The following is a 68741-nucleotide window of genomic DNA, read 5'->3' as shown; positions in this document are numbered from 1 at the left end:
ACTGGGCAAACAACTGAATAAGTTGGGCAAAATTATAAGTAAAATATAAAAAAAATCATATACAAGGAGAAAAGGGGCACATAGTGTTTTGCAATGGAGTGTTGTGGAGGAAGACAAGAAGTTCCTATCGCAGACAAATATAGTTTGAAAGTAATAAATAAATAAGAGAAGCATTGGTCAATTTTTGCATACAATTCATGAGTAATTGAGAACACTTCATTTAACCAATACAAGAGGCGATTCCTTACGATAGCGGAGACAATTATATTATCAGTGCCGTGCCATGAAAAATCAGCGCCCGAGGCGAGAGTATACGACAGCGTCCCCGTACGTATGAGTGAGCTCGCCGACAGAGCACCCACGAAGGGTCACCATGGTTAGCGCGAATCGTACGTAAGAAAATTTTCAAAAATAAACTGCTTTTTCTTGATTTTGAGCACTTTTTATTACATTTTCCCTTCCATATTATATATGTGCACATGCATTTTCCTAACATGAGTAACATTTTTCCTCTCTCTTTTTTCTTTCCTTCTTTTCTCTTTTCCTCCCGAATTTTACGCCCCTTTACTTCGTCGCCCTCCCCCCACGGCACGTCATTGTATGTTATAATTCAGCGAAGATAGCAAAATAATGTGAAGAGCGCTGAAACTCTTTCTGGGATCGTCATTGTAGCCTGGTTATAATTTGTTGCTGGCGAAAGTGCATATCCAACTGAAAAGTGTAAGAAAAAAAATAATAATAGGGTCTAATAATAGAGAACAAGAAGTTGAATTTGTTGAAAAATTGAGAAATAAAGAGGTAAGGACCCACCCAGATGAATATTTCGTAGAAAAGTATTCAAATGTGAAAATATGATAGTTAAGGTACTATTGGACAGTAGATGTATATTAACCTTTGTATATATTAGGCTGAAAGAGTAGCAGGATACCGTAAACAGGCAAGGGCTAAATGACGGAAAACAAAGGGAAAAAAAGGTCTGGAAACAAATAAAATAGAGTCTTGAACGTCCCACTATTATCCTCTTTAGACTGAAAGAGAGGGATGATTAATGAGAGAGGTTCATTATCAAAGAATTAGTGGAGTGGGAATGTGGATGACAACAGAACTTCAAGAAACTCCACGAACACGAACCCGAGAACAGGATAATATCATGAATGGCAAATAAGGTATACCGAAATTTAAATAACATATTACGAAAGGAAATAAAATACAGTAAGAGGAAATTTTTACTAAAGAAAGTAGAGAACATGAATTACAATGGATAGGAAATTATGGGGAAATGATCAAGGAATCAAAATTTGTGAAAATTCGGAGGAAACATAGGGATGACACAATTATAATAAAAAATAAGAATGGGAATACGGAGCAGAACGAAATTGAAGGAAACCGCATGGAATACATTCAAAATATATATGGAGAGGATCCAGAGCGCGGAATAGATTATAGTTGTTCTTCTTTTCCTGTCAATCGTTCAACATTCTAGGTTCCATCCCTTATCCTCGCCTTATTATCAGATCATTCAAACTGTTTTCCTTTTCTCTCGATGGTTTATAAGTTCAGACATACAGTCAGCTTGTAGTGTCGTTCGTAAAGTGCTCACGCTCACCTTTATTTGGTTGTTGTTAAATAGACTGATTACTTACTGGGAATTAAAGCCTAACCCTCTTCCTTTCACATCCGGTCTTGGACCAACAATAATGGAGTTACTAATTTGTATTAATATTTTAAATTGATTTTTAAAATTAAATCCACATAAAACACTTCTTTCCATTACTTCATTATTATTTTCTTCCATTATGGTCTCAAACCATTAAATTGATTGTGATTCTAATCATTCTTTTGCTCATTATGTTTCAAAACTTGAATTTTATATAAAACTATATTACTTGAGAATTGCGTTGAAGTACTTTTACTTCAAAGGAAACGATAATGCCTTTAGACTTAGATGCAGTTCAGTTCCACTTGAAATATAGTTGGGTTGGAGTAGTGTGTCACAAAACAAAAATGACAAAATTACGTCCCAATCAATTCACCTTTGTGACTTATGAAACTCGTGTGCCAAAAAAAAAAAAAAAAAAAAAAAAAAAAAAAAAAAAGAAAGAAAAAGAAAAGAAAAGAAAAAATAATTCTCGATGTCTTTTGTTTCGAAGTAACTGGTAGTGGGTGCACTTTAAGTTTTTTTTGGAAGGTGAGTGATTATTTGATTACTTGCAAGCTATTTTGATTATATACTTAATTACAACATGGTATTTTTGACATTACGGGTTATGTAGCATAATATTTAACAAGGAAGGTATTCCAAGCACTGAATTTACATACAGGGGTATACTCATATATGCTACTTCCCTGAAACAATGATAAATTCTTTATATATATAAATATAAAATGAAACCAGTTCGGAACCAATATATCCACTATCAGTAGATTTATTGTTATAAAGATGATTGTATTATGGTATTTGCAGTTCAGAAGAAGTCCCCGTAGGCATTCATTCTTGCCTTGCTGTACCAATAGCAGATGAATTTCTTATAAATCATTCGGTTATTGGACGAACCACAGATGACTACATCCTCAACCGCAGCATCACTGTGGAACCGACGATCCTTTAGTGACTTCTTCAATGGATCGAACACGCCTATTCTTGCGAACACATTCACCAATCGTTGCACTGTTGAGATCTGCGACAAAACATGCGTCCGGACGGGAATAGGGAAGATTGGTTATTGTTTGATTTGTGCGAAATATTCGTGCCCAATCCACGACTGTCGTGTTCGATACACATGCATCTCCATAGGTGTTTTTCATCCGACGGAACACCTCAGCCGGTTGACATCCCTCTGTACTTGACCCAGAAAAGTAAATGTTACCCTACTTCGAAAGTAACGCAAGTAACGCGTTACTTTTAGGTCCGAAACTTTGAATGTGTAAAAAAAAAATCAATTTTCCCTATTACTACTACTATTAGTAGTACCATTATTATTATTATTATTATTATTATTATTATTATTATTATTATTATTATTATTATTATTATTATTATTATTATTATATTGCATATTCTGATTTTCCCTAATCATCGTAAATGTTTAGAACTGTAGGTTGGTAATAGTAGCGCTGCCATATCCTTTCATGCTGACAGTTACTTTCTAGTAATAAAGTAGACCTGCTCATCAGTCACGGTTTATTCATATTGACTCCTTACTGTATATCGTTAATTATGGCACCCATCAAACATATCCACAGTAATACCAGTATATATATTACAAGGGTGTACAGAAACTTACAAGGGGGAAAGTCGTGCACATTTCTCACACATTTTGTACACAATTTGCATCCTGTTGCACACATATATAAATAAAAAAGAAGTGATCAAAAGTCCTTTCAGTTTACACGTAGAAAAAGTGAACAACTTTTACAGTGTGTGTGTTGTGCACTTTATAGTTACTGTAGCATAATGTAAACATGTTTGTTGATAAATAAAATATACTCTGAAAATTAATATTATATATATATATATATATAACCATGATTCTTAATTATTGATTTATAAGGAGATAATCCTATCCTGTAAAACAGTTTACAATATTTTTGGATCAAAAGATCCAATATATTTCAGGCAGAAATTTTCTTTATTTTCTTTTAGGCCTTATATCTGGAGAACTACATATAGTGTAAACCTAAACTACCACTTAACTCAGTATAATGTCCTTATTCCGCAAAAAATACGAAATTTCGAGTAAGGGTCCATTTAAAATTTTTGTGGTCCCTGATCCAAAAAATCCAATATATTTCATTCAACCAAACGTTTTCTTGTACGTCTTATATCTGGAGAACTACATATAATGTTGCCAAACCAAAACTACCACTTAACTCAGTATGATGTCCTTATTCCGTTAAAAGTACGAAATTTCGAGTTAGGGTCCATTCAAAATTTTTGTGGTCCCTGATCCAAAAAATCCAATATATTTCATTCAACCAAACCTTTTCTTGTACGTCTTATATCTGGAGAACTACACATAGTGTAGCCAAACCAAAACTACCACTTAACTCAGTATGATGTCCTTATTCCGTAAAAAATACGAAATTTCCAGTTATGGTCCATTCAAAATTTTTGTGGTCCCTGATCCAAAAAATCCAGTATATTTCATTCAATTATAAATTTTCTTGTAGGCCTTATATCTGGAGAACTGCATATACTGTAGCCAAACCAAAACTACAACTTAACTCCGTATGATGTCCTTATTCCGTTAAAAGTACGAAATTTCGAGTTAGGGTCCATTCAAAATTTTTGTGGTCTCTCATCCAAAAAATCAAATATATTTCATTCAACCAAACGTTTTCTTGTACGTCTTATATCTGGAGAACTACACATAATGTTGCCAAACCGAAACTACCACTTAACTCAGTATGATGTCCTTATTCCGTTAAAAGTACGAAATTTCGAGTTAGGGTCCATTCAAAATTTTTGTGGTCTCTCATCCAAAAAATCCAATATATTTCATTCAACCAAACGTTTTCTTGTACGTCTTATATCTGGAGAACTACACATAGTGTAGCCAAACCGAAACTACCACTTAACTCAGTATGATGTACTTATTCCGTAAAAAATACGAAATTTCGAGTTAGGGTCCATTCAAAATTTTTGTGGTCCCTCATCCAAAAAATCCAATATATGTCATTCAATTAAAAAAAATTTCTTGTACGCCATATATCTCGAAAACTACATATACTGTAGCCAAAGCAAAACTACTACTTAACTCAGTCTGGTGTGCTTATTCCGTAAAAAAAATATGAAATCTCAATTTAGGGTCCATTAAAAATTTTGTGGTCCCCGATCCAAAAAATCCAATATACTTCATTCAATCAAATATTTTCTTGTACGCCTTATATCTGGAGAACTACATATAGTGCAGCCAAATCAAAACTACCACTTAAACTGAGTATGATGTCCTTATTCCGTAAAAAGTACGAAATCTTGATTTAGAAGCCATTCAAAATTTTTGTGGTCCTTGATCCAAAAAAATCCAATATATTTCATTCAATCAAAATTTTTTTTGTACGCCTTAAATCTTTAGAACTGCATATAGTGCAGCTAAATCGAAACTACCACTTAACTCAGTATGATGTGCTTATTCTGTAAAAAAATAAGAAATCTCGATTAAGGGACCGCTCAAAAGTTTTGTGGGCCATGAACCAAAAAATCCAATGTTTTTCATTCAATTATACATTTTCTTGTACGTCTTATATCTGGAGAACTACATATACTGTATCCAAACCAAAACTACCACTTAACTCAGTATGATGAGCTCATTCCGTAAAAAATATGAAATCTCGATTTAGGATCCATTCAAAACTTTTGTGGCCCTTAATCCAAAAAGTCCAATATATTTCATTCAATCAAAGATTTTCTAGTACACTTCATATCTCGAGAACTACATAAAGTGTAGCCAAACACAAACTATTGTAACGCCCCTACATAATCTGACTAGAATTGTAATACTAGTGTATCTCACAAGACACTTCTTGTAACAAAATTGTAGTTTGCAACCCTGTAGAAACATCATGCTCGCGTTCGCGCGCAGGGAATTCTGGGTACCCTGCAAGAAGATGGAAGAATAGTAGTATGTGGTGATACTTACTCATCAACCCATTTTCAGTATATCTTTGTTCATGGTGCTCATCTGCATTTCAGAAGTTGGTTTAACTCCCGTTGTGTTACATAGAACATTTTACGGATATAGTATACGTAAGACCGTCTGAGTTCCAGAAGAAGCTGGACGCTCATACTTTTAGGGATTATTCATTGAGTATCTACGAACTTAGAAAGGGGGTAACAAACCCACTTTCATTTACTTATCCACTGATACGAAAATAAACAAGAACGTACCTATTTGCCCTTGTACTTTATATGCTATAGCGCATTACATTATATGCAACAAGGATTTTGGTCTGCATCATGATATAAATTTAAAAATATTTAACATTTTTCGAATCGAAATCAACAAAATTTATTCTAGAAAGTAGAAATAGAATGTTAAGCACATATAATGAAGACAACGCAGTGATTTAATTTGGTAACGTATAAATATATAATATGAAGTATCCTCGCGCACGGAAGACAGGGGGTTCTCATGTATACTATTACCCATTTTACGATAGTTAGTCTTTGTGATTAACATAAATTGAAGCAGTATTTGAATGGTGTTGGGACGTGGGCCTTCTCTTTATTCCACCACGTGAGTCGGCATTGTGTGGAAATTTGTCCTGTTTTGTACAGTGGCTTCATAGAAGCATATTCTCGCATCTGGTGTGCTATTTGTGGAGTGAATTTGTCATTATGTCAGTAGTGGCATATAAACTTAGTTTGCAGCATAATTTAGGTCTAGTCATGCATAGTTAAGCTTCTGTCAGCGGCCCCCAACCCATCCACGTCGTCAACTAAGTAACACGATGGCTAAGTTATTCTATCTGCCTTCACCATTAGCCTACATCAATTTTATTCTCAGCGATGAAAGTCCACGGATCGTTTTGCCAATACAACAGGGACAAGCTATTCCTTGTGAGTGTGTCTTTAGGAAGCAGCCAATGCAGCATATCTAGTAACCAGTCAGTCTGTATATACTCTCTTCATACAGTTATCTAAATATGAACTTATTTCTCAGCAGCTTGGGCTTATGCAGCCGCATAAGCAATCTGAACATTCCAACCCATTTACGTGGAGTGAAGACGAAGATGAAGCAGAATGTCATAATGTGACAAGCTGCCGTGCGCCCTGAATGTATATAGTTCCATGCTATTGAACTTATTTGGTGTATACGTGTATTCTCAGTCGCTTCTTCAATGTGTTTGTTAAAGTAGCCAGGATTGATTTTCGTATTGATGACCCAAGGTTTGGACTTTCTGTATATGTTAAGAGTGGATATCACATCGTGGAAACCCAGTATGCCGCTACCCTCTCATCTGAATTGCTTAATACTGTCCAGGACGTGGATGTGACACCGGCTTCTTCCTGCCCGGAGAAGATTCTTTACAATGAGGACATTTTCCTACGAGCATATTCCGGCTATGTATAGACAAAAGGGACCAACGTCGTAATAGTGATTCGTTAAGTTGTTCAAGTTTATTATAGCAGATTACGTGAGTGATGCATCAGTGTGTATGTCTTTTGCAATGGTTCTTCTCTCCTAGAAGTTTCACTCTTTTGTGTTGTAAGTGCTTCTGAAAAATAATGGTGAAGCCTTGTCATTTAATGTTTGCAAGTAAGGGTAAGTACCCCAAACGTTATTAAGCCTGCCCTCGCAGCTGGCCAGTTTCTCTGCTTTGTACAGAGTTCATAGTCGAATCATCGATGTTCCTAGTAATTTATTTTCATATTGAGTACGAGTTGCACCCGTTGGTGGATATGCACGTACGTTATTTAAATAGTGTCATTTCAGATAATCGTACTTACCTAACATGCATCTTCATCATGTTTTAAGTGTCTTATGAGTGAAACAATGTACAAGGTTATTAATTGTCTTGTGGAATTCTCACTGCCGAGCCACGAGCGTATCTCAGCCATTTAAAGTTTGCTTGTCCACCTAGCATAGGTTGGTTCATCCTGTTGTCCTTTTGTATCATGTTAGCTATTTTACAGCTAACTCAATTCTATACGGAAGTCATAGTGTTCTCTCTCAAGCTCTTTCTTCTTAATCTGTGTCCAAGGTATCCCAGCCGCGTTCTTGGTCTAGTAGAATTCAAGGATCAGAAGATTGATTACATGGGTCTATTATATTATAGTATGTCACAATGTTAATTATAGCCATATTTGGCATTTGCCCACCTACTGTCTACATTATTATGCCCTATATTCACTACGAGTAACTTTAATATAGCCTGATGTTTCTTTCTACAAGGTTGATTTGTCTTTTGTACTAAGTCAGTCATGTATAATGTCTAATGATAATAATGTCCTATCTAATCATATGTCTACCCGACTAGTCGTGGTTTTGCAAAGTCAGAGTACTCAAGCTAGTTTTTTTTTAAGTGTTTGCTAAAGCCATGGTAAACTAATCAGTATAATTGAGTGTTTTTGTTATTTTATGTGTGTGTTATTGTTACGTTTGTTTATCCGCTCTGTATGTTTATTCTCTCACTGTACCGTACAAGCATGTTTTGGGTGCATAGATGCACAAGACTGAGAGCTATGTGAATTTTATTTTATTCTACTTTATTTTGAGTACGGAAACATAACATTATTTTATTCCTACGCACGTAGTAGTTATCAAACACTTCATATGTGGAAACTTATAGGTAAATAAATGTTACAACCCATATAATCCCACTCTTTATATTTAGAGAAACCAAACCTCACGAGTGTATCTTTGGTAATTAAGTTTTTGATTTACTATCAGGTAAGGAAATCATGACACAAGAAACGGGCTGTTCTCTGCACACTCGTAGAGTGTACAGGCGGCAGTCTCGCTTAGGTTGGATTCGTTTACCGTTGTATTTTCGTTTTTCTTTTTAATTTTTGCATTCTCAGACTTTCTTGATGCAGGTTTATCCTGTATTTGCTGTTGTGTGTTATGTTTTACTTTATTCCTGTGTTCCCAGCAGTTCACAGGTGGCGACCCCTTTCGTATAACTATTAACTCGGTGCTCCGGCACTGAGCGTTAAACTTAGCTGTTGCTTTCCAGGGATTAGGGCCCTATGGGGCGCTACACTATCACTTAACTCAGTATGATGTGCTTATTCCATAAAATGTACGGAAACTCGATTTAGAGGCTGTTTAAAAATTTTGTTTCCTGACCCAACATCTAATTATTGGCCAAGATCGCAATCTTTTGATCCAATTTTTGGATCATTCCTAAAATTCTTGTTTTACATCGAAGTTTTGACATTTCGCTGACTAATTTAAAACTTATTTATTCTAGTTGGAAGACTATATCATAGGAAATCACTATATCATTGTCAGAATAACCAATCAACATACTACAACTCCTACTTCATCTACACTCAATATACATTTCTTTATTTAATCTCTTGAGAAAATGAAATCTTATCTTTTATTTTACTTTATTGCAATTGAAATTTTTCCCCGAAGAAATTGCTACTTCTCAAGTCTCCATAAGTAGCTATAAACAGAATAGCACTATACAAGAATAAACTATTGAAGAAAGCATTAATATAATATTAGTAAGAGCACACGTAAATAAGTTATTAACATTCCAATAGCTTGATCCCAAATGTTTGTGTGTGTATGCTTTTTCGATCTACTCTAGAAATTTTACTTTAAAAAAAAACTGTGGTACATACTTCCTCAAATTTGTGGACGAACTCCTAACTGTTGATTAACATTTCCCGCCTGGACACTTCAGACATTTTACTTTTAAATTCTATCCATCATCATCCTCAGCTTTTAAGAAAAAGTATGTTTTCAATGTTCGAATGGTAAGATATTTTCGTTCTTAATCTTTATAAAAACAACACCAATCAAAGTAAAATAGACTACCGGTACCATTGTACTCGTAATTCACTCACTGAATGTATTGATTTGGGGCTGTCAAACTCTATAACTAAATCTGATGAGTACACGTGATTTTCCTGACGTTATACTCATCTTCCAAAAACAGCAAATTGCACTAAGATCTTATCTGTTTCTCTGTGTGTCGGTCACTGACATAGTTCATGCTCGATTGCTTCATTCTTAGAAATTTACTTACAGGAAAGAAACATTTGTTTCCGAAAAAAAATATGCATATACAGTATGTCTTATTGTAGTTACTCATCCGAAATGAAATGAAATGAAATTTTTGAGTTTTACGTCCCACGGTTATGCCGGTTAGGCTAAAGGAGATGGTGATGATAAGAGATGAATGAAATGGTGGAATGAAGAAAGTGGGAGGAAACGGGAGAACCCCAAGAAAACCCACGCACACGGTGTTTCTCATCCAAAATGTAACGCGAGAAAAGTAACGCAAACTAGATACGTTACTTAAAAATTTGTAACGCGTTACCGTTACAGTTATTTTGGAAAAAATGTAACGCGTTACTGTGAATCGTTACTTAGAAAGTAACGCGTTACTTCCGTTACGTTACTTTCCAGCACTGCTCTGTAGAGGAGCACCCATTCCTCCCAGACCTTGGGCACAATCACTCCAATCCAAGTATGGGTAGACACATTTTATTCCGATAGACCCTAGTCACTTTTCCCTTCTTTCCCTCATACGTTTCTGAACTTTTCGTCTGTAAGAGGGGCAGGAGTAATTTTTTTATATTAATAAACATTTGTATTTAATGTATTGAAGTGTATGAATAATTATGACTAACATTATTATAATCAGGATTTTTAAAAATATTCTTTTCCAAGTTAGTTCCAGAAAATTGAAATTTTCAGTGAAATTTTTCGCTTTTACCACAATACGGGACCTGATACGGAGAAACGAATATCATTTTCGAATTCAGCTAGGGAAAAAAACACTTTTAAAATCAACTATTACTTTCCAAGTAAGAAATTCAGTGTTGGACAGTAAATCACCCTATATCTCTTTCACAGAAGGGAATTTTCTCATCGTAGAAAACTGCTAATCCAAATCTATTATATTGTTCATTAATTTTGCTCTTACTCGACAGTGCAATTAAGATAATAGGATGCACACATTCTCGTCAATATACTGGGTGACCCATTTTAATCTTTGTACGGAAATATCTCGAAAACGAACCGAACAAAAACTCAAATAGGAAATGCCATGGGACACACCAAATGGTGTTGTCGTGGTGCCCCCAGGGCCGCTCTTCATGGGGGTCCGGGGCTCAACTATAAAATTTCAAATGGAAAGATAGCGCGATTGATACCTCATTTGATAGATCTTTAAAAACTAAAAAGCGTTGTGGCAAAATATTTTTCATATCGGTCACCGTCTTCAAGATGGCCACCAAGACACGGTTCCTGTATCAGATAAAACGTCCCGTACTATTAATATGTAAAAGGTTGGAGATCAATGAACAGTCAAAAAGTGAAGCAGTTAAATGGCATGGGGCACGTCGAATAATGTTGTCCCGGCGTCCCCAGGGCCGCCTTTGATGGGAGCCCAGAGCCCAACTAAGAAATTTTAAACGGATATATGAGTGAAATGATACTTGGTTTGATAGATCTTCAAACACTGAACAGCGTTGTGGTGAAATATTTTTCATATCGATCGCCGTTTTCAAAATGGCCGCCAAGACATAGTGTCTGTATCAGATAAAACGTCCTGTACCACTAGTATGAAGACTGTTGGAGATAAATGAACAAATAAAACTCGTATATGAAATCACAGAGAGTATTTAACATCCCACGGCTCGAGAATAATGCAACGGAGAAAATGATGGTTAAAGTATAAGTGACATAATGCAAAAGAGAAAATCTAATGCTTAGAAAATTATCTTTCCGATCTTAGAGTATAAGTGGGGAAGCGGAAATGAACGGTAAAATCTGAGATGAGAACCCCACTTTTACTTTCAATAGGTATAGTTTGTCTGAAACATTTGTGTGTACAAGGTGTGTATATATATAGGTGAGATTCGCTTTCAAAGGTAACGCCCATTTGTATTGCAAAGTGTGATTGGATGGGAAGAAAGAAGCAACTGGAATGCGATGTAAAGCATAATTCATTTTTTGGAACTTGCAAACATTTTGGCCGCGCCTTTCGCTCCTGATAATTTAACGCAATGCGTTAAGATGTTTGGGAGGCATCTGCATCAGTACTCGTTACTAAGAATCACAATTATTAAATTATCGCTGACAGTTATTCGGCATGTAAATATGGTCAACATCTCAGTAAACCTCATATTCTGTCACGTGCAAGAAGACATAGAAGGAAAAGAATCGAATCAATATCATGTAGACGAGTGTTGAACACAACTAACGTTTGTACACATTGTTCTAAAATTGCATCGTTCGACAATTTTGTTTCGCATTTCAGTTGATTCATTTTTGTATCAAATCATTGCCTGCGATCAAAATGGAAAGTACCATTTAACACGAATTGTACCGACTTTTTCCCATTACAGAGACATCTATCTCTTATAAAAACACATTTCAGATAATTTTGTTGCGTAGATTTAATTGGCAAAAAGTAAGGTTCTCATTTGAAATTTCACCGTTCCATCCGCTTTACCCACTTACGGAGGAAGGTTGGGCAATAATTTTCTAGGAATTAGATTTCCTCTCTTGCATTATGTCACTTATACTTTAACCATCATTTTCTCCGTTGCATTATTCTCGAGCCGTGGAATGATAAATACTCTCTGTGATTTCCTATACGAGTTTTATTCTGTTCATTTATCTCCAACCGTCTCCATATTAGTGGTACAGGACGTTTTATCTGATACAGGCACCATGCCTTGGCGTCATTTTTAAAACAGTGACCCATATGAACAATCTTTTGCTACAGCGCTCTTTAGTTTTTAAAGATCTATCAAATGAAGTATCGCTCGCCCCGTGTTTGCATTTAAAATTTCTAAGTTGCGCCCTGGGCTTACATGAGGTGCGGCCCTCGGAGGCACAGCGATAATACCATTCGATGTGCCTCATGCATTTTCTGTTTGAGTTTTTGGTAAATTCATTTATGTTCAACCGTTTTCATATTAGTGGTACTAGATGTTTTATCTGATACGGACCATATCTTGGCGGCCATTTTGAATACGGTGGCCGATATGAAAAATCTTTTGCCACAACGCGTTTTAGTTTTTAAAGATCTATTGAATGAGGTATCACTCGCCCCATCCTTCCATTTAAAATTTTAAAGTTGGGGCCTGGGCAGCCCTGGGGGCACCAGGAAAACATCATTTGGAGTGCCCCATGGCGTTTCCTATTTTTTTTCGGTCCATTTATGTTCAGCCGTTTTCCAGATATTTTCGTGGAAAGATTAAAATGGGCCACCCTGTATACATTTTGATCCCCGTACTTCCATTGGTTTCGAGACTGTTCCGATTTCACCATTCTTAGTTAAGTTCTACACTACAGATCTCATACTTTGAGGAAGTTGCTTTTACTTTTATATATATACTAGCCTTTGGCTAGGTGGAGGCTCCGCCCTCAGAACCCCCAGTCTACTCGGCCAACGGCCTCGCATTTCTTATCTATCGGCCTTTACATCAACAGTGAATTTAGTGAACTTGCTCTTCATATTTCCTGAATCTGCTTCTCCGGGGGCTTCGCCTCCACTCACTGTCTTTGCTCGGCCTACGGCCTCGCACCTCTTGAACCCACAATTCTATCGTTTCTTTTCCTATTTCAACTATTTAAAAGATAAGATTTTGTATCCCAAGAAAACACCCATTTAATAGCATGGGAATTTCTTCATCCCCCTCTAGACCCCTATAAAATTAAAAATATTCACTTTTAGCAATTTTCCTGACGCTTAGCCCTAGAAGGCTACAATCATGCCTAATTTCATCATTCTAATCCTGTCGGAAGTGTCTAAACATTTTGGGGTCTGGACGATGTTCCATATAAATAACATGGTAAAAAGTTTTCAGTTCCCCATAAAATCACTCTACGGTTGGAAATTTTTATTTCTGATGATTGAGTTAGGGAACGCTAACAAAAACGTACAAGCAAGAGACCCCCTAAAGAGACTCTCTTTAGACCCCCTAATAATTTTAAAAAAAAAATCACTTTTGGCAACTTTCCTGTGCGTTTGTCCCGAAAAGCTACAATTATGCCAAATTTAATCATTGTAACCCTACAGGAAGTGCTCAATAATTTGGGGGTCTAAAAGGTGTTCCATATAAATAACACGGGAAAGATTTTTCGGTTCCCTATAAGACCATCCTAACGTTGAATTTTTTTTATATATTTTTACTGATTTACTTTTGTAGTGCTAACGAAAACGTATGAACATACCGAATTTCAAGTTTTTATTCCAATTTTAAGTACCTAAAACATGAGATTACAGGTCCAAAAAACGTCCCATTTAAATAACATAGGGAAATTCTTCATCCCGTCTTTAGACTCCCTAAAAATTAAAAATATTCACGTTTGGCAATTTTCGTGTGGGTTAGTTCACTTCGTGTAGGAAAGCTACAATTATGCCAAATTTAATCATTCTAGCCCTACAGGAAGTGCTCAGTAATTTATGTCAGCTCATGTAGTTTTGTAGAGAATATATATATACAGTGGCGGATCCAGGATATAATTAAGGGAGGGGCTAAACCATATTTTGCCGTTTTACCCAGTGTAAAGCAGGATTTAAGCCCATTTTATCCAGTGATACCTGAGCGTCAAGGGGAGGCTATAACCCCCTAGCCCCTCTTGGATCCGCCACTGTATATATATATATATATATATATATATATATATATATATATATATATATATATATATATATATATATATATAAATCACTCAACATATAATTCAAACAACACAAAAACAGAAAGTGTCCATAATCGTCCTCCCGTCATAAATCCCAAACGTGGAGATCGAACGTTTCTCAAAATGCTTCATAGTTCGCGAAGACAAATTGATTTTGAACAAGGTCGTCAAACATTTCGTGTTCTATTTTACCTAAATAAATTTTCCCGTGAGACAAAAAAAATTTACAATGGTTAATATTTCTTTAAGGTAGAGCAAAACATCAGATATTTACATACAGAGCGTAGAAGAAAATACGAATGTATAACATAACATATCTAGAGCAGCCAGTGGAGAAATACCATGTCAGTAAAGAAATATCAGATGTAAACATAACCTAATTAAAGTGCAATTATACAAGCTGTAAAAAGTTTATTTTAGGTTAAAACGAGTGGTTGCATATAAAGAAGAATTATAAACTATTAATTTCTACCTGCGCCGTATTTCTACACAATGTGGAGAAGCTGTACCTTATGAAGGTTGCACTTATGAAACTACTACTAATACTGCATGAATTCGTATTGCTTTCACATTTATAAGTACTCACATTAATTTTTCCGCAATAGTGGCGAAATTAGCGGGAGTCGCCGTATATGTTTTACGCACATTCAAAGAAATAAAGAAAAATTATTAAATACGGAACACATCCCGAAAAACTATGAAAGTGCTTCACTCTTAGTGCCAACTTTGCTGTAGTGAAATCTATCCTTAAATATTTCCCAATCTTCGAAGGCATTGCCCAGGAAGGGTGCATCGTCCTAAAACTATTCGATATGTTCGAAGAAATGAGTGGTCCAAGGTAAGCAGCTACAATTCTTGCTTGTAGTGACCACCTGGTACCAAATTTCACAAAATTAAATCCCCACGTTAAGCGGGTTTGCATATCCAGGCTCCTAACTATGAAAACATTTACGGTCAGTCCAACCTCAATCATTTCACGAATTCAACCTGTTTTACGTATGTTATTCAGACATAATATCGATTGTTATTTATTCTAAAAACGCTTTTATACATTGCAAGAGCTGTAACGTCCAAATATTTACTGAGAACTCATAGTCGTATCGGAATAAACAAAAGCGAGTATGGAACAGTAAACTGCTATAACAAAAGGCAAAAAAAGATGTGTAAAGACATACAAAACGGTCGAGTGGTTTGGGTCGATACACTATCAAGCACATATTTGTGTGTTCAAACCCGGTAGCAAGTTGTTTCTTTTTTAAGTGTCTTCCTATTTTCATCCGGAGGCTGAAAATATTTCTTTGAGTAACTCATTGAAAACTTCTTTTGTTTCAAATTCGATTAGAACGGAACATTATATGAATTGCGAATCTTAAATCCATAGCTAAAAAAATGAAGTATACTCACTACTCTATTATCTTCTGATTTGTAACGAAAAACTATTTATAAACAGTGGTGACTTCAGAAAATTATCCTCGGGGGGAATTTCAATATGCGGGTGGAGGGCAAACATTGGTAGTCCACATTGAGCACGATCGAATATATGGTCCTGAAGGCGGAAATTTCTTAGCTCGAGAGGGGTCTCAAATTCTCCCTCAGATCACGTCCTGAAAGCATCATTGCTTAAAAGCTTTTCGTAACAAATATAATATTACACTTGTTTCTCGTTCTACATTTAGAATTGGTAAAATCATAACTTACAGATGATTATAATAAAAGCATAAAAATTACAATACCAATCATGTATAAATTATCCTGTAAGTTACCAACTTTGGGTCAGATTAAAACTCAAATATTTGTTTTCGGATTGCACTTAGAAGTAAGTCCTCTCTATATAATCCTGATTGGAAAGCCATGTTTAACACTAACTAATTAATCAATATTTATACGATTTTTTTTATTTTACTATTTTTACTATTCAATAGTATATATACTTCATTTCCAAAATCAATATCTCGAAAATGTATATTGCACGAGTGCAGACTAGCAAATAAATGATTATTTATCATCAATATTGGTCTCTATTCGAAATTCTATTTAATCGAATCCGACAGGAACACAGACAGAAATATCGAGAACAGGTGAAAAAAAAAAGAGAGAAAAGCGTTGTACCCGGCGGGGACTCGAAGTAAGTTCGAATGGTGCTTTACAAGCCGAACGCCTTAGACCACTCGGCTATGGTAACAACTAGTGGTTGTAGCAAAGGCTTCGAGTAGTAGTTCTTATTACAGAATAACATTTTCTATTGCCTAAAATTTAAACCTAATTTACTTTAATATAATATATGTATTAATTTGTTTCATGAACGTTTTCGTTACTTTGATGAATGATGTATGTTGTTGATACTGATTCTATTACACGTTCCTTCGTAAATATTATAGAAAGTATCAGGGTTATTTATGATCTTTTATGGAAATTGACTGGCGCATGCGCAGTACACAGACAGTTCAATTGGAAGGCGAGGAAGGAAACGCTAACAGACTGTTAGAATGTTTTCCTCGCAAACAGTAGCTCCCAACCGAGGGACGGCGGGACGCACTTCGTCCTCCTGGGGTGGCGTGAAGGGTTTACGAAGTCCCTTCATTGTCTTATATTTCTTGAATGATTATACACAATATCCAGTCACATCTTCAACACATTTGGAAGTGATAAATCGTAGTATAAATAAACCGTCCTCCACACACAGTGATTGTTGCTTTTCCAAGATTATAAACTGAAACACTTTTTTATTTCAATAGAATGTAAAAGTTTCAATGGGAGGGGTTACAACCCCCTCAACCCCCTGGGTCTTCGATATGTCACCGCCTAAACTGTAACTTTCAAGTTAGAATCGAAAAATGGAGACATGTGACCTACTAAATATATTTTTAGTTCATTATACGTTTTCATAAATAAAATATCCACAATTACAATGACAGTAAATGCTAAGTAATTATTGTAAATCTTTGTACTTTCATTTTCCCTCTTTCTTCTCAATTGAGCTTGAAAAATGTAAAAACGGGAGTTTAAGAACTTCAAATATTACGTATATTTTAGCATATTACGGAATTATATTTAATAGAATCCGACAGGATCACAAACAGAAAAGTCTAGAAGAGGTAAAACCAAATTGTTCTGTGGTGGGATTCGCACTACTCTTGAATGGTGCCTCAGAATCTCTAGCCGAATGCCTTAGTCCACTCGGCTAATGTGACAAGTTGAAAATATAGTAAGCGTGTTTCATGTTCAATCTTTTATTACAGTATGAAATTTATTTTGTATTCTCTGAAGTTTTAGCCTATTTTGGCCTGATGTAATAGTCTGTTGAAATTTTTTTATGTTTACGGTATTCTTTACTTTGACGAATGATGTTGTTAATATAGGTTCTATTGCGTATTCGTTCATAAATATTACAGCAATTGTCAGGATTATTTATGATCTTTCATGAAAATTGACTGGTGCCTGCGCAGTAGAAACAGAAAGATGCACTTTACCGACATTTGTCATACACGCCAGAACGCAAATTTCTAACAGGTTCTGAAAATGCCTCGTTCTAAAGGTTGTGGAGAACTGTCTGTTTCTCTGAGTGGAGAAATCATAGGCCGAGCAAAAATGGGACAAACTGTGCCTCAGATTGCTAGAGATCTGGGATGTGACAAGAAAACGGTCAAGAAATGGGTTCAGCGACATGAAGAAGGTGGTGAATGGTTCAGGTCTCGGTCAAGAAGTGGAAGGCCAAAAGTGACAACTGCAGCTCAAGATCAAGCTTTAGTTACAGAAGTAATCAACAGACCTCTACGCCACACGTCAATCATCTTGGACAAAGCCAGAGAATATAATTGTTCTCACGAAACAATAAGAAGATTATTGGGGGCTGGTCTACACTGTTCAAGATCCGCTAGGAAGACTGTCCTGACTGAAACTCACAAGGCCAGACGAATGGAATGGGCACAGAATAACATAACCCAACCTCAGTCATATTGGGACTTAGTCATCTGGACCGACGAGAAGATTTTCAAGTCTAACCAACAAGGTAGAGTTATATTGTATAGACCGCGTGGAACCAGGTATGCTGAACAAAATATTATCAGAACTTCTTGTTCAGGACGAATATCAGCACACTTTTGGGGATACATGACGGCTGCTGGTCCTGGAGATTTAGTTGCGGTGCCTGAGAGAATGAACAGCAGTGTTTACATTAATATCCTCGAAAATACGTTGTTACCGTCCTTAGAAAGAAACTTCCCCGAACAGGAAGAATATATATTTCTGCATGACAACAGTGCTGTTCACACTTCCCGGCAAACACAAGAGTGGCTAAATGAACATCCAGAGTTAATTTGTATTGAGTGGCCCCCTCTATCCCCAGATTTGTACCCAAATGAACATCTGTGGGCCTACATGGTGCTAGAATGGAAAGAGAGACGTGAAGACAGAGACCAAACGTTTCTTCAAAATCATGTTATGGAACTGTGGCAACATTTTCGTGACACACCGTCGTATTGCTCGAGACTTGTATCTAGTATCCCCTCCAGACTTCAAGAAGTTACTGACTCTGGAGGTGACTACACGAAGTTACTGACTCTGGAGGTGACTACACGAAGTACTAGTATGTTATTTTTTGTGTAAACATTTATTTAAGTTTCATTTATTTATTATATTTTTTTCAAGAGCAATACTTTCGTTCTTCATTCTTTTCCTTTGCTTGTTTACTTATTAGTTCGTTAAAACGTAAAGGAAGAGTAGTATATCTTCAAAAAGTATTTGTGAATTTACTTTGAACGTTTCTAAGAATACATTTACTTTTTTCCTTACTCTATATCATGCCCAATATTACTTTCATTTCAGTTAATTAATAACTTTATTTCACATCTCGGATAAAAGTATTATTGTCTTTTTAACGATATTTTCCCTTTTGATTGTGTAATTTCTAGTTTCATTGAATTATCTCAATTCTAATGAATAAATCACATTTTGTTTATTGTCCCTTCCTTAGCTAAGTTCGAATTCGAGAACAATTTGGTGTAATATACGTTCTTTATTCTTCATATTGTGCAGTAATGACAATATTAATTATTTTTCATGAGTCCAGTTGATTAGTGAGAACTTGGACAAACATTAACCTGGTGATTCTTTACGCAATGACAAGCGTAAAATACATTTTAGCTATTCTTTATACTTCATAGCGATGAAACATTCTAACAGTCTGTTAGCGTTTCCTTCCTCGCCATCCAATTGAACTGTCTGTGTATTGCGCATGCGCCAGTCAATTTCCATGAAAGATCATAAATAACCCTGATACTTTCTATAATATTTACGAAAGAATGTGTAATAGAATCTATATCAACAACATACATCATTCATCAAAGTAACGAAAACGTGTTCATGTAACAAATTAATAGATATATTATATCAAAGTAAATTAGGTTTAAATTTTAGGCAATAGAAAAAATGTTATTCTGTAATAAGAACTACTACTTGAAGCCTTTGCTATAATCACTAGTTGTTACCATAGCCGAGTGGTCTAAGGCGTTCGGCTTATAAAGAACCATTCGAACTTACTTCGAGTCCCCGCCGGGTACAACGCTTTTCTCTCTCTTTTTTTTTGTCACCTGTTCTCGATATTTCTGTCTGTGTTCTTGTCGGATTCGATTAAATAGAATTTCGAATAGAGACAAATATATGATAAATAATCATTTATTTGTGAGTCTGCACTCGTACAATATACATTTTCGAGATTTTGATTTTGGAAATGAAGTGTATATAATACTGAATAGTAAAAATAGTAAAATAAAAAAATATTCGTATAAATATTGATTAATTAATTAGTGTTAAACATGGCTTTCCAATCAGGATTATATAGAGAGGACTTACTTCTAAGTGCAATCCGAAAACAAATATTTGAGTTTTAATCTGACCCAAAGTTGGTAACTTACAGGATAATTTATATATGATCGATATTGTAATTTTTATGCTTTTATTATAATCCTCTATAAGTTATGATTTTACCAATTCTAAATGTAGAACGAGAAACAAGTGTAATATTATATTTGTTACGAAAAGCTTTTAAGCAATGATGCTTTCAGGACGTGATCTGAGGGAGAATTTGATACCCCTCTCGAGCTAAGAAATTTCCGCCTTCAGGACCATATATTCGATCGCGCTCAATGTGGACTACCAATGTTTGCCCTCCACCCGCATATTGAAATTCCCCCCGAGGATAATTTTCTGAAGTCACCACTGTTTATAAATAGTTTTTCGTTACAAATCAGAGGATAATGGAGTAGTGAGTATACTTCATTTTTTTTAGCTATGGATTTAAGATTCGCAATTCATATAACGTTCCGTTTTAATCGGATTTGAAACAAAAGAAGTTTTCAATGAGTTACTCAAAGAAATATTTTCAGCCTCCGGGTGAAAATAGGAAGACACTTAAAAAAGAAACAACTTGCTACAGGGTTTGAACTCACAAACATGTGATTGATAGTGTATCGACCCAAACCACTCGACCGTTTTGCAGGCGTTTTGACGATATTCTTTTTTCTTTTGTGAAAGCAGTTTACTGTTCCATACTCGCTTTTGTTTATTCCGATACGACTATGAGTTCTCAGTAAATATTTGGACGTTACAGCTCTTGCAATGTATAAAAGCGTTTTTAGAATAAATAACAATCGATATTATGTCCTAATAACATACGTAAAACAGGTTGAATTCGTGAAATGATTCAGGTTGGACTGAGCGTAAATGTTTTCATAGTTAGGAGCCTGGATATGCAAACCCGCTTAACGTGGGGATTTAATTTTGTGAAATTTGGTACATATTGATGAGTGTTTTTCTCATGCATAATCGTTCTTGCCCATACCTACCGTCAGGGGCGTCATTTAGGGGGGCAAGGAGGGGCAACTGCTCCTGAGTGAGATTTATATAGATTTTATCGATAGAATCAGTTAAAAACGCGAAATTTTACTTATATCAAGGGGTATTGCCCTCCACCCAACAAAGTCTGAAATAACGCTCCTGCCTACCATCGCTTTACGCCTACTTCCTACGAACGCACCTTTCGGTAGACCCATTAGCTTCGCCTTACTCTGAACCCGAATACATCAAATTCTTGCTTGTAGTAACCACCTAACATAGCCTTATGCGTTTTTCGCATGAATAATAATTATGGCACATTAGTTTGCACACATATTATCAATCTGTACACAATTGTTTCGACATGTGCCAAGAAAATAACACTTTAAAATGTATTAGGGTGTCACTTTTAGCAGAAAATTGACTGGAATATTTTTTCAACTTGGCGGTATCTCGTAAGATTGCACGTACACGAATTGTGGTTTTAAATACACCTAAACGTTGAACTACTGATCATGACTAGTACATATTTGGTTTTCGAGTGCTTTCATTTGACCCATTGATAACATCATATATTACAATTAAACTTATTCATTGCGATAGTCAAATGAAATTTTGCAACAATGGCTGCTTGTAGTATTGATATTAATAAGAGAATAATGTTAAAGAGTAATTTTCAATTTATAGAATTTTTACTTGAATTAAGGCGATGGCGTACCTTGGCCACATTCCTTTGCACAAATATTCATATAAAGGTTAGGTGGTTGTCATGCATTGTTGTTTATTCTTGTTGAAAACGTGTGTGTACTGTAACATCTGAGTATCTAATTTTCTACTTCACCAGAATTGGATCAACATTTGCTGTCGAACAATTATGTTCTGTTTTGGAAATGTCAGTACAATACGTACATAAAATGTATTGTTAATTGAAACATATCGTAATAAAATATTCAATCGCGTCTTCAGACAGTGAAGAATGATAAAATCCAAGATTTCAAAAACAGAAAGTTCAGAGGAAACATTAAATCGTGAAGTAACTGACTCTGGCACGGAAGAAATCACACATCGACAGTGTTGTGAAATCCAGGATAGATACGGTTCAGCTATATATAGCCCTACTGAAAAAACGCCTCTTTTTAGTTATGTTGCAAAGCGAGGTAAATCAAGAAAGCGTTCACAAGCAAACCATGTCACGAAAACAGAAAATAACAGTGTTTCAGAATTGTGTGAGGTACAACATTCACTTACGAATGATTTTAAAGGTGAGGCTAAAAGTGTCAATATAGATACAGATAAAAATATTAGGCTTGAAAATTCACTTACGTTTGCAGAAAAAGGTCCTAAATGGGTTGTGCGAGAAATCGCAATTCACGAGAATGTAGAACCTCCCTGCCAATATGAGAAACCAATGGATAAAGAACAAAACGTACTTGATGACTTTCAGGGATTGGTGATCGCAGAAAGAGATAAACAGACAAATCCAGTAGAATCATTACTTCCTGGAGAACGACTTTTAAAAGCACTGAATAATAACAATATACTTCAATGGACTTCAAAAATAAATGAACCAACCTATTCACTAATACACAGCAAGTCGGACAAAATTGAAGGTACAACTGAAACGGAATTGCAACGTATAAAAATAACTAATAGTATGAAGCGTAAAATGAAGAAACGACAGAAACGTTTTAAGTCATTTTTACAGAATTCTAGTTTACTGGAAAATAAGTTAAGTTTTAGCACTAATAATGCAATTAGTGATCACTGCTACGGTAGATGTTCAAATAACGTGAGATTTGAAGAAAACGTTAGGAGAACAGACCTGAATTTGTCGACGGAAGCTAGTGCAAGTGGTGATAATGTTGATGCAACTTGTGATCAAGTCAGAAACTCCAAGACAGGAAAAGAAACTAATTTCCTGAGCTATTATCCAGAGTTCACTCTGAATTTATCGTTAGATTATTTTGACACAAAATATAAGGTTAGAAGTAGAGAAGAAAGGAGTTTGTTGCAGAAATGCATATCCGAGTATTATGAAGATATACGAAGGAGGTGTGGATCCATTGAAAAGCTTTTTGATGAAATGGAGGAAAATTTATTGGCAGTCAAGAAAGATTTGCAACTTCCTGTTCCTAGTGATGAAGTAACTAATGCAAAAGCTGATACAACTTTGTGTACATCATGTTTAGCTGACTCACCTATTCCAACTTGTCAGAACACTGAAAAAAGTGATACTGATGAAATATCAGCAAACGCATCGGATTCAGGCATTATTATATATTACGACTCAGACGCGGAAATGGAAATGACAGCAAAATTAGCTGCAGAATATGTCTTTCAATCCAGTAGCGACGAAGAACTTGAAACAACTTGTAGTGGTTCAAGCTAGATATTTTGGCACGGGATTCCAACGATGTGTAATTATATCCTTATGCTTAAGTTTCAAATAGTTTATAGCTACTGAGCTGAAACTAATTAGATGTGATGAGCTTTGCCTTTTATCGACTGAAATTCATGAAATGTGTTTGTCGTATTGCAAGGAAATTTTTCAACAATATTTCGAGGAGAGATGAATTCTTTCCTTGCATATTATTTAAAAACTAATACTTTTTAAAATTTTTAGTGCAATAAAGATGTAATTCTTACCAACATTCCTTTCTAGAGATAGCAGAAAATAAGAAAATATGACCACTAAAGACCAAGAGTTAAATATTTAATCAGTATAGATGGTAAAAGATCAGGCATATATCAGCAAGATAAATTTCATTGTTACACTGAATTATTCTTGTAATTGTCTGCTACCTCTGAAAAGTAATGGAAGGGTATTAAGTTACATGTTTTTTGCACTGAAAATTTTGCTCTCACTCAAAATGTTTAATTTTTTTACGACGTTTTTAGAAATATGTTACCTTTAAAAAGTGTATGATCAATGTTTAGTTCCAAGACATTAATGACTTTTTTTGCGAAATATTTGAAAGGATCTGGTAAAAAGAGGATCACAGGTTTGTTAAATATTTAGTAAACTTATCATTTTTAAAATTATTTATTTAGAATATTTTCCAGATTACTGTCGTTTACTTTTGATTTTATGCGTATTGTGGAACGATATTGTGTTTGTGACATGATACATCGGTACTCTATTCACGAAAGTAATTTGTAAATTTGGGGGACATAACTTTAATGTTTCATAACTACAAGAAATTGTTGTCGTATTTGAGAAAATGTAACTGTGAAATCGTTAGAAAACAGATTTTGTTAATCCTTTAGCACAGACAACGTTAATAAATTAATCTACTGCCTACTAAATATTTAATTCATAGATATATGATTCTTGATTGTTTATTGAATAATACAGGGTTGTGCATGAAAACCGATCGCTTACCACGAGCATGTATACAAACATATGACCCCTTAACATATTCCTATTTGCTACAACGGTGTGTGGTTTGCTAGTTAAAAATTGTGTCAGTACGAGGAAATGGTTAGTGCCATGATTAGGACTCCCAAACGCCCCAATTTAACCGGGACAGTGCCTAATTTACATCGCCTATCCTGTCAGAAAATGTTCGAACTTCCAAATGTCCCGGTTTTCCTGCAAAACATAAGATGGCTAAGGTTCCGCAGATGACGTCCCCAAATTAGATCCTTATGAACTTGTTTTCAACGTTGTATTGCTACTTGTTTGGTGTTTTAACATAACTTACGTATTCGCCTACATTGTATTACTTCGCAAAATTAGTATCTTTTAACTGTTAAGTGTTTCAAACTACAAACTATTCAGAAATAACAAAAACAATAAATCCTTACCTTCTAATGTATCCAACCTGCACTATAAATAACAGCCCATTACAGTATTATGTAAATAAAATTTTAGAGGAGAAATTGGGGCGAAGTTCTTTATCAACCATATGTTCTTGGGACATCAAAAATTACAAAACTCATACGAAAATACCTCGTTCTTGTACTGCGTTGCCACATAAGGGATAAAATATGAATCTTTCTTAGCAGGAAATGCACTGTCACTACCTTAGAAACTGTTGGAGGGAATTGCATTAGTGGGTGCAGATTGAGTTTAGGAGGACTGAGTATAACTACAGCGTATGCACATATGGCATATAAAACTGCCGTGCATAAACCACGGACTAACCAGTAAACACAATTTAAAACACAAACCAACTTGTGCTAGGTGCTCACTAAAAAGCACAAATGCTATCTGACCGAGTCGGGGCATGAGCGCAGCAGGGAGTCAGAGTGAAAGCGAGGAATGCATCCGTATGGAGCAGGCGCGACAGCAACGGTGGGTACACACAAAAACGAGGATCTGGGGAAATTCTTTATATGGCATAAGACTCATGTTTTGTGTGTGACACAGCTCTGCAACAGTTGTATGAGCACTTTATATACTGCCTTTACATACCACTCCACTTCATCGTGTCTTTCTTATAGAGTACTAGGTGGTAACTACATGGATCGGCATCTTATCTCTTACATTTATAATAAGGTAGAAATACAAATGGAAAGTATGTTCTTTCCATTTAGATTACGTGTACAATTCTATAACCAAGTAATTTTATTTCTTCCATGGATTTTACAAATGTATGTCCCCATAAAATGGAAAATTCAGAGGGCTCACTTCACGCAAGTCATTCAAATTTCTGGGTTAGGTAGTACTTTGTATAAATTGTCTTGGCCGGCATTTTTCAGCTTTTGTACGATGTGAGTAAAGCTAGTCATCTGTAAAGTTCGACGCTATAATTGGAGAGTTATAATCATGAACTTCTGTAGTCACACTGTGAAGAAAAATAGTAACATTGTGGTTCAGTTCTGTTGAGGCTAGTCCAGTTTCTGCTTGAACCAGATAACACACACCCTGGGAGAGCGAACAGCTAAATTAAGCCTTTGAATCACATACAGAGTAGCGCAGGAAAACGGGAGATTTTGAGCTTTAGAGTTGGCAACACTGTAGTGCCAGTTGTTCAGAACTGATGCGTAGTTGTTGTGAACGTGTTGCCATTTAGTTATCATGCAGCATTGGAGTGGTATGGACCGTACTATCGCTGTGAGAGTACTTTTATAAGCAGGGTGATAGTGTGACTGCTACGCAAAGGGTATTTCGACAACATTACCAATTGGACATCATAAACGTATTCTATTTGCTCATGTATATACAACGTGGGTGCGTAATTTTGAAGAAACTGGCTTAGCCTTGAATAAGAAGCCTTCAGTGGTGTTTGAACGGTACGTATTCTAGAGAACGTTGGAGCTGTTTAAGTTTCCATCGAGAGGAGCCCTTGTCGCTCTGTTCGACAACATGCATGCAGATTGAGCGACGAAGCGTACAAAGAATACTGCACGAATTAAAGTTTCACCCCTATAAGTTGTACAGATTGTGCAGAAGTTACACCTATGATGCCCTGTGTCGCGTAGGGAGTTTAGTGAGCGGGTGTTTGTTAAAAGCAACGAGGACGCCAATTTCCTTAACATATGGATGTCAGACGAAGTTCATTTCCTTTTAACGGATACGTTAACAAACAGAATTTTCGATACTGGGCGCAGGAATATCCTTGTGAGCTCCACGAGCATCCACTACATAGCGCCAAAGTTACAGTATGGTATGCGGTATCATGTTACGGTGTCATATGCAGTTAATTTATGAACGTGAGGATGACATTGCAACAACGGTAACATCAGCTTGATATATTGATATTATTTAAACATTTTTACACAGAGATTCACGATCTTAATATCGGAAACATATTGTTTCAGCAGGACAAACCCACTCACACACTGCTGGACAATCGATGGAGGATGTTCGCCAATTGTTTGAAAGTTGCGTCAATTCACGTAATGATAATATTCTATGGCCTGCGAGATCTCCTGATCACAGTATGTGCAATTTCTTTCTGTGGGGTCGTCTTAAAGGCAAGATGTACCGCACACGTCCTGCAACTATTCATGAACTGAAACAGAAGATCGACGAAATCACTGTCATTTCCCGAGACATGCTACACCGAGCATTCCGGAGTTTTCATAACAAGCTAGCTCACTCAGTCCACAAATGCCCTACCAAACTTATTCATTACAATTTAGACATTTGAATTATTAACTAGACACAAGACCAAAACTTTCCTCGCCCGTATCTCAGTAACTATGTTAGCCAAAATAATAAAATTTGCTTGCTTAGAGCCTCCACATGTTGTATTACCTGGCCCATCCAATATCTCTGTTAGCCCCAAGCACTTGTGGAGCTAATTTTACAAACTTTCGGTGCCGACACCTCAGTAATTATGTAGGCTCAGACGATGAGGTTTGTTGCACCAGTCAGTCCATGAGGTGATCTACCAGGGCATCCATTACACCTCGGCTAGCACACGCACTTCAATGGCTAACTTAACGCCCGCGGCCATATCTCAGTAACTGTATTAGCCTTAAAGCTAACATTTGCTAACCCAGACATCCCATAAGAAGTACTTCCTGATGCAATCATTATCTAGGCTAGCCGAGACATTTGGATCTATCATGAAACTTTTCTCCAAGACTTAGGTTTAATTTGATCAAAATCTCCATTAACAATGCAACGTTTTCTCCTGTTCTTCGAATAATGCCTCAACATTCGTGTCGTGTACGGAGAAACGACATTCGTGTTGTTTTATGACTGTGCTTAGAATCAAAAATTTAAATTGCGCGGTGAAGAGGGGAAAATGGTATGGGATACAGATAGCCATATCCACTTCATGAATTCTTTCATGTAATGAGCGCATTTTTTCAAGTATTTAACTTGTACTTTCTTCAGCGATGAGTTTTTCGGGTGGGTCTTCAGCGATGAGTTTTTCGGGTGGGACAATGTCTCTACAGTCATGTTTTTTAAGGGCAATGGCCCAAGGAGACAAAATCCTTGGGACACATCACCTTTTACCCCTGTGTCGTCGGCGCCAATCACTCGGATTCCACCTTAAACTGTAGGTGAACGTCACATATGAAAGGGGACTCTAAATTCCACCAACTAATAAGATAAAACAATGCCAGTTCGTATACTTACTATGGCTGCGGATGGAGGATCAGAACTCATAGTAAATTAATACATAAATTGCTGCAACAAGCGAGAGTGTGTCGCGAATCTCTTTCAAACTGTATTGCAATATCTATAGATGAGGATCTGCAGAATAGCATGTGTCCTAGAACTGAAGCAGAAAAACAAAGCAGAACATTGTGCAGAATAAGTGAGTTTCGTTTCATAGTGTGAAACTACAGTAGACTTTCAAACTAAGTGAATTCAATACTCAGGCTTGAATTAGTACATTTATAACAACTGGTTGCAATAGAGGAATAAGATCAAAAATAGATTCTGTTCCTTAGACGCTGAATCCACATCGAAAAGGCATTACTATATATATATATATATATCTTATTGTTTTGCTGTAGGAGATTCACATTAAAACCGAAAGTTGAAATTGATGTCTATCACCTCTGGTTACAATAAAAATAAAACCAGAGGTGAAACATATTCTTGGTACTGAATTCACATAACAAAAACTCTGCTTGTCGCTATTTCCGTTTTATCTATTTTGCGTCAGTATTATAATGTAATAAACGTAGTTTTCATCACTTCCGGTTTCAACAAACAGGTAAAAGTCGAGTCAAAGCTCTTTCTGAAACGATTGGGGCGCTGAAACTGTGTCAAAAACTTTTTTTTTATATTCCTGACCGTTTTTGCTCTGTGGAAATAAGTATTGAAACGATAAGTACTAGTAAATTCCAACCTCTGCTGGTTTTGGTGACTGAGACATTGAGCCGATTGTAAGAAAACGCCTGTTGCTATCTATTTCCAAATTTTGTTCTACGGCGAAAAACACTGAAGCCGGAAATGATTGATTACTACCAGTTCCTGTTTGAATAGAAGAATAACCTAGGATATGAAATTTATTCTTTGGACGATGAATCGATTGCAATAAACCGCTTCCCGATATCTTATCGTTTTACTCTGAGGAAATCAGTATTGAAACCGGAAATAGTAGTAAATTTCAACCACTTCCCGCTTTGATAGTGTTGTGGATGGTAACAATATATTTCTTAAAACACTGAATTGATTAGAAATAAAGAAAAAAAACACTTGTCGCTATTATCGTTTTGTTCTACGACGAAAAACTTTGAAACCGGAAATTACTAATTTCAACAACTTTCCCTTCGAATAACGTGTTAACAGAGGAGACGGAAGTTATTGTTGGACACTTAATCGATTGCAAAAAACACTTTTTGATATCTTTTACCGTTTCTGCTCTGATACCGAAGGATAGACAAACATAGCCGTTCTATAAAACTTCCGACAGTTACGCATAACTTAGTTTGGAAGCCTAACAATCCTTCATGTAAAAAATCGGAATCTGGTGTATGGTGTCGGCAACACAGATTGTGATTGTCTGGTTTCATATTCCTTAAGACAACAGAGACGTGTGTATACTGATATCTTTGAGAAATTCTATGCTCTATAATTAGAACCGCATGAAGGCGAGTACGCCATCGTTTAGGTTTCAGCCAGGAGGGAGCGACTTGTCATACTTCTCACAAGTCACAGTGTAGACCCTACTCGAATTAATGATGTATTCATCGAAGAACGAACTGCTTGTAATGGATCTGTAACAGCCACGATCACGAATCTATTCATTTGCGACTTTTATCTCTTGCCAGTTTGAAGATAAAAGCATGACCTATTCAAGTAATCTACATACGTTGAAGACGCGAAGGGAAATATTCGATTGAAATTCGAATTTACACCATTAGCTTGCATCGTGTGTATGGTAATATTTTGCTGTGTGCACAAACATATATTAACACTCATGGAGATCATTTTCAGCACCTTTTGTAACTATTAAGCACATTAATTGTTTGATTTATCCGTGCATGCGGCGAACTAATTTCCTTGTTTACAAGTGATGTCAGCCACATATCAGGGTTTCCAGAGGTATTGGTTTTAACTGACATTTATTTCGTATGCAATTTTTCAAGAAAATGAAAAGGATATTCCGAATCAAATTTAATGAAATCGGTCCTGTACATACTTTAAGTAGTTTTGCACTGAATATTTAAAACTAATTAACATAAGATCAAGTACTAAACCGTGTAGATGGCTGCTAACTTAATTTTTCTATATGAAAATATAACTTAAAGAATATTGGATAGTATTTAAAAAAAACATTAATTCAATTCGTTTATAGCAGTGGCGGAGCCAGAAAAACATCATGGAGCTAATAAACAGCCTTGTCAAAGAATCGCACAGAAAAGCATAAGCAGACTGCGTCACCGGCTGAAATGTTCGTCACATGATCGGTCACACTTTCTTGTGCTCTTGTGACATTACCTTAAGTATATTTTATTTCAGTATACAGAGATTAGACGAATTGGAGGGGAGATAGATAACAAACAAGTCATATTCTTTTCAAGCTTTCTTTAGTCATACGGGTTTGGAATACTAATGAAATTAGCTAACAGACAGTAAAAAAAAAGTACTGACCTTTCTGCCACTACAATCTATGAAGAGCTATGACTAGCCAGATTGTAGCAAGTTCAACTAGGTGTGCATAGTCTGTGCATGAGTTCTTAGGTGATATTATTTCTTTCTGGATCTGAATTCAGTACCTCTTAATTCACATAATTCTGCAATTGCCTTATAATGAAGAAAAGAGAATGAAATTTTTCAGTTTTACGTCCAATGATTATACTTTAGAGGCTAAGGAAGAAGATGATAATGGCAAAACGAAGAAAGTGGGAAGGAATGGGAGAACGCGAGAAAATCGACTCAATGATGGTGTCCACCATAAAGGGCTACTTGACGCAAGCTGGGATCAAATCAAGGATTCCATTCACCAGAAGTGAGCGCTCTATCACAATGCTACTACAACCCTTCATGATAAGGTTCAACATCGAAACATGTTAGTGATCCATTGAGTGTAGAACCAGGGATCACGCACTTCGTCACGTGAGCTAACAATTCGGTTAAATAGGAGCTCGAAACTTTAGCATCCTGTTTCTTTTTTTAATGGTCTCTACTCACGTCCGTAGACGGTAAATTTTTATGCATATGCTGAGAAAGAGTCTCCTTTCCCCAAAATAGAATAAAGTACAAAACGAATTTTTTGAAATTTTATGTAGAGTTAAAGGGAGCTTCTGGGAAGTAAGTTCTTTTAATATGCCTATACAATAGTTGTGATAAATTATAAGAAAAGTTATCGGGGATCATAAATGGAATATATCGTATGTTAGCAGAATCCATTTTTGATCATTATACTAAAAGGGGAGCAGATCTGTGTGCGCCAGTCCCTTGCCTACGCCACTGGTCTAAAGTGTGAGTTGATGCATATACCTTGAATAATACGATAAAATAAAATACACGTATATCAGCTTTAATGACAGTTCTCACACTTCTGCTTACCGCAAAAACTACTCTTTCTGTTATTTTATTAAATGCAATAGGGATCATCTTTCGTCTTTCTTTAGTTTTAGTTATTAAAAATGAATTGTATATGTAGTTTAATACAATATCCTCGAACGCAAAATCCTGAATAGCATGTAGTAGTAGCACATGGCGCATGGGGAAAAGTAATACCCTCTCGAACTGGGGAAAAGTTAGGCATTCTCTAAGATAACTTAGTTCTTTAGTGTAATATACACTAGGTTAGATGCTTTGGAGGAATAAGTGTCTCTGTGAAGTAAATGCAGAGAAAACTAAATACATGGAAGTGCGTCGGGACCGGAATACAGCAAATTATGGATACGTTAAAATACTAAATAATACTTTTGATAAAGTGGATACTTTCAAATATCTAGGATCAATATTAACAGAGGAAAATCATATTCACGGAGAAATTAAATGTCGACTAAAAGCAGGGAATTCGTGTTACTATTCGGTTCAAAATCTCATGTCGTCGTGAATGCTGTCGAGGAATTTGAAACTTAAAATATACAAAACGATAATCATGCCTGTTGTTCTGTATGGCTGCGAAACATGGTCACTTACTCTGAGGGAAGAACATAGACTGAAAGTATTTGAGAACAAGATCCTGAGACGAATATTCGGACGCAAGAGGAACGGGAATGGGGAATGGCGGAAACTTCATAACGAGGAACTACATAATTTATATGGTTTACCCAACATTGTTAGGGTCGTCAAGTCTAGGAGGCTTAGATGGGCGGGTCATGTAGCTAGAATGGAAGAAAGTAGAGACGCTTTCAAAGTCTTGACTGGAAGACCAATCGGAAAACGACCATTAGGAAGACCTAGGCGCAGATGGGAGGACAATATTAAGATGGATCTCGCAGAGATTGGAATACAGAGTAGAAACTGGATGGAGTTAGCTAAGGATAGAAGTCAGTGGAGAGCTTTTGTGAACGCGGCATTGAACCTCCGGGTTCCATAGGCCATAGAGTTAGTTAGTTAGTTAGTTAGTGTCACTGCCTATGATATGGTGGTAATCAAGGAAAGAAAGGTGTCCAACGTTGAAGTTTAGAAAACACTAGTGTCAATTATCCACTTCGCTGGGTTAATACAAGAAAAATTAGTAATATGTTCCGTTAGTCAGTCATTTTTTACTATAACTGAAGAGCTTTCTGATATTGGTCATTTGGAACCATTTTTATGTATCTCCTACTACCGCAAGTTGCGGGGCTGACTTTGGATTAAACAGCATCGGAAGTGTTACTGGTCATCTCAGCAACCCCGAAAAGTATGGATTCGATACTAATATCGGTCATTTTCGATCTTTTTTATATATATATCTCCCCCTCAATTGCACTGTCAAAGTGAAATGATAAAACCCATTCCAGACCCGAATCTCATCTATGTTGAAAATATGATCGAGATCAGTCGGGTGGTTCAAGAGTTATTAAGTCACAAACATACTTTCATTTTTATAATATAGATTGGTGAATCATGGAACGATCTGGAGTATATAGCTTTTATTTATTTAGTGACTTTTCTTTCAGATTACTTTACACACTTCATAAATCGACTTGTAATACTGTATGAAACGCTTAGAAAGCATGTCTGTTGAATATACTGATTCATTTCTTAACAGGACTTTTGAAATGCATATGCTGTATTATGTCCTTTTCCCTTCCTCTATCAGAGATTGCTGGGTTTTGGGGGTCACGGTGGTAAAATGTTCTCCAGTGACGCGAAGGTTATCTGACTTGATTCAAGCCCATATGAACTAGTGATAGAAAACATTATATACGTAAGTTTTCTCGGGTTTTTCCAGTTTCTTCCTACATTTTTTCCACCAATTATTTCACAATCATTGACTTCCAATAATCATCTATCTCATACAAAAGCCTAATGAGCATCGTGAGACTTTTTCCGTTTCAGAGATTGTTGGGCGACGTGGAAAGATTCAACTCTCAGTTTATTTTGAGCTAGGTATTTTATATGTTGATACTACCGTTTTCATGTATACACAGATAGTTTGCTATTGACCTCTCAAATCCGATTTGTTCTTCAAATTTTTTTAACAATATGCTAGTTCATTCTGAATGAAGAATCAAATAAATGGTTGATTTGAATAAGTGCTCATATAGCAAATTTGAAGTTTTACGGGAAAGAATTTTTCTTCTTGTTTTAGCTTACGGATCATGTTTTACAGGTTACAAACTGCATAATATAACTTAGAAAACATGACATGAAAACTAAAAAGAAATATCCACCCTGTAAAATTTCAAATAATGTTACGTAAGTGTATATCTAAATCAAACCTTCAAATTTTAAGAGTAAATATTCCGCTTACAGTTAGTTCGTGATCAAAATTTTCTTATGGTCTTTGCCCAATTTCCTTTGTCTAAATATGAAATTTATATTGTTCAGTATTACTCTATTGTTAAATGTTGCCTTATCAAGAACGTAATTCAGGTAGACAAAAGTAATGTGTGAATATCCTATTTGGCTTGCGTCAAAAATAGATTCTTGGCACCTTGTGAGCTGGCAAGGAATTGAGGCCAAATGAAAACAGAGATGCTAATGGGAAACATTGGCTTCCTTCTTTGCATTGTTTTCCAGTCTGTATAGTACACTAGGGCCCAAAATAAACACTTCATATTGACAATTCATATCCATTTCAACCTTGATTATATTGCCATCAATCTATACTCATTGCATTTGGGTTAATACTTACATATTGTTCCAGCCATTGAGTTAATAGAATAACACAGAGAAGTTACGGATTTCAGTTTATTCCTTGAAGTTAGGATGATGGTTTCTATTAATTAATTTTGTTTTTGCAGAAAAATTATTATACATTAAAAGACATGATCAAATAATCAATTAGCTCTTTAGATAGCCCTCGTCATATTATCATATCCAAAAACCTAAACTTTTTATCGGTGCGTTTCTGAGAAAATCGATTTTAAACTTTGCTAATTATATATGTCATGTACAAGGCCTAATAGTTTCATTTTTTCACACACTCCGTTTTCCATTTACCTCAGAGAACAAAATTATTGATTTTCGTCTTTAAAATTATCTAATATTACAAAAAATATTGTATATTCATTATGCACGTTATAATTGTAGAAACAAATATAATACTACTATAGCACGGCCAACAAGAGATGGTCTCTGACGTTTCTTACCTCATGCGGTGGAACATTGCAGCCCCTACTTTGATACCAGTGTTACCAACCACGATCACTTTGTCTTATACCATTAATTAAATTGCCACTACAGTTGCACCGAAAAACACCTTGACACGCGAGTAGTGGCAATGTCACTGCGAGCTGTCAGAGACGTTCTCTTACTGGACGCACTTATAATATTAGCAATAACAATATACAATAAACTTATCTAGTAATCTTCAGTTTCGAACTCCAAATCAGCATCACAATCCTCACCATTTTAAAAATAATCCTTATTAACAGTACTCTGAACAACAATAATATTTTCACCACCTCGTAAACCCAACTAAATTTTAAAAATGGATGCAGGGTTGCAATTTGCCAATTTTTAAAGCGTTATTGATTTATTTTAGCGAAGATAAAATGTTCAAAACTTCAATGTGTGTGTGTGTTTTAAAATTATTTAATGCACATCTACAATTTATTTGTACATGCAAAAACTGAAAAAAAACTGCGTTCTAAAATTATCTTATATTAATCTATTATCGCAAGGACATTATCGTATGTAGCATTAAGGCTTAGATTATCGCATATTACGATAAATTATCATATGGTTGGCAAGCTTGATTTACTTTGTTTTTCGTTCTTTAATGATTTTTCCTTTAAAAAAATCGAAGACACAATATATCGTACGAGTTCAACCAAATCGGCATAATGATAGACCTTGATCTTCTATACCAGAGTCTGAAATATTATGAGTGCAAGGTTTTGACAACCGAAGTATGAGGCATCAAATTTTGGGTCACATTTTCGAAAACAGAAAGACAGTAACCGTTTCTAACGTTTCTGTTTTCGTAACCCGGATACTACCAAAAGGGTTGAAATGTCAATTGTCATTTCTCTGAGCAAAAATATCTAAGAAGTCTCCCAGTTCCAGAATCTCACAGACAGTATCGTCTGTTTGGTATCTGAAGTGATTTAAGAAAATTTCACCCTTAACAACAGTAAAGTTTTATTTATTTATTTTACACTAAAGTTGCTGTAACAGTATTATTTTACAGTATAAGTATAGTTGCTATATTAGCATACTTGGTTTTAGATGCCTACAGAGGTATTTACAGGATATTCCAGCTTAGATGAATTAATTGATATATTGACGATCCCTTTTCAACACCACTGAATGAGATTATATGAGACTTGAGAAATCACATGTTAGGCTCTTGCCCATAAACAGGTAGCTCCACTTATAGTAATTATTTATCTAGCATCAATCTTGATAACTATAAAAATAAAATTCTAACCATCTCCTTAAACATTCGAAACTGAAATGTGTCAAACTGCTCGCTTCATCTTCTAATATTATCTTATGATTCAAAGAAATCAATAACTTAGTACATACACCTCATATTTTACGCTTCTTGCTACGTGAAAATTTTGCTGACTTAACCCTATGAGAATGTTCCAGTGTCGTCCATGGTTGTAATTTATTATACGTATTCTTTAATCTACATAAAAAAAAACTCCTGGTGCGATAGTTCTTAAGGGGCAGGAGTTTATCTGCCAGCTTGTGGCATCCATGCCTTTGGAGTGATGTGTGATCAGCACATTAGCTGTCCTTTCTGTTAATGCTGGCTCTAGACGGATACTTGGTTTATTTTTTCAACTAGATCCCCAGTTCACTGCGGCTAAGAGATTGGCAACATACGGAAGATAGTAACTTTGATTTCATTTTATCCAATTTTTGAAAAAAAAAGTAAAATTTAAAAATTTTCTAGAACAGAAGGATAAGGAAATACATTAAGGAACATAAGTGATTATCTTTTGTGTATCTTTATTTAACACCTATGTAGCAAAGATTTTGTTAAAAGATTTTGATTTAGAAAAGAATTTGAAGATTTTGAAAAGAACGTTGACAACTATTTTCGTTTCTGTTCTTCATCTTGCAACATCTTGCATTTAGTGCTTGGCTTCTTTCTTTATACACCTAATGTCTACAACAGCTCTTTTTTTCGTAGCGAGACGTTTAAGAAGAAAAGCTCGAACACCTTCGACAGGGTAGAGAGAAACAAGCGAATCCTGACCTCGCCGTCAGTCGGGCAAACCTTAACTGGGTTGGAACTAAAAATAGCACAATGTAATTCCTTTCGGCCGCTTGCTTGGTTTCATTATAACTTCTTCAAAGACAGCGTCTCAGAGCCCTTATGTTACTGAATTGCAGTGCCAATCTGAACATGAAGTGAGTCTTTGTTTATTGTGGAGAGAACATTCGAACATGCATTTGCTTGAAGGTTAGAGTTTGTTTGCTGGTTAAAACTCCTGACGAGCTCTAGTGAAATTCGTACAAGGATACGTCATACATTTTCAAGAATGCTACTAACTTACAAACCAGAAAAACAGGCACTACACTGAGAGAAAAATCACACTGAAAAACGTATGTAACCAGTGATGATTTCAGAAGATTTTCTCAGAATTTCGATACACTTTAGGTGAACTCTCACGAAAATGCTGAGAACCTACATTTGAGCGAAATGATTTTCCCAGAATTTCGATAAACTTTGGGTGAACTCTCACGAAAATGCTGAGAACCTACATTTGAGCACTATAAAATATATAACCCTCCCGCGGACATAATTCCCATACGGCCAACCCTGAAATCATCACTGTATGTGACATGAACAATCCTATAATTTCCTGATTTAACGTATACCTACATACGACACCCTGCCACGAACACATAGTTGAAAGCTATACAATATAGGTACTGTCCATATAAGTGTAATGACGTCATTTACATGTCATTATGTGCAACAGCGGTACATATGTTTGCACAATAAAATTTCCTTTACTGGCTTCATGGCCTACGTTGGATGTGGATGAAAAATGACGAAACCTATTATTATTTTTGGGGGGGGGAATTTGCTTGGAAAAGGACTCTTTCTTTTTGTTTCTTTTAGTTCTGCTAGTAGACACAAAACAACAAAATATACACAAGATAACTCCTGTGATATTCAATTATGAAATCATGACGCTTATAAAGTGAACTCGATATATGGAATTATACTAAAGTTTTAGAATAATCTATATTCCTCCTACATGAATCCATTATTCCTATTTCTTATACAACAATCCACGTTCATCAGCAGAATAGTTTTATCACAAATCAGAAATACATCTCTTCTCTGTGGATTATATTGCGAAAACAATTGAAGCGATGACTAAAGTATTTGCAAATCAACAATATGGCAAGAACTGTAATAGGCAGCTGGAACATAGGCATGATATTGGATGTAGTTCAATAAAGTTACACGCAATTATTAATCTTTCTCTGCCGATCGCTCATCCAAATAACATAAATCTAATGTAATAAGTTAAATTGACAACACTGACGGTCATGCACCACAAAACAAAATGGATATCGCATTACAGGTGGACGTATGCAACATATGTAAATTACGTAGTATACAGAAAACTGTTAGATGTCAAATGTGCTTCAGGGGTATGATGTTACATCTAACGTAAGCGGGAAAAATGATTCTTTATGTAGAATACGTATAATATACAGTCATTGTCAAAAATTTGAGCAAACTACTGATTTTTCGGAATTTTTCAAATAGGATAAAAATTCTCTGTTTGTTGGACTTGTTTTGCAAAATAAACATCATGGACCACATAAAGAAACGAAAATACACTGTCTTGTTTCCATTGAGACAAATCTATTGAGGAAGTTTGCGTTCATCAAAGTACCAATTCTCATCAGAGGAAATTGAGACGTTTTGATGAGACGAATTGATGACGTTTTAATTGATAGAAAAAGACAGTCTAGCATAATTGATATCCGGTTGTTCAGAGGAGCTGACTGTGGCAGTAATCACTACCTGGTAGCAGCGATAGTAAGAGAGAAATTATCGTTGAATAAAGGAAATATTCAACATCTGAAAACAGAGAGATTTAATTTTTTAAAAAAGTAAAGGAGAACCAGAAGAGAGAATAATACTAGATTGAAGTGTCGAATAGATTTTCAGTTTTAGAAGGTTTGGAATGCATTAGTGTTGAGGATACTTGGTTGAAATTAGAGACAGCATTAAAATTTCAGCAAAAGAAAAAAAATGGGCACGCGGAAATAAGTAGGAACAAACCATGGTTCGAATGCACTAAACTAGCAGAGAAGAGAGAAAAGGTAAAATTACTTTGGCTGCAAATTCCGAAAGAAATGACTACACAAAATTTCTTTGACATCAGGCAGGAAACTTCCACGACTTTTAGATAAAATAAACAATTTTTTGAAAGCTAAAGGTATCAACGAATTCAAGAAAGGCTATCAACCTCGCGCTTATGTACTAAAGAAAGCCGACGGAGCAATTCTCACTGATACAGCTACTATGGAATAGAATAGATGGAAAGATTTCGTTGCGATTTGCTTAACACACAGCCGAAAACTAATGTTCGTGGAAAATGGGAAATGCATACAGCAGAACAGTATATATATCAGAGCCTAACCAAACAGAAGTAGAAATAGCTGTAAGGAAATTAAACAAACACAAATCTCCAAGTATAGACGAAATTTCGGCTGAATTAATTTTAGCTATAGGGACAAAATTCTAGAACAAGATACATGAACTCCTTCTCCTTATTTGGAACAAGCAGGAATTGGCATCAGAGTAAAAAGAATCAACCATTGTTCCTATTCACAAGAAAGGCGACAGAACTGATTTTAATAACTATCGAGGCGTTTCTCTTTTCTCAACATCCTATAAAACCTTTTAAAACATTTTATTAGCAAGATTGGCTCCATACGCAGATGAAATTATTGGAGATTATTAGCTCGAATTTAGGCGAAACCGGTCAACTCTCCGACATATATTTACCATTCAACAAACACTCGAAAAGAAACGAGAATAAAATACCCTGATTCATAAATTATTTATTGATTTTAGAAAGGCCTACGAGTCGGTTAGGAGGGGAAACATTGTACAACGTTCTTACAGAATTTTTAATACCGAAAACGCTAGTTAGATTAATTAAGATATGTTTAAATGAATCTCAAAGTAGAGTCCGAGTAGGAAAATTCTTGTCTACAAGCTTTCAGTCGAGAATTTACTGAAACAAGGAGATGCGTTGTCGCCATTATTATTCTACTTTGTTCTTGAGTACGCAGTAAGAAAACTCAAAGATAGTAACCAGGACCTAGAGCTGAATGGTATTGACCAGATTATGGCGTATGCTAATGATGTAAATATACTAGGGGATGATAGGAGAACAATGGAAAGAATGAATAAACCATTTTCACGAACAAATTAAATGTCGACTAAAAGCCGGAAATTCGTGTTACTATTCAGTCCAAAATCTTTTGGTATCACGTATTGTCTCGAGGAATTGGAAGCTTAAAATATATAAAACGATAATTTTGTCTGTTGTCCTGTATGATTACGAAATATGGTCGCTTACTCGGAGGAAAGAAGATAGACTGAAATTATTTGAGAACAAGATTCTGTGGCGAATATTCGGAACTCAAGTCTAGGGGGCCTCAGATGGCAGCTATGTAGCCAGAATGGAGGAAAATAGGAACGGTTTTAAAACTCTAACTGGAAATCCAATCGGAAAACGACCATTAGGAAGACCTAGGCGGACATGAGAGGGCAATATTAAAATAGACCTCTTAGAAATATGAAGAAACTGGATCCAGTTGGCTAAAGGCAGAAATCAATAGAGAGCTTTTGTGAACATGTTATTGAACCATCGGGTTCTATAGGCCATAGAGTTAGTTAGTTAGTTAACGATTGGAAATAAAATGTGAGATATCAGAGGACACATCGAATGGAGTCTTCCACTTATCCCATAGGGACTTCTATCGTTCAGCAGTTAAGGTTATCCGAATATTTTAAGTGAAAAGTTATACCGTATGATGCATCATTGAAAATATAATGGAAATTTTATACAACAATATATACACTTATTGCACCTTTCACACTTATTGCACCATCAAAATAATCGTAATCGAAGTAGGAGCGACAGGAGACAGGAGAAAGAAAAAGAAACTCGTCCCCCTGGAATTGTTTGAAATAGAGCGTTCACATATTTGAATATCCATATTTATTAAACTACTAGCTGTGAGCACCCGTAGTTGCCCAGACTTAATTCAGAAACCGAACAAATGAGAGGAAGAAGAACGGTAATGTAATGTTTTTTTTTTTTTTTACAACCATTACAGTACCGGGTGTTTATCCTCTGTTCTTATGTAAGCCCGCAACACCAATATGTAATGCTAATTGCGTACAAACCAGACATTCTATGAAAGCAATAAAAAAATAGATACATTTTCACTTCCACAAAAAATCCCCCTGACGTGAAAACAAAAGGGAAAAGGGAGGCTTTATATGTGATTAAATCTGGTGAAGATCTGTCCGTGTACTATTTGGTGGCTCCAGATCACTCCTTTTTATGCGAAATACTGTCCAGAGATACGCACACACACACACACACATTACTTTATTTTATTATTATTAAAGATGCGGAATGAGTGATTCAAAGTTGCAGAAGTCTGGTTGTTTGCTGTGTCTTCTTATACTACTAATTCACCCATTAATTACATATGAATGATTGTCCCTAACAGCAAAGAATATCCTGGAAATATTCTATGGATATTCTATGGATGTCACGATGTAAATAGGATGTCCATGAAAAGTTCCAGGTATTTCTTTGCTATTAGAAGTAGTTAATCTGCAACTTCTGACATGGTATCAGTTTATTCACCCTCAGTATCTTATTAGTAAGGATGAATTTTAATCGAAAAACGTTGAGTGGTATAATAATCCCCTGAGAATCTCACACCCTGTCTTCTAAGTTGTGCATGTGGTGTCACATGATTGCTATTGCACTTGGTATTCATATTTGCACTAAATACTTGTGCGTGACTACCCATGTTGGTCACTTTGGAAGTGCATCATATCCAATGAAAATGATCGCCTGCATTTTGCTATGCTTTCTCCTTTGGTATTGCAATTTTCCATCTTTAATATTTCTAGATCCTTTGATCTATTTAGCGTTTTGTTTCTCGACTTAGCTGAAATATGGCTCGCTTACAACCATTCTAAGAAATTAACATCACTTGATTCTAGATCTTTGCGGTCGCGTTAGAAAAGAAAAGGCGAGAGACAGAAAGAAGGATAGAAACTAAATTAATTTCAGAGAACTGTGCCATTTTCCGTTATGCATGACTGAAATGAAATCTCCAACAGATGCTTCTACAGTGTAACTTCCGGTGACATTTTGCCGTAATTTGTAGAGGAGAAACGCCACTATACATTACCTAAAGGCTAAACTATCAGCGTTCTTAAAAGCAAGCAGTCACATTTATAAATGAGGTGAGACCTGAAGATGAATCTTGTAGAATTATGAGTTATATTATGTTCACATTTAGTTCTTCTTAACGTTGAGGGTTAACATAGGTGGTCACTTTCTTCAAACTTCACTCATCTATCATACAGCAACTGAATCGTCTCAGTGTTATGTGTTAGAATTCTGGGGGTGAAGTGAGGTCAGTAGCGGTCCCTTGTAAAACGAAATGAGACCATAATTTAATAGTTACTTTCTTTTAATATATTACGGTAAAATATGTATTTCTTGTGCACAGGAGGATACAGGATATTCACGATTTTATGTTTACATAACTAACGAAAGATGAATTTGGTCCCGATAAATAACGTTATTTGTATAATGCATTTAAATCAACATTTACGGAAAAACATAGTAGTAAATTTCCCGCACTTAACTAAAAATGCGGAAGAAACACCATTGGAAATGTAGAAAGTATTGATCGTACATCGCTCATGGGCGCAATACTCATTGGAATCGTTATGTCCACTTGGGTATGAGTATTTCGTTGATCATCAATAAAATTGAACATGTTCCTAGGATTCTCTACACACAATAACCTAGGTGAATTTATTTATATCGTCATTATAAAATCAAGACGTTTCAGTCTGTCGGTCAAGCTCCTAATAGTTAACAGTCAGGCTAATAGCTCTCGCTAGCTGCGCTGCCTTCTGCAGGACACCGACAGATGTCGCTAGCGTTGGGAAATGAGCCTAAAGCTTGAGGGGGATAACAAGCTGCTATTAATCTTCTGAACTCAAAAATGTTAATGTTTAGCAATTATTTTTCCTCAGGTTTTTGTTAGTTTTTACTTTGATACAAGGTGTGACCAAAAAGTACGCTGAATGTGATTGGACAGTGCCATCTGTCGACGTTGTATCCATTTCAACAACTAAGCACGGTAGCCTAAACCATTGATACAGCCAGTGTCGAGTTTGAACGAGTTGTGACATGTTAGTTGGCTTCCAGAGGCAGAAGAATGAGGACGTGTTAAGAGTGTCTGTCTGGTGCTAACATTAAGTTTTGCTCTAAGCTACAAAAAAAGTGCCAAATAAGCTCACGAAATGTTAAAATCAGTGTATGGTGATGAAACGGTGGCATTGAAGACTGTTTACAAGTGGTAAAAGCAGCAGCAAGGAGTCAGTTGAAAAGTAACAGCGATCGAGACGTCCTTCGACGTCAAAACCAGATGAAAACGTGCAAAAAGTGGCGGAGATGATTTGTTCAAGCAGGCGAATGACTATTTGAGAGCTTTCCAAAGAACTAAACATCTCGTATGGGTCCGCGAAAGCATTTTAACCGCCGATTAAATGGACAAATGTCTTCCTTCTTGAGTACGAAAACGCGCCGTACCACACCTTGCTTTGGATTCGCGAGTTTTTGGCCGAAAAAATATTCCTGTCTATCCACATTCGCTGTGCTCTCCAGATATAGCACCATGAGACTTCTGGCTTTTCCCAAAAATTAAAACCGCACTTAAAGGAAAACGTTTTGACACCATTCCTGACATTGAGAGAGCCACGACAGAGCAGCCGAGTGCCCTTCCAAAAGAAGCCTCCCAGAAATATTTCCAGTCATGGATTCAACGTTGGGATAAGCGTATTTTTAGCCAAGAACAGTACTTTGAAGGATATTAAATGAAATTCCATATAAGCTTATTACTTTGTTCCCAATGAAATCATTTAATGTGTTTTTTAATCACACCTCGTTTATGCTCTGGATTTCAGTACGGTATTTTTCAGTCTTGGGGAGTTGTAAACTGATAGTGTGATATTAAGAAAAAGCAGATTAGATTCAGTGGTTTGTCATTTAACAACCTGCTTGAAGTAAGATGTTTTCTAAGTTTATTTAAATATGTCAATTTTGTAATTGTTTTAAATGAGAAAGCCTTAAAAGTGCAAAACAAAATCATTCAAATCTACTATTGTAAAAATAAAGTATAGTAAAATATTAAAATCATATATTGTACATCTTAACTAAACTTTTTAAAATACTTCTTTGATATCAAACTGCCATTTACTGAAAACTTCAATCTGAGAGAGACAACACAGTTAAAATCAACACAGTTAGTTTTCTGTTACAGTAAGATTTTATGATTGTTTGTCTGAAAGAATGAATGCAAAATAAAGTAAATTTCCGAGACTAGACTAAAGAGGAAACAAAAATACGTACCCCAAACTTGTTTTATTCATATTGTCAGATGTTTAAAAAGTATGAAGATGTTTTGTGTTAAGTAGGTTTGTACACTTAAAAAAAGTAAAAATTAAAACATAATAGTTTTATTTAACGCTATCTATATATATAAAAGAGAACGTACAATTTTTTGTCCGCTCATCACGCTAATACGGCTGAACCAATTTCTTTCATTTTTGGGGGGTTATTAGGATTTGGACCCTAGATGGTTTTTATCATATCACTTTAATTTTTAATTACCAGTGTTTTGAGATAATTGACCATTCAGGTGTCCATAACGTACAAATCCTTTGTTATTAGTTCATCATAGGTAAAAATAAACGTATTTATATGCAACCCGCATGACCGTGTCACTCGGCGGGTTAACATAAATGACAGGCGATATACAGCGGAAAATAGCTTGAATCTTCTGTTTAAAATTTTTTAATTGATTTGCTTATTTTTACAGACACTTTTACAATATGCCAGCACCGGGATGACCGCAGCGAAGCGGGGCGGGTTAACATAAATGACAGGCGATATAATGTTAAGATTTACTGCAATCTTCTATGGTTTTTATCATATCACTTGAAAGCGAAAAAGTAAAAATTATCTAAGTAACAAAGTTTATTGCGTTCCGGGGTGACCGCAGCGAAGCGGGGTGAACGCTGCTAGTTAATATATAATCAGGATACAATTTTAAAAGATATCGTATATTGAGAAATCTTTGATAAGCTACGTTTATTTAATCGTTAGACGTAAAATTCGTATATATATATATATATATATATATATATATATATATATATATATATATATATATATATATATATATATATATATATATATCTATATATATAAAAGAGAACGTACAATCCTTTGTCCGCTCATCACGCTAATACGGCTGAACCAATTTCTTTCATTTTTGGGGGGTTATTAGGATTTGGACCCTAGATGGTTTTTATCATATCACTTTAATTTTTAATTACCAGTGTCTTGAGATAATTGACCATTCAGGTGTCCACAAATCCTTTGTTAGTTCATCATAGGTAAAAATAAACGTATTTATATGCAACCCGCATGACCGTGTCACTCGGCGGGTTAACATAAATGACAGGCGATATACAGCGGAAAATAGCTTGAATCTTCTGTTTAAAATTTTTAAATTGATTTGCTTATTTTTACAGACACTTTTACAATATGCCAGCACCGGGATGACCGCAGCGAAGCGGGGCGGGTTAACATAAATGACAGGCGATATAATGTTAAGATTTACTGCAATCTTCTATGGTTTTTATCATATCACTTGAAAGCGAAAAAGTAAAAATTATCTAAGTAACAAAGTTTATTGCGTTCCGGGGTGACCGCAGCGAAGCGGGGTGAACGCTGCTAGTATATATATAAAAGAGAACGTACAAAAATTTGTCCGCTCATCACGCTAATACGGCTGAACCAATTTCTTTCATTTTTGGGGGGTTATTAGGATTTGGACCCTAGATGGTTTTTATCATATCACTTTAATTTTTAATTACCAGTGTCTTGAGATAATTGACCATTCAAGTGTCCATAACGTACAAATCCTTTGTTATTAGTTCATCATAGGTAAAAATAAACGTATTTATATGCAACCCGCATGACCGTGTCACTCGGCGGGTTAACATAAATGACAGGCGATATACAGCGGAAAATAGCTTGAATCTTCTGTTTAAAATTTTTTAATTGATTTGCTTATTTTTACAGACACTTTTACAATATGCCAGCACCGGGATGACCGCAGCGAAGCGGGGCGGGTTAACATAAATGACAGGCGATATAATGTTAAGATTTACTGCAATCTTCTATGGTTTTTATCATATCACTTGAAAGCGAAAAAGTAAAAATTATCTAAGTAACAAAGTTTATTGCGTTCCGGGGTGACCGCAGCGAAGCGGGGTGAACGCTGCTAGTGTTACATAAAAATGAAATAACAAGTTTCAATTTTATATCCCACTGTTACACTAGACTAAAGGATGCGGATGATTAATGAATTTAAACTATTGTGAAAGAATTAGTGGAATCAGAATGTGGTGGGAGGAAACGGGAGAACTTAGAGAAAACCCACAGACACAATGTCGTCCACCACAAATTTCACGTACAACAATAATCCTTCTTACCATTTCTATGGAAAAAGGTAAGTGCTTATTCACGTGTTGTGTATAGCCCTCATCGAAACAAAATCCTAAATATGCCACTGAATATATATAATACATATTTAAATACATATATATTATTAAATGGATTGCACATTTAACAACATGTACTTACTTCTGAGTATTCGGCACATTTTAGTAGAGTACCTTGAATACTCAAACTACAGAGAGTGTTTAGAGTTAATTAATAACATTAGTCAGGTCTTAGGGTCCAAATAAATTTCCCTAGCCTTGCATTTATTCGTGCAGTTGAATATTTAGTATTTTCTGATATTTTAAATACAATCTCTCATAGTTTAGTATTATTGTCATTTTTAAATATATTTTTTGGTTTATATTTTTGATTTATAAGTATATTAAATATATTTTGTTATTTGTTCTTTTGTTTTCCATAACTTCTGTTTTAATTTTATCATTTGTTCTTTTGTTTTACTGGATTATTATTTAATCCAACTTACATTAGATTTTCACTTTGTTGAAGCATTATTTTATCTTTATTTTTAAGTTTATGAATAGCATGTGATAGTCATTGGCCTTATCATTCCAGAGACATGTAGACTAGCTGCTGACGCTCCCACTAAACCTTAATCAATCAATCAATCAAGAAACCTATTTTTTATTGAGGGAGGAAGTTGCATGGGTAAGTGAACCAACTTATAGATAGTAAGGGGATTGAGAGATATATCTTTTCATTCTTATTGTAAGAAAGAAGTTGGGGGCACTTTACCAATCACTAAAATTTCATTTATTCAAAATAATGTACAATGTCAATATAATCCGTTGTGACATCCTTAATCTCAGAAACTTCTTTCCAATGCTGTAAGAATATTGTGGTTACCCGTAAAATCTTCGTGAGTATAGACGAGTTTAAATGCTGTTTTTCAACCGATAGCTAAGGTAGGAAAAAATAGAAATACAAGAATGCGTATTGTAACTATACTATATAATACACTTTCAGATGTTAAACATTTACAACAGTTTATGAAATGAAGATGATAAATACGCACAAGTTGCAGCATTTCCATGGCCTGAATTCATGAGTCAGAAGAAAAATATGTTTGTTTCTAAAAAAATCTCTGCTATTAATAATTTGAAGAAGTCATCGCTTTTTCAAGCACTACGTAAATCATCTGTAGATTACGAAATAGTATGTTTATTTATTCTTGTATAAATAAAGTTGCAGCAAAGGTTGATGATTAATATTAATTATAATCGTCGTAATAATAATCCAAGAAATACTGTATAATAATTTATTAAAGTTACAACAAAATTAGTCACAAATAAAGAACTGCCCATAAACTTTTATGAAATGAAATTTCTAGTTTTTATGTGTCTCGCTTTGTCCTTAGGCTAAAGGAGATGGAAGATTAATGAAAGGGAATGATTATGAAATAATTGGTGGAATGATAAAATGGGAGGAAATTGAAGATTTCGAGAAAATCCTCGGATACAATGTTGTATATCACAAGCCCATATCCTGGGATCAAATCAGGGACCCCTTTTACAGAAATGAGTGCTCTATCACATTTTTCGTGAGCTCTATAAACATTTATGTAGCAAAGTTCGCGAACTATTAAAGACAAATGTTCAGTGTATAATTTTTAGTTCAAAAGTAGCACCTAGATGTAGTCTTTCTGCTATAGCAATCATTTAATGTCACGAGCACTATCTTTCTAAGTCCATTTGTCGAAACATACTTACTTCTCTTTGCAAAGCCTTCCACTCATAACAACAGGAAATTTTTTAAATAATGTATTTAAGTTAGTAAGTGAAATCTTCAAAAGGGAAAAGGATATACTGTTTTTCCTTTGAAAGAAACTAGACTTACCGTGTGTGTAGGTTTCCTCGGGGTTCTCCCGTTTCCTCCTACTTTCTTCATTTCACCATTTTTATTCATCACTCATCATCACCGTCTCCTTTAGCCTAACCGGCATAACTGTGGGACGTAAAACTAAAAAGAAGAAGAAGAAGAAACTAGACTTTTAGAAGAAAGTAAGATTGACAGGTTGTTTATAAAAGACTGGTGGTTAAGGATTATAAAATAAATAAATTTTGTCTCATTATGGCGTCCCACATCCCAGCCTACGCTGTACTTAATTCTCCTACATTATTTGGAAGTTTGTGTAGAGTTATCGATCTCAAATTAAATTATACCCATCTGTAGTAACGCTATACTCTGTAGACTGAAGGAAGTTGATATAAACGCAAGTGAATATAGTAAAGAACATAGGGGAATGATCAAGTTGGATGAAGATATTGAAAAATGACGCTTTGTTCACGACAGTGCTCAGGATCAAATGGGTTTCTTGTATATCAGAGATAATCGCTGTGCTAATAACAGAAGATACGCAATGTGCACAAACACAATAAACATAAGTAAACGTTAGACTGACAGAGTTCTTTCGCTGGTTATGAATAGTTTTTCGGACTTTGGTGAGAAAGTAAGGTTTGAATTTCTATCTAAAATAAAGGTTCATGTCTCTTGTAGTCTAAATGCTGAAAAAGAGACATTAAACTTCGTCCAATTAAGCATGACTAACTGTGACCGGATATGGTATATAGTACCCCCAATTGTGTGAGTCTAACAAAAGCATGTATAAATATTAAGACTAGAAAAATCATTGATTGAAATAATAAGTAAAGACATGGGGAAGTTCTCATCTGGTAGGAACTGTAATAAACATCCTGAAAAACAGCAAGTTGATGAAACTATTGATGGAATTAGAATGTTAATATAAATTCGAAAAGATGTACGAAACAAAATTTATGAGACATCACATTAAACAATCACTCTCCTAGTTCTTAAATGGAATCTCGGGGGTTGGGAGGGCGGTGACTCAGTAGTAAAGCGCTCACCTCTGGGGCGTAAGGTTCCTGGTTCGATTTCAGCTCCCGCCAATGGGCTTTGTGGCAGGGTCGGACTGAAAAGCTGTCGGGGGCGCAGACCTTAAATAATTAGAAGGGCGCACTGCCTTTAACATAGAGACATTTATTACATATGCGTATTCTATATAGATTAATTTGCTGATCAACACCAGTATATAAAGTCCTAATACAAAAATATCCTAGATCATTTAAGCGACACAAATGTAAGTTTCAAAACTAAATAGTTTTATTCCGTTACACTCAACAAAGCATTTACAGCAAACAAAGGGAGGACTTCGAAGATCAAGAGCTCTAACTGACTTTTGAAATAAAGTTTATTTATGCCCAGGAAAGGAACTCTTGACAGTGAAATACTATATAAACTGGGAGGTGAACCACGACGCAATCCACTCATCGATAGACTTTCGAGTTGACTGCAATGTGGTTCACCTTCTAGCTGGCATAATGTGCTGCGGGGAGTGCTTTTCTGAACATAAATAAACCTTAAAGGAAAAGTCACGTGCAACTTAGATCTCTCGTATTTTGGTGCCCTCAATTGAGCTGTATGAAATCAGTGAACTAAATGCATTTTTCAAGCTATCAGCAACCACGAGTCTATTATGTAGTTTTTCATGATTTGTAATAAATTAGAACTTTTGGAAATAGTGGTAGGTAAAATCACATGAAAAGGTGATGTAAAAATATGGTAATCTACCTTTTCTGTGGCATCTGACATGCTTTTCTTTTTACGTTTTACACTTAGTTGTTGACAGCTCGAAGACACTCTTACCTTACATCAGGAGTCTTTTCAATTCTGCACAACCGTGACAGAGTTTGTTAAATTACGGCATCATTATTCACTTTATCCCTTTCACATTGCATTAACAGAAATTATTCAAGGTTGTCTTGACCAAGATTCACTCTTAATCTAGATTTAATAATCTTGGGCCTTACACAGAGTCGTTCTGACGCGTGATTAGTGCCACACTAAAGAGTTCGACCAACATATGTTTCCTGCAGTAGGCAGGTCTTTAATATGACGCTAATCATACGTCAAAATGACTCTGTATAAGGAGTCTTGAGTTTGAAAGCAGTTCGTGCACAACTGACTTATGTAAGAAGGATCTTAAGGAGGAATTTGTACACTTTAAAGAGCTCTGTATAACATAAGGAATACATGCGATATTCATATATATAATTTTGAACGCACACGTGAGGCAAGACTTGCAAGGTTTCTTTAATTTCATTTGATACTTCGCTGGTTCAATATCGCCCCACTCTGCTTCCTCTCCATAATCACTAGTTAATTCTTCAATACTCACTCTGAACACCTCCTTGCGATATCTTGGACCAAACCTCTGCAAATGATTTTAGTTATTTAATAAGTTCCCCTTTATCTATGCTGGGAATTAATTCACAGATATTGTTCATTGCATTTGAGGGTAGTTCGTCTTTTAAATTAGAAAACCACGTTGCATCAAAACAAGCCAAGTCTAGATAAAGGTTTTTGTGTTTCAAAAACCGGTTGGTCGTACTCTTGTTTTTTCAAGGACAACATTCAAAACACACAATCTGAGGCTTTCATCTTCTGTATTCCATATTATTTCATGAGATGTCAATTTACCACTCATTTTCTTTACCTTAGGTACTCTTCTTTTCGGGAGCTCTGTTTCAATCAAAAGATCTTAAAGAGAAGGAAACTTTTCTGCTCTATCACTAATCTTTTCTGACACTACTCTTACAAAAATGTTTTCTGCCAGACTAACTTTACCAAATGTATTCCTTGCTTTGTTTAAACCATCCTGTGCAGCGGAAATGAACACCCAAGCCTTAGATATAATCAAGAGTTTTGGCTTTAAGGTAATGTGAGAGCATACTAGTAATTTGAAATACTGGTAAAAATATCATTGGAACTAAGACTGCTTCGTAGAAAATGAAATTCTTGAATAATGAAAAAGCATCATTGCGAACTTTTTGTCTGAATTCATTGGAGTTACCAATAAGGAAAAGTGTAATCAAAAGTTCAACTAAGACTGGCTCCGTTATCCTCTCTATAGCAGTTCTATCTTCTGGCCAATAATGAAAACGACCAAATATACGTGCAGTAGCATGACTTTTACTGTTCCACTTAAAAGTTCCAATAATTAGTAACAAGACGTGCACTAGGGTTCTGTTGTATATTATACATATTAAGGCGCTTGAAGGACTCTTCGAGAAATGTGAGACCCGGGTTCGATTCCCGGCGGGAGCTCATGTGGTTCGGATTCCACGTTAATCAGTAAGTCCACGTCTCATATAGTCTCGCTGCTGAACGGGACGTAAAAATGAATGAATCAATCAAATCTTCGAGAAATGTCTAGTAATCCAAAGAAGGATATGGAAGCTGGAAGGCATTGCGCCGTATCACAAATCACACCATGGGCATAGCACTACGTGTGAATATGATTGGGAATCACAGATACCGTACCGAATCATCAAAATTGCCAGAAGGACATTTTATAACTTTTACGCTTGAAAATAAATGTTTTAGTTAATATTTCTGATTTACGCCTACGCATCCAGAAAAACAGTGCTACTAACTTAAAATGTGTAGAACATCGCTATAAAACCAAATAGGGGGTCTATATAGAACACAGAGATAGAGTACTCACAGATATAGGTTACTTTATTTCTGTGGAATCAATGTTCAGAAAAACGATTAAGTAACACTTCACTATCTTCGACACAAAAACCGTTGCTGGCAGGGTGCGTAAAACGTTCATTGAGGAGGGCGCACCGGCCTGCGGGCCGGTGGGCCGACAGGTCAGTCCTACGCTGCATTGTGATGTACAGTCAGCCACAAAAGTTCTTTCCGTTTGATGATATTACTTTCGTACATAACTTCAGAATGGAAAGATAATTTGAGTACAGTTTTCAGTAAATTAAAAAGAATTTAATTTTCTGTGCGTTCCAGCCATACCACTTTATTCTCAAAATAAATTTTACCAACCGAAAAGAAGTTTTGTCGCTGAATATTCAAACACCTTGTACGTAGGTTTTCTTGGGGCTCTTCCATTTTTATCCACTTCTATCATTGCACCATTATCATCTATCTTATCATCACTCTCCTTTAGCCTAGGTGCATAAGCGTCTGGAAAAAAATCGAATCACAAATCATGCCAAATAGTACAGTTATTGAAATATCTATTTAAGAAACATCAACAAAAGTGTTCTCGTATTTTCGATAAACTTCATCCAAAATACTCACCATACCAGTAAACCAGTATATTTGGATTTCTCCAATAGCAATAGATTATACCTTTCTGTGCGATTAGTAGACATTTTATTTTATGAAATATGAACAAAATTATAAAATAACGTTCAGAATAATTCACCACAACAGTAAAACAATCTTTCTCCATCTTCGAGAGGAATTTCTTACGCCATGTTGTGACATCGTTACTGAAATATTTATTTACGAAATATGGAGCAAATTGCTTAAACCATCTATGAGAAATTCGTCTTAAAAATTAACTACTCGTTACGTCTTTCTCAAGGGAAAGAGTTTTATGCTGTGTTTACCGTCTTAATGAAATATTGATTTACGATATATAAACAACATTTCTAGAGCAGCGGTTTTGTGAAAATTTCAATTTTCGAATTTTAACCTGCAGTAAATTACTCTTATTTTTTATGGCAAGAAGATAATTCAAATTCTCGTCAGGAGAATTTCATTAAAATCCTTAAGTTGTTTCTTTTATTTTGATACATTAAGTAGTATGGTCTCCAGGCTGTAAACATTTAAACGAAAGAACGCATAGATAGGACATCCAACAACAACTTTTTTTTGGCATGTAGAGACCATGAATATGTATATCTGTTGATTTTTATTTTAGTTTTACATCCTACGGGTATATCATGTGAATTAAAGGAGTTGAGTGATAAATGAAAATGAATGATTATAAAAGAGTTGATGGTATGATAATATAAGAGAAAACAGGACAAACCCGCGAAAACCCCTGGACACAGTGTTGTCCACCACTAACTCACATAGCCTGAAATCGAACCATCGATCTTCCGCATCGTAGGTGACTATTATATCACTGAGACACCATGCCGTTATCGAATTCACTTTTCTTTCTTCATTACACGGCTTTTTTCGTTTCTATGTCACTCGAAAGTTTTTTTTTTTTAAAAAAAACGATTTTATGTAGATCCGAATATACAGCATACTGATACATGTAACTGAAAGTTTCAAATACGTAACTCTATGTAAACATCACGCAAAAAGTGTAATTCTTATCGTCAAGAAAATAGTGAAACTTCTCAATAATGGACACGGATGGAACACGATAATGTGTATGCAAATGAGAGGTGTCCGTTGTGGTAATTGAACGCAGTATACATACAGTAAAATATGAATTAGTTGTAAGTATAAATAGAGGCTTCTATCGCAATACTGTACTCAGTGTTCAAATTATTGAAGGAGAGATGGGGAAATCCTTCTCTATAAAGAAATACAGGTTTTCCTGGGATATATGTTTATATAGACTTGCACTAGAAAATATAATGCTTCTATGAATTTTCTTCTCAAATTCGTCATTTCTCTTTAAAATTCCCTTATTCGCTTACTTATTGACTGAAAGAACTCAATAATACGCAAAATATTTATTATATTATTAAATACTGAAAATCATAGATAACTAAAATAGAGATAACTAATCATGATAGTTTATAAATTTTGGGGGCAAAATTCTGCAGTAGTTATCAAGCATGTAATTCTACGAACACTAGAAATTGAGAAGTATGTTTCTGGGTCTTCGTCACCTATGGTCTTTCAAGTCCATGAGATATGGAGAATGATGTACCATGGTGATCGGACTATCCGAGGAAGTGGAGAAGGAAGAAAGATGGCTGAAACCTACGTATATGTTAGATACCATCCAGGTATTTGCTCAAGTGAATGAGGAAAGCCCAGTAAAAATTATTTTCAAATTGCAGCAGGATTTTCTATACCGAACATATGAGCTGAGAATAATTCCTGTCTGCTATGAACAGATTACTAAAACATTGGAGCTAAAAGAAGACTGTCTGTGTTTGTGTCTGAGAGTGCCCGTAAAAAGGATGGTCCTCTCCGATAATAATACGTATAATTTTTGCCAGGGCAAAAAAAAAAAAAAATCTGTCCGTATTACGAGGGTGTCCGCTGTTAAGAGTCATTCGTAAAGGGAGGTTTCACAGTATTGTCAATTTATTAAAATCATGTGATATGTTTGTTTCATTAAGTCAATTCTTTTTTATGTATTTGATTGTTTTACTCGAAATATGGTTATCGATAAGTAAAGGGGTCTATGCTAGTTACGCGGAAACTTCCCTGTTTTTTTTTTTTTTTTTTTTTTTTAAATTGGGGTTGGCGTTTCGTTTTATACAAAAAGATTAAGCGAGACATGAACCCAAAGCCATACAGAGGACATATATTTGAATTCTCTCAAATTCTCAAGTTTATAAATTGTTCTTTCGTATGTATATGTCTAGGAACCACACTGCTTAATACACCGAAATCACATTTTGGAAGTTAAGGTCTCTATGAGGTTCTCCAGAAGAGGCTTTGAATATTCTCCCTACCGTCAGAAATAAGAATAACTTACTGGAAGGTTAAAATCGAAAATTGATATTTTCTCAATAACAGCCCTAACAATTTTGTTCATATTTCATAAATTAATATTTCATTAAGAATATAGGACGCTACACAAATCCTGTCTCTTAGAGAAAGCCAATCTTTTACTCGTAAAATCTCTGCTTTGTACTGCGATAGTCTTATTTTGCGCTACTATATAGCCTGGTTAACCACAACATGATCTAAACAAAGTTCTCATGTTTATTTTAGTTCTCGCGTTTATTTTGCTTCTGCAATAATTGAAAACAGCAAATATCCTGTGACGTAAAGCAGTCTAACTACTGGAAAGAATGATTAAATGTTAACAAACGAGTAACTGTGATAACTCTTAATACTTCATGTTTTCAACATGTAAAGTAAAGTCATCGAACTTGTACGATTACCTTTCATATTAAATATTAAATAATAATAATTAAAAGATACGACACATGATGGCACAACGCGATCATGTTTAACAGATATAATGCAATGGTCTTTCACTTTTTGTGAAGAAGAAGAAAAATGGGCTAACATTGTTGTTTTGTAAATAACCCCTCAAGCAATCTATTCCATGAGCTCTTAATAAATTATAATTACTAATCGTTTATAAGGTAATTAATGACTAAATGAGATGGCTGCTTCACTTATAACGTGTGAGTAAGCAAAACATATTAGAAGCAGCTAACCTATATAGCATAAGCATGAACCAATATGCTTGAACGAACGGACTCGATCCCAAAAGTTTTTTGTATTGGCTGTGCTCTATTTCTGAATCTTTCACTCCCCCTCCTGTCGTATCGTTACAACGCTTCTTACCATTTCTCCCTCCCCTCTCCCCCTAAGATCCCCAAATGTTCTCCTGTTCCGATTTTAGCCATTGTAGCCGGGGGAGCCTGCGATTTCTAAATAAGGTGTGTGCTCCTTGTTAGAGATTGGAGAAACACTAAAGCATTCGTCTTGAAGCGAAAGGCTCAGGAGCCGAAATAATCTGTTTGGGAATGTTTTGCTAGGAGAGATTCTTGAGAGGAGGAGGTTGAGGGGAGGTGAAGGGGTATGACGCAATGGATCATGGGAAGGGAGGTTACCTACGTCTGCCGGATCCTGACTAGGCCTCAGTGGGCTTGCTCAGTGCCTACCAACCGGTTCAGCTTTGGTCAGCGGGTAATACAACAACACAATGGTGAGTGTGCTGATGGCTATTGTCGTCTTTCTGCTGCATTGTTGTGCATCGTATTGTTGATCAAGATCCATAGTTTTTGTTAGGAAGAAATCCTGTTACAGCAAGTGATAATATTTTTCCTGATACACAGTGCTTCAATTTGGTGATTACTGGCTGATTCCAAATTTATACACGAAACGAAAATTTATATTCGGAGGGTCAGTTGCAACGATTGTTTACTGCGTGTATACATAATTCTACATTAGTTTCCGTAACAAATACGATACTATTTATTTTTATTTACGATGATACCTAAAACGATACAAAGAAACGTAGTGGATTGTGACGATTAGATGTTATAACAATGTTATAATAAGAAAATTACATCTGTCTCCAGTTACTAATTACTTAATAGTGCTTTTCAACTGCATACATTGTACTGTATATTAGTTCTTTGTAAACTCTTAAGTTGACATATTTGTACAACAATTCTTACGACTTTCAGTTTCTTGTTTAATAATTTGAAACTATATCTAAATAATAAGTATATTCTACAGTTGCTCTTAATAATTAAAATAATATAATAATAATAATAATAATAATAATAATAATAATAATAATAATAATAATAAATTGGTAATGATATCTAATAAATTGAAATATTAGACAAATTATAATAAATAAATTATTTTAGTAAATTCACTATAACATTTTAAAGTTTGTTCTCCGTAGTGGTGGTATGTTTGTATAATTACTGTCTACGTTGTAGTTTGGGACAAGCTTTTGTAATAGTACAGTATATGTATTGAATAATTTGAGTATAATGCAGTAGACAGTCGGGTAATAATAATAATAATAATAATAATAATAATAATAATAATAATAATAATAATAATAATAATAATAATAATAATATCTTCTATTTATAGTATAAAAAACACATAATCCCTGTATTAATTCTGGAGCATTATAAAGAAACAAATGTTAACTGTGGCCACTTATGGCTAACATTGAAGGAAGGAAATAATTGAAGATATTTAAATGAAGAATTAAATACAAGCAGTTTCGTTCAGTTTTCTATATAAATAGAAAATAATGTAGTCGAAAAAATCTTATTGGTTGAAAATAAATACAGTAATATAACTTATTGAAGCATTAGTAAATATTCAAGTTGAATATATTTTCCAATGTCTTAGAAATATTATACTATTTGATGCAAGAAGCAAAAACTTCTGCTCTTTAAGTATAGGACGAATAGCACTATGCTACTCCACTGAAATGCTGATGCTAGGAACAATATCACACTTTTGAAAAAGGGCCGCGGTGGCTCAATGGTAGAGCGTTCACCTCTGGTACATGGGGTCCCTGGTTCGATCCCAGTTTACGTCAAGTGAACTTTGTGGTGGACAAACACCGTGTGCGTGGGTTTCTCCGGGGTTTTCCCGTTTTCTCCCACTTTATTCATTCCACCATTTTATTAATTTTTCATCATCATCGTCTACTTTAGCCTAGCCGGCATAAGTGTAGGACGTAAAACTTAAAGATTTCATTGCGTTTATTTACTTTTGAAAAATAAGTTGCTACACGCTTGTAAAAGCTCTTTATCTAAACTATTGTCTTAACTAATTTTGAAATCTTATTTATGATATAAAAATTCAAAAACTATTAATTCTGTTCCTTATAACAGGTATTTAACATCTTGAAAATTAAACATTTGTTTGTATTAATTCAACATATATAAAAAAAACATGCGTGTATTTAGCTTGAAGTAGATTACTTAACAATACTTTCCAGCTCCTGATATTCCTTAACAATTCATTTTCGCTAACAGAAATGAACTTTCTTTCCGACTTCTATAGCTCAGAGTCATCTTGAATAGATTATACTAGAAATGTCTATTTTTTCACAAATAAGTGAAAACGATTTTAATTTTTTGATTTCATACTTTTGTTACTTCCATATAATTCGAAGAACAGAAGGTTCTGTCCATACTACCCTGAATATAGGCAACCACACATTACTTTCTGTTTTACTGGTTGCATAACAAGCAAGGGCCGGTGGAACAAACTATTCACAGAGAGCGACAAATTCAATTGCTTTATTTTTTGGCAACAATTGAGGGGTTCGATGCAATAAGGGCGTAAGTCTGAAACATGCAGTCGTAGAAAAACGATGTTAAAAATTTAGGTAGTGTTTTTTCTTACATAAAACAATGTAATATGCAGCATTTTATTCCGATATTGAGTTAAAATGTTACCAGGAGGCTAAACAAGAATGGCAAAAGCCACAAATGTGTTTGATGCAAAAAAGGGCGTAAACTCGCTTACGCCCTTATTACATCAAACTCCTCGATTTTAGAATGAATGATTTTTTTAAATAAAATAGGATGTTTGTGTGAGAATATAAGTAAATAATAGATCAAAGAATTTGTAATTTGTATTCTGTCATTAGAAGGAAGTCACTTGCTTCCAATAGGGAATTTTGTACGACCTTCTCTTGGTTTCTCCGTTTTATCATCTTTAATAACGTTATTTAATTGTAATCTTCTGCTTTCCCTTACTATTTTATCTCCACTGTTATTTAGTTTAATTAGATCTAATTGCTAGAAATGGGAGGCATTTAATGGAAATATTTTTTTTAAAAAGAAAGTATTAAATACAATTATGTTACTACTTAACATGACTTACTACCTATTTAGATAAAATGTAATATAAATTATTTTAATTTATTTCTGTAAAATATATAGAGCAAACACATAAGAGGATAGCTCAATCAATTTGCCAATAACTTTAAACAATTTATCATAATGTGACTCAGAATTTTCAATTTCTCTTTTAAATTTCGAGAACTAATGTTATTATTGATCCTTCTTGCATAGATTATATTAGATTATATTAGACTAAGAAAGCCTAACAAAATATTGACTTACTTTCCTAATTGTAGTCAAAGTGTGCAAAGACTTCCGGATTAGGAGAAGGGAAGCACTATTGCTATTCCAGTTTTTGGAAGTGCTGAATCTGTTAAAAATTGTGTTGTTCAAGTGGATTTTTGTTAGTTGCCAAAGTATTACAATGTGCAGTTGCTCCCTTGTGCTCTGTACTCACGTTAAGATCAGAGCTCGAGTAATATTTATGTTAATAGGACGGTAACAAAGATTTGACTCGTAAGGCGACCTAGTGCTTATAAAAGTACAATTAAAATAGCCTTCCAAAGTGTTACAAACTACTTGAAATTTATTTGGGGTGATTTAATTCTCCCAAGAGATTGGCAAATATATACTATTGATTTCAGCTTTTCAAGTGCAGCTCTCTTGATTGGGCTATGGCCAGCCAGCCAGTTTTTATTTGTGCGATATGTGGGCAACATATAAAGGATGAAAACAATAACTAAGATTTAGGGTTTCAGGCATAAATCTTACTTTCTAGTGTTAAATGGAAACTTTTAGCACACGTATAAGTTCATCTCCAGATTTGTTCTAAGTAAAGGGAATTGTAACTAAATTCATCAATTTTTGGAATGCTTTTGAACTCTAACGCACATTACGAAAAAATACAGAAACGAAATGATAATAATAAATGCACATAGCACTGAAAATAATTTAGATTCTTTTAAATAGCTTTTGAATAACACAGTGACACATTTAGATGAAAATGTTGAGCGTGCGTTTTTACTTCTTTTAACTGCAGCCAAGAAACCTCGTAGTTCTGATACTGAATTATAAAAGATTTTCAGCTTGGTGAAAAGCATTCTGGGAATCAAGGATGAACTATTTATGTCTGATTCAGTATTCAGCAACACACATACATACATACATACATACATACATACACACGTATGCATAGCTTTCCCAGTTACCACATGTCTTTACGTTGAATGTCGGTGGGCTCCTTCAAGCTATTTTGGTGCATTTACTGACGTCACAGAACGAACAACGGCTGTGACCATACACGGCAACGCCCATTCATGTAGAAACAGATCTATTGCAGAAGGGAGAAAAATACTTATCAGGTGCTACTTTCTTTCTGATTAACTGCCAGCTTCAATGATTTTACTCTTTGTGTCTTTAACTATTTCGTATGCAATACACTGAATCCGCAGATTGATTAATTTATTATGATTTTGGTTCTTGTGTAACAAGAGTATGAAAGACACAGTTCACTATTGAAGTGGGTTCTAAATAACAACTTGAGTTTTATATCTGACGTTTTGTATTCTTACGGGATTTGACTCTTTTAATTACATTTGCCAAAGGACTAAAATTCATATAGCTTGAATTAAATACGAACTCTGTTCGAGCATAATTTTGTTAATAATAGATTACACCTTAAGACCAATTAATTTGTTTAGAATATAAATATATCATAAGAGAAATATATATTATAATTCTTTTTGAAAGAGGATATCCGGAGCTTGTTGAATAATTAAAGCAATGATACTATATTAAACTTAAAAAATTCTAAACTACAACTGACAAAAACCGTCAGTGCGAACAGCTCCTCGCACTAGGAACTTCATGATTTGAACGCATTCTCTCGTATAATTCTGACGTATGAGAAGCTATTTGCTTATTATTATTAAAAAAAACAAATAATAATAATACAATAAGACACGTATTAGTATAATTAACATAATTTTAATATTTTATAGTGTCCATAACAATATCTCCAGGACCCAGTTCCAACCTGGTGATTATGTTCATTTCGATATTGTAGGTTGATATTCTCGGAATATGTTTCGTCACTGTGACTTTGTCGTCAAATTAAAACCATCATTTTGATTACTTCATGTTGCTGAAAATAAACTAGAAGATCTTTAAGAATTACCGATTTAGAATTTCACAATTATGCACCAGATGACATTTCTTTATGTATGTCCAAAAATGCATTATTATTAATAACTACTAGATGATAATCTTCAAAGATAGAATGATTTACATTTTTTAGTCCAAAGAAATGTAAATACTCTCTAAAACCTTTATTTCAATTAATTAGTTTCACTCGCACAAACAATTAACCTCTATTAAAGAAAGTTTATTTTAAAGTTATCACTTTTAACAATAATAGTCTTCCATTTATTAATCTTTACTTTTGGAAGATTAGTTAGAAACTTTAGCAGTTACGTAAAGCACAGAACATGGCATTACAACACTAGAATTACAATTCAAGTAAATTCTTACTTAATGCCACTGCATTAAGAATAATCCATTTATTTATTAGGAAACAAAGTGAAACGCTTGATTACAATTTTGTCAGATAGTTAAATTGTATGACAAATTTCACCCTTCCGGTCGGGCCACTCGGTCGAAAAAGTGTAAAACGCTTTTTCAGGCCAGCCACCCTGAATGAGGTTTTCCTGGGTTTTCCTCATTCACACCAGGCAAATGCCGGGGTGGTACCTAACTTATAGGTGCCAGGCCGCTTTCTTCCTTCCCTTTCCCCGGATTGTGTGCTCGCCGAGGGACGTCATCCCTCAAAACGTGACGGCTAAATGGCCTTAGATGCCGAAAGCCCAGAAATCTAAATCCTAATTCTAATCCCTAAATTTCACCCTGAGAATCAATTCCAAATTTTATAATTCTTTTTTCTTTTATTCTCCGCCTTACATTTCTAATACACTGAAATAGTTTGATTAGTAAATTTTGGGATAGTACAAACTCTCTTTCACCAAAATTCCTTTATAAGGCTAATAAATTGCTAATATCTAGAAGTCGGCAGTTACCGAAGAAGTAAATATGAAATAAAATTTTTGATTTTTGCGTTTAAGCTTAAGGAGATGGATTATTAACAATCGAGTGATAATGAAAGGCTAGTTGGAATGACAATGTCGGAAAATTCCGAGAAAACCCCGAACATGATGTTATTCACCGCAAGTTCACATAGCATAGGTTCGAACCAGAGGCCTCATGCACCAGAGGTGAACATTCCCTCTCTGAGGCACCGTGCCCTTCTACCAAAGAAGTAGGTAGAACTTCCTTGAAGCAACCACATTATTACTGAAGATCCGCGTGTATCCTTATAGACCAATTGAAGCAGTGAGTGGAAATGTAAAATATTCCATAAGAGCAATTTCTATGCTAAATATCCAATCTCATTATTATTATTATTATTATTATTTGATATTTGGGAAATGAAAGATCTTAGTATATGGTACAAATGTCAAATATAAATATATTTTGTATAAGCTACGATATTTCCAGTAAGGAATATTTATTTCATGTTATAAAAGTAATGTGTTGTGGAATTTCCCCCTTTTTCCATTCACTGCTTCAATTATAATTTAACTGAACTTAGAAACTTTGTGTTTTTTTTCTTTAAAGGGTCGTTGGATTGATTTCTCTTCCGTTTAGTGTTAATAATATCTTATCTGTAGATTATCTAGTTTTGTCTTTCATTTCTGCTATTTATTTTATCTATTATTTCACAATTAGTTATTTACATTTGTCATTTATCTCTGTAACCAAAAGGACATAAACGCGCCACATTCAATTACATTTAATTTGTTAATTAGCTTCTATAAACTCATAAAATATAATGCTATTACAAATTATCCACTGGGAGGTGCAAAGTTACCGTCAATTAACCTCTTTATCTTGACTTTTGGCATAAGTGTTATCGGTATTTATACCTCCCATTAATTATAAACTTTTGTCTATCTTTTTTCCTTCCACAACATCTTCTATCACGTCCATCAGATTAGAATTTCCTTTCAATCTTCACATTTCAAAAATATTTAGGTGATTGCCCTTGTTTTTGTGTAGTCTCCACTATTTTACCCTGTAGATTGAAATACGCACACGAAATTTCGATGAGTTGTTTCTTAAGAGGAAGCGGGAGTGGATACTGCTAGTATGAATTAAGATATATATATATATATATATATATATATATATATATATATATATATATATATATATATATATATATCAGGTTTGAATATATATATCAGGTTCATATATAATATATGAATATAATTGAATATATATCGGGTTTGCGAAGTTTTTTCTTTTAATGACATCATATTTGTTTAAACGTCCCACGATTACGCACTGAGGCTAAAAAAGAATGTGGTGAAACAATTAATAATGATGGGATGACGAAAGTGGAAGGAAACGGGAAAATCACGAAAAACCAACGCAGATGGTTTTGTTCACCACGAAACCTACTTGGTGGGAGCTGGGATCGAACTATGGACCGCATTCGCCAGAGGTGAGTGCTCTACCATTGAGCCACCAAAGTCTCAAATGACACCAAAGTTCAATATAAACGGGAGATACATAAATGTAGATGTATCAATGGAAGCTTCATGGTCATGTTAAAGTTGTAAATCATTATGTTAATAATTGATTTTCTTATGAAGCTTTCGCTCCTTTAAGCTTTTAATTGATACTAGATGTACCCAATCCTGTTTTCTATTAACGGTATTGACTGCCTTTGCTATCTTTGTGTTTTAATCTTATAGATTTATATGGGAAAACATTTTCCTTTTTCCTTTCAAACGAATAGCGATTTTAATATATATTAGTAAAAGTGACTAAAGTAACAAATATATTAATAACACTTATGAAAAAGTATAGACAATCTACCAACATACTTGTTGCTTTAGTCTTGTTGTTATTTCCCAAGGTAACAATTCCATTATTGACATTTGCGATATTACTACATAAGGAATTATTTTAAAAGAAAATCTAAGATGTTCAAACATCAGTCCCTTAAAAAAGAGAAAGTTTCCACTTACTGTTTCCCAAAATACATACTCCTAATTTTTTTTTTTTTTTTTTTTTTTTTTTTGGAGAAACTACATTCGTGTTTGTCCTTATGACACTTTTACCAAAAGATAGAAAAGCTGTTACATAGATATTTTTCTTTCTTTTTTCCTTAGATGAGTTTTTTAAAGTTTCCTGCGAGAACAATTTTTTAAAAATAAAATTTGTCTGGAGAGAACGAGTAATTCAAAGCAAAATTTGCACAATTTTTCACTTTCTAAAAAAGTAAATGTGAAGCAAATGGTAATAATAAAATTCTGACGATATAGCGTCTTAAAACTTGAAAAGTACCGCGAATTTTTAATAGCTTCAATTTGGTTATTTTATGTATTTTATGGTTAATAATATACTCTTCAGTCACTTCATAACTCTTCAGTAAAATTACAACAAATACGCAGGGAAAGTACTTTCTTGTTAAGTTGCACCGTTGTTAAGCTACGGTATCACGAAGGATAAATTTATATTAAACTATGATTCACCTTTACTATTGTTGTTAACTTATCAATTATTATCATTTTACAGTAATGTCACTTCATGTTATGCTTAACAACAATGCAATATGTTTTTAGCACATTTACTAGTATTTGTTTTGTATATTTATTGTAAAATTTTAATTTGTAAGTTCAATGACAATATAACTTCCACATTTTAATTTTGCTTTTCATTTTTAGAAATAATTGCGAGACTTTTACTTTGAACAATTTTTTTAAAAAAATTCATGAAGTTTTCTTTTTTGCACACTATTTTCACGTGAATTTTACTATTGCTCAAGAAGGTTATGAACAATCTTATTTTTAACTCTTCAAGCTGTTATACTATGCGGCAGTTGAATTCATGTTTGCCGGAAACCAATGAGCTCGTCATGATACACTATTGCCGAACTTCCGGTGAGAAATATGCTCTCAGAGAGCGAATATTTGTACTAGTACATAATGTCAAGGTTTCCATGTCACTAAGAACATAAGAGCATGTCGGTTGAATCCTATTTCAACATTACATGAAAGCGGATTGGCTGATGTAAGAGAAGCGATCAAGGTCAATCGTCAATACGACATCCGTGCATAATAGCAGTAGTAGAAATTTATATACATATATTTTGTAGTTTTTATTGTAAATTCACAGAATCATTGGAGTTAATGTGTCTATAAATGATAATATTTTTATTGACAACATTTTGTACTTTGTTGTTGTAGGCGGATAAGGAAAAGAAGAAGAAGAAGAAGGCAGCAGCAAAGGAGGAAGCTCCTCCCCCTGAGCCTGCACCTGCTGCAGCTCCCGAACCCGCACCAGCACCAGCAGCTGAGCCCGCCCGCCAGAGCTCACGGGGATCCAGGAAGGCCAAACGATCCGGTAGCAATGTCTTCTCCATGTTCTCCCAGAAACAACTCGCCGAGTTCAAGGAGGTGAGACTACAAGGCCAAAAATGTCAATTAAATAGCTAATCATTAACAAATGGCGTCTTTAATGCTGTTGCCAGGAAAACGTGCTCCTCTACCTTTACGTGTTCTTCTGCCCCTGGCACTAAACGTCTAAGAGCTTAAACAGTCCAACTTCCGATTCCAATAGACTACCTTTCAAAGTCGATATTACTCGACTTAATATTTAAAATCGGTACCGTGAGTCTATTTTTTTTTACATCTTGCTTCCTCCAGGTCGAAAAGACCCTCTTCAGTTTCACTTTTCCTCTTCCCATGCTGCAGGTAAATGAATTTTTCATATCTATAAAGTTCATCAGTATGACCTATTTGACAACTCTATAGTGACAACTATCAACTTTTAGCACTCGCTTCCCTATAGTGTGGCTACAAAACGAAGCGAAGCTGTTTTTTTTTAAATATGGAACCATAAAATATAAGGGCATATGTCGTTTAAATCCTTAATTGTAACGTGAAACGCTTAAGTTCTATAATGAAAGAAGAGTTTGTGAGGTCTGTAAGTAACAGGAACTTAAATTAATTGGGCAGTTAAACAACTGGCAGTTGAGGAATGTGTGGCCAGATCACTACTTTTTTAATAAAAAAAATCTCTGTCCATTACTATAATTCAAGTAACTCCACTTTTGATCTTACAACCCTGGGTGAAGGCAAAACAGCCAACACCATTTAGTTTAGTTGACCCCAGTCGTCCCGCATTCAAATACTAACAAGACTCAAAACTGCTTGACTTTGTCTCACTGGAATCGGAAGATAAGTCCAGCTAGGACATTAGTTTAATATGATCTTAACATTCCTTCATTGCTATGTCAAAGTAAGTAATGCCTAGTTTTGAAGCCTATAACCTATAGATTCAGAAAATGGGCTACATGTACTTATCGAACGCTTATGGGGGAGATAAAATCTTTTTTTAAATACTTGTTTCTGGCACCATAATTACTGTGACCACGGGGACAAACAACAACAACGATCAGTTCGAAAAAATCGTTGATTTACATTAAGTAGGAAAGAAATTCTCTGATAAATTGACGCGAGCATCTGCGAAAGGGATTTTATTTTAAATTAACTATTTTAATTTTCGTCGGGTTCTATTTTAAGATATTTTATGAAAATTGATAGTTTACGAAAAATACAATTTAAATTTATGGATGATAAATTTTTAAACGGTTTATAATTTTTCCATAATTAGAAAATGAAAAGAACCGTATTTTTTCCTTACTGACTTCTTGAGTAAGTCGATTGTCAGGAACTTCCTTAGGAAAATCCATAATGCGAAACTACTTTCGGGCCCATTCTATCCTAATCTTTCTAAATCTACGTGTCAGGAATCAATTTCTGAAGTTGCTTTGAGTATTTTAGAAGCACTCCACATTAGTATACGACATGTAATTAGGACCTCAAGTTGGTACTTTTACAGTTCGATTTTAAATGTGTATTAACCAAATGATTACTGATGGTAGCTCATAGACTGTAAAATTGAAGTACATGGTTGAGAAAAACGCGTTGTCATTTAATTGCTGCTAATTTTTTAGGATTAAGATTCATAGTAAAGTAGACAACGATCGGATACTCTATATTTTGAAATATATTTCTGCACTCCACGCTTATGTAGTGGCTAGCGTGCGAACCTTTGTTACATATGATCTCAGGTTTGATTCTCCCTGGGAGAGCATTGAACGCATTACGGTATCAGTCTTGATACTGAAATCGAACTTCAGCAAACAAACAATAAATAACAAATGTAAAAGTTTCTTTCAAACTAACGCTATTGGAAAATACAATTTTTCATGTTTTCTACTATATTACTGTAATTATAAATATATATTCTCTTATAGAATTATCAAAACGCAACTTATATCAGAACTGGTATGTTTTGAAATAGTGAGTGACTACAACAATTTAACACGCAAACTATCCTAAGACCATTTTCGCAGCATTCATGTATCATATGTGCTTGCTGCATTCGTATAAATCAAAACACCTTATTACAGTGTTGACAACCCACGCCAGTCTCCTTGTTATCATAGAATATTCATCATACGAGATGCATTCCATTCGAAATAACTAACTAGGCAAGAAGTATTACGTAAATTAAACACTGCTGCAAAGTATAATTTAGTTAGTCAATCGTTATGCTTAGGTAGTTGAACGATGTGTTAAGTTTGTTAGGAAACAGGATATGCAGAACTAAAATAAATTACTTAGGTACCATAGTGTAGCTTATAGAGTCTGTGTATTTATGATAGGATGAGAAGTTCGTTTATTGTCATTTTGTATTCAATAATGTATGACAAAGTGTGGAAAGCCAAAATATGAGATAATTTAATACAGTTCTAAGAGACAACCTGTAGGCGGTCGTCAATAGTTTGTTATATATGTAATAAATAAGAAAGATTGAAAAAATACTATTTACTGTGGCATTCAGTGTAGTTATTTGTAGTCAATTATTTTTACTGCTTAACACTCAAATACAAAGTTGCAGTTATGTTTCGAAATTTATACTTGAAAGTTGTTTCATATATCAGATTACGGTTCTATGTATCTGTAATTTATGGCTAACGTGGTTCTTTTCGTTCAATTTGTAGTTTTTTCAGAGTTCTTTTCTAATTCAAATAGTTACGTTTCCAGTAATAAGTTCCTTTATAACTCGTTATTCACTTAATTTGCCCCGTGTTTTTCTTTGTATTTAATAATATTTTTTCTTGGTGTTTCTATGGCTACATGTGAATAAATAATTAATTATTAAATGTGTTTGGTTAAAGTTGATTGTTAATTTTGCTTAACAATTATTTTGTGTGATGAAATTCCTTGAAAAATTCTACATTTAAATGCCATCAACTAATTATACACTTTTTTTTAACAGTTGCTTTCAATATTAATGTTAGGAATAGGTTTAATTTGGTTTACTTCTGTTTTCAATCTAAACTGTACCGAAAATGAATCTACATTCTAGAGGATATGAACATTTTGTAATATGAATTTAACGTTAGTACTTAGTTGATATTAGATTATGTTTATCTCATTCACTGATCCGATTACTATGACTTGTTTATGTGATTCGTCACGTAATCCGATCACTCTCAATCGTAGCAATAATTATTACCAACTATAATTGTTCCCAAATTATTAAATAAATATTACATTTAGCAAATTGCAATCACGTAATAGATCTTAGCTCTGATAATGTGCAGTAGAGACAAAAGATATGATTCATATTTCTGACTCTTTCTGTTACATAGGCTTTCCAGCTTATGGATGCCGATAAGGATGGTGTCATTGGCAAGAACGACTTGAGAGCCACCTGGGATTCCATTGGCCGTTTGGCCTCTGACAAGGAACTCGATGAGATGCTGAGCGAGGCATCTGGACCAATCAACTTCACTCAG

The 68741-nt window shown here is 34.8% G+C and overlaps 2 protein-coding genes across 2 annotated transcripts in view; both read left to right on the top strand.

The window, feature by feature from the left end:
* Window positions 1-21848: 21848 nt before the first annotated feature.
* On the top strand, window positions 21849-47142 carry LOC145666855 (uncharacterized). The gene is made up of 2 exons (XM_081734434.1): window positions 21849-24175; window positions 47049-47142. The coding sequence occupies exon 1, from the start codon at window positions 22150-22152 to the stop codon at window positions 23560-23562; it is 1413 nt and encodes a 470-aa protein (XP_081590560.1). The 5' UTR covers window positions 21849-22149; the 3' UTR covers window positions 23563-24175; window positions 47049-47142.
* Window positions 47143-56026: 8884 nt separating this feature from the next.
* Mlc2 (myosin regulatory light chain 2) overlaps window positions 56027-68741 on the top strand; it is a 21130-nt gene continuing 8415 nt past the window's right edge. The window contains exons 1-3 of the mRNA XM_081734433.1: window positions 56027-56181; window positions 65116-65325; window positions 68595-68741. The exon at window positions 68595-68741 is cut by the window's right edge and continues 40 nt beyond it. Of these exons, the coding sequence (XP_081590559.1) occupies window positions 56179-56181; window positions 65116-65325; window positions 68595-68741 (360 nt within the window). The 5' untranslated portion in view covers window positions 56027-56178. The remainder of the gene's footprint in view (window positions 56182-65115; window positions 65326-68594) is intronic.

The sequence above is a fragment of the Thermobia domestica genome, chromosome 12 (assembly GCF_964235325.1).
Source record: "Thermobia domestica chromosome 12, izTheDome1.hap1.1, whole genome shotgun sequence".
Lineage (NCBI taxonomy): Eukaryota > Metazoa > Arthropoda > Insecta > Zygentoma > Lepismatidae > Thermobia > Thermobia domestica.
The sequence above is the reverse complement of the archived record's forward strand: the minus strand, read 5'-3'. Positions and strand labels throughout refer to the sequence as shown.

Bases quoted from the DNA above. Each gene is read 5' to 3' on its own strand.
- LOC145666855 (XM_081734434.1), top strand. From the start codon at position 22,150: ATGATAAAATCCAAGATTTCAAAAACAGAAAGTTCAGAGGAAACATTA.